The sequence below is a fragment of the Pinus tabuliformis genome, chromosome 1_1 (assembly GCF_031772625.1).
Source record: "Pinus tabuliformis cultivar Carrire ecotype Pingquan chromosome 1_1, CPIR1, whole genome shotgun sequence".
Classification (NCBI taxonomy): Eukaryota; Viridiplantae; Streptophyta; class Pinopsida; order Pinales; family Pinaceae; genus Pinus; species Pinus tabuliformis.
The window spans coordinates 873857546-873929634 of record NC_142297.1 but is presented as its reverse complement, the minus strand read 5'-3'; positions in this window follow the sequence as shown (position 1 = coordinate 873929634).

The following is a 72089-nucleotide window of genomic DNA, read 5'->3' as shown; positions in this document are numbered from 1 at the left end:
GGTCATAGTTATTGCATTTGAAACATTCAATGTTTGACCCATCTAGGACATATTCTCTTATGACAAAATCATTGTGGAACTTGTCTCGTGATCCTGCAAACTTTCTTCTAGGGTTTTTCAGATAATTATTATACCTATCAAAAACTTCACAATCCCTAGCCATATGTCCATAGTTAGTAGATAAAAAGAAATAACCATCAAATGAACATGCGTACTTGGATAATTTATTCGGAGGTGATGGTCCTTGATAATTGTACCTACCAAAAAATTTACAACCCTTGGCCATATGTTCAAAGTTAGCACATGAAAAAAAAACCATTAAATAAACAAACATACCTGGAAGATTCTTCATTCTTCTTGAAGGCAGTGCTGTAGTCTGTTTTCGTCCTTTATCCTTGATTATTATTTTTGCCAATTATTTATCGGTCCTGTCCATAACTTGTAAATGGTATTTTTCTTTGAGCTTGTTGATCTCATTAAATGCTGCATCAAGTTGTTCTTGCTTTTGAGCAAGATCTTCTTGAAACATTTTTTTTCAAGATCTCCCTTCTTTTTTCTGCCTCCTCAACTTGTAGCTTGAGAAGAGTGGTCTTCTCTACTTCCCTGTTGAGAGCCTGTATCTGTTCCTTCTTCTCCTCACTTTCAATTCCGAGCTTTCTTAGTTCAGCTGAAGAGGTTTCTAATTCATTTTTCTTTTGGTCAACTGTGGATAGGTATCTTTGATCAGATTCCTTCCTTTCAATTTCTGCTTCCTGCATCTGTTATTTTCACCTGCTAATCTCTGCAAATGATGTGTCGAGTTCTTGTTGCTTTTGTTGGACTTTTCTCTGAGGTCTTTGTGTCTCTGTATTTTTCACTTATTCCAATTGAGTTCTAAGACTACTAATCATCTTATTAGGCTCTTCATTTTCTTTGATGAGTTCATTTGTTGTCTTCAATTCTTCTTCCAAAAGTATTGTCTTTTCCTTTTGACTTTTGATTTCCTTTATCACCTTGATCACTTGATTTTGAAACTCTCATAATCATAAGGATCCGAATTTTCAACAACATCTTGACTTGATTTCTTTGTTGAATAGAGATTATGAAGCTTTTCCCAAAGAGATTTAGTTGTTGAACATTGACCAACTTTTGTTTTCACACAATTTGGTAAAACATTCAAAATTACATTTATGGCCTTTGAATTGTACCTTTTAGCTTCTTTGGTAGATGTGTCTCCAGAAATAATTGATTCCAATACTCCATGTGCCTGCAAATGTACTTCTATCTTGGATTCCCATATCCAGTAATTATCTGCATCAAAATAAGGGTTTGGTACACCATACTCACTTTCTTCAGATTTTGTTGTACGTGTACCTTCCTTTGAAATCCTTGCAATGTGCTTCTTTGAGTTTCTTATCTCTATGCTCTAAAAATTGCCTTCCAACGGTTAAGATGTTACTAAAGGAACCAAGCTATGATACCAATCGTTGGGAATCACGATTGCCATTAGACCCTTAACATTTTGATTTATAATTTTAAAATATGTTTGTAGGGTCCTCCAAGTAAATTCTTTCGCTAAAATTTAAGATTGCTTAGAAGATTTTTGACTAAGGAAATGGGAGTTCGATGTTTTGATGGAGTCTAATTCCTTTTGTAATTTCAAATAATGATTAAGGTGTATTCTAAGCACAACCTTGAAGAGAATCCATCTAGGCCAATGTAAAGGTGCCACATCATCAAATGTTCTAGGAGTTTCATTAATAGGACATCCAAATTATTCAACTAATAGTTTGATGCTATGTTACTATCCTTGTGGGGTTTGTACCTACAACCAATAAAATTATGCCAAGTCACCACCCCTTGGGGTTTTAGCCTAGAAACTGGGGCCACCAACTTCAATTGTGAATATCTCTCAAACAAGGAGGCCTCTCGAAGGGTACCACATATCAACAAAAACATTTTTTCGAGGAGAATCTAATGACTTAGATATTTGACCCAAACTCAATGATTTGACCTACCAAAAACCCTTGGAAAATTTAGAGTACTTCCTTAGTCCAAGGAACCCAAACCCTAGGACTTGGGTTTTTAACCATCCAACAATTTTGTTATCATATTGATGTAATCCGACAATTACTAAGAAGTGTTCATTCACTATTTGACATCAATGACTGGTGTTTTTCATCAAATTCAAACCTAGTCAACTCAGTGGGTTGACATCAATGACAACGCCATCCAACAAAAACACGACATCATTATAATGCATCTCATAAATCTATGAAGAAAAGTAAATATAAAGCAAGGCACTTGTATAGAGTACATCATAAAAAATTTAAAATTTTGATGAATGGATAAATACTTCGTTGAATATATTCATAATCAAATTTGAATTGATTAAGTTGAAATGCTTCAAACCCTTCTCTAGGAAATACTAAAGAATCATTGCTCACTTACTTCATACCTGTAATATCAAAATAAATAAAAAAGAAAAGCAGTATGAACTAACCTACTCCTTCTCTAATGTAATCTAATAGAGCATACTAAAACTAAGTGAAAACATACTTCCAATGGAGCCATTCCATTGGCTTAAGCCTCGCGCATATATGTATATAAAAAATTAGGAATAGAAACAAAATTATTATTAAACTACTAAAAGAAAACTTCAACCAATTATGTTCATGAATTTCTAATAAGTTAAGCGAAATAAATTTATCATCTACTGGAAACCTTGCTAGAAGTGAATTTTCCAACCACATTTCAATCCTGTCATGAAAACGTTTTTGCAATGAAAACATGATTGGGACAACACTTCCCTGAGCAATGTCACAAATTTCTCCATATAGAGACAGGTTAGTAGTATGTACAAATGGAAGAGTATCATAGATTAGATTGTCGAAAAAATTGAAATGCTACATTTTAAAATGTTGAATCTTGTGGCAGCTTTATTTTAGAAGATTGAATAAGCGCATATGTTATAAGCAATAATTGAAAATGAAAAACGTGAGGTTCTTGATGCTCATAATTTATGCCTTGAAGTCCATTTTCATGTTCTTGTGCTAATGCACTTGATGTGTATTCAACGTTTGACTGCTTAATATGCTAGCATAAGATATCCAAAAATTGAAAAATATGAAACAAACCATAATAAATGAAGAATAAACAATAAAGTTGCATTATCATTTACACTAGCATTACCAGTACTATTACAAGACATTTGGGATTTATTTGAATTTTTTTCCTTCTCACAGGTATCAGTTGAGAAAATGTAATTAGAATTAATAAAAGACATATATTTGTGGAAGTGAAATAGGTTCATGACTATGAGCAACAATGAGAACTTGAACAATATTAGAATCAAGAATTGGAATGGGTTTCTCTACTAAAAAAATGCAGTCACTATGACATTACATCTTGAATTCTTAAAATGTCATAGTCACTATGACTTGAAACATGGATTGAATTTGAGTATCAAGAACATGAGAATTTAATGATTGGTGAAATAATTCAACATTCTCGATTTCCAAGTCATCATAATAAGTGACTTCACAATTTTTACTAGCATTCTCTTATTTTCCATAAGACACATTAAAATAAGAAAAATAATTAAATGACTTTTCAACACTGCTGAAAAAAATGGTCATTAAATAACTCTTTATCCTAATCAAAACTAATTGGAAATTCATTATTTGATATATTCATGACAACTTCCGCATTTTCTAGAATAGCATTTGTGCAAAGAGGAATCGTTGAATGATTAGCAAATGAATTAAAATCAACAAAAATAGTAAGATAAGGAGAGATGGTTGTTTGAAGATATGAATCTGAAAATTTCTCAGCCTGTAGATTCTTCCTCATTTTCCTTAATGTAGATTTCAAATTCTTCATCATGTATTTGGCTAACCAGAGTTTGTCATTGAATATAATTTATAGCACGAGAAAACTCAGAGATATTTGTGGCAGATTGCACATTGTTGAAATTTCCAATTTGCATTGTTGCTTGTTGATTTCCTTATTTGTTATGAACAACAATTTTATTTTGATTTTGAGCAGTTGATTTAATAGAAACACTTTCAACAAAAAAAAAACAAAAATAACAACACTTTCAAGATCAACATTATTTTTATTGGACGTGTTTATGCTAACTTGAGATATCTGATTAGTAATTTCTGCATTTTCTTCTTGAATATGCTCAACCATGCTATCAATAACAAGTGACTCTTAAACAATGGAAAATGTGCTAGTAAAAATAATCTCTATAGGTTCATTGCTTATATTTGAAATACAAGGAAGGGAAAGTAGATGTTGAAACCATTCCACTAACTTGGTATTTGAAGGTCTATCTTTAAATTTAAATTTTAAACAAATTAACTTGAATCTAATTGTGAAATCTATTATAGACTCATTTTCAAACTTTCATAAATGTTCAAGTTCATGACATACCTGTTCATAGTCATACTCCTTGGATGTGTGAAGGAACTTTGTAATAAATTTATCCCAACTGTGAATAAAGGCACCTGGTAACGATTGACACCATCTCTTGGCTTTGCTTGTGAAAGTGAGAATAAAGATCATGAATAGAGTTCCTCCATCAATATCATAAAACGTAGAATTTGGAATTTTTTGAATAAATTGAAAAACATGATCATATGTAGAAGTTTTTCTCTTGCCATCAAACTTTACCTTCAACAAGTGTCTTACGATTTTCATTAGAGTGGTGGTAGATGCACATCCAAAGATAAAAATCCAAATTGGAAGTTTATAAGGAGCCATTGAAAATAAATAAAAATTTAAAATAAAAAACTCCATGTAGATAACTCATCATTGACCCTCCTTCTAGTCCCAAAATTGTTGATAAACAAAAATGACTAAAATCAATAATTGGGAGATCACCTAGTCAAGGCCCCAATTAAGCCCTTATACGTCTGGGATGGTGATTCTGATTGGTTCAAATGGGTCAAGTTAACCCTCACTCTCCTTGCTGACTTATGATGTATCTAATTACGATCCACATGAAGATACAATCATAATTACCCTCTTGCAGTGCACTTGAAAGAAATAATACCTTAAAGTTGACACAAGGGCTCAACGAAGCCACCAATGGGGTTGCTCCAGTATAAGGAGAATTCTAAAAATGAGAACTAAATCTAAATCTAAATGTATGCTTACCTACTAATGTGGGAAAACGAAGAAAACTATGTAACCCAGTACCTAGGAGATAGCTCCTAAATACCAAGTGAAAAGATTGAATATGATGGGGATTTAACATGATTTTTGTGATAAATATATAGCTATTGAAATAGTTCTAACATTTGATATCTTTAATACATTAGATGCTTTGTTTTAGAGATAAAATACGCTGAAAAATGTGTGACTAAAACATGGAAATAGTTCATACAATTTTAATGAAAAATAAATCGTTTTATTATGATAAATTTATGAGTAAATAACTACTCAGGAATTTGTTTAAATACAAGAGAAAATTGAGATTAAATAGAAAATCTATGTAACTATTAGATCATATAGTTAATCCAATGAACATAAATTCTCTTATTTAACAATAGTGTAAAACATAGAATCACTAACATAAATCTGCTCTAAAAGAATAAGATGTTCATTAATAATAAAACTTATTTTTTCCTCTCGAGATCTGGTCACACTCGTCTTGCACACATTGCTGATCCAGACAATACCTCCATATTCCGACAAGCCTGGAAATTTGCTGAACAATTGAATATCCCGCACATCTGGCATAATGAGTGGAAATCCTACATAAATGCTCTCTCTGAATCACATGTTAGGATTACTGAGGGTGAAGATGTACTTATTTGGGCACATTCTCAGCATGGACAATACTCTCCTAAGGATGGATATCCCCTTATATTTGCAGCACAAAAGCCTCATATCACAGATTGGTGGTGGACATCTCTTTGGAAGCTAGAGCCAAACTATTCATGTGGTATATTCTTCACAACATTGCTCCTACAAGGGATAATATTCAGAAGTGAACCTTTCATGGCCCCACCTGGTGTATCCTCTGCAAGTTAGCATCTGAATCTATAGGTCACCTCTTTTTGCAATGTCCATGCACCATTTCCATTTGGAATAATGTTCTTACATCCCTCCAACTCCCCCCACGCTGGCAAGGTAACAATCTCTTGGAAGCTTGGCAATTGTGGTGGTCTGCTGCACAACCCATCAATGCTAGGGATATCTTTCTGCTAATCTCTTAGTGAATTTGGTTACTAAGAAACATATATATTTTCTCCAATCATACCCCACATTGGCCTCATGTGACTGCACATATCTTTTCTATATACAACAGCATACCTGATGACGATTGCCCCCAAAATGCTCGTATCAATACCGCAAAAAACATTGACAAGAAAATCCCTTGGGCTTACTTTGATGGTTTAGCACAACAGAAAGGCTATGGGGGGTTGTCCTATTGCATTTATCAGACATTCACTATTACAAAATACAGATGGGTCTGGGAGAGGGTACAAATAACTTTGCAGAGCTCATCACACTCAGACACTTACTTTATTTTTCACTTGAGAAGGGTTGTACTTGCATCCAGATTTTTGGAGATTCTAAACTCATCATAAATTGGTTTAATCATCAAAATGCATCTCATGTGCACACACTCCAACATATATTGGATGAGATTTATCTTCTGAAATATCATTTTTACTATATCTCTTGTCATCACATATACAGGGAGTGCAACCAGATTTCTGACAGATTATCCAAGGAGGTCGCACTCCAACCACGGGGGCACTGGTTGATTCAGGAGCAGATTGACCAGGATTTCTACCAATATTTCCACCGACCATATGAGGACCAACCACTTGATGAGGCCAACAGGCCCTGATTTGATGATATTTTTTGATACATCTGTGTATATATTTATATTAGCTCTTTCATGTATATATTTTTCACAGAATTTTTATCAGCTTTGTTTAGATTCCCAATTTGGGAATTTTTTGATGAGTTACTAGATGAGAGTGGAACAACCACCTATACAACATATGCTCTTTAGCAGCTCTTTCATGTATATATTTTTGATATAATTTTTATTAGCTTTGTTTATATTCCCAATTTGGGAAATTTTTGATGAGTTACTAGATGAGAGTGGAACAACCACCTATACAACATATGCTCTTTAGCATCTAGAACATGTAATTTTCAACATCTTAATGAAAATTGCGATTTTTTCTTGGGGAAAAAAATCTATTTTCATCTCCCGATAGCTCATGATTCCTTAGACACATAAACAAAATAGGGTTGTGAAAAAGGAAAAATACCAAGAGGGAAAGGTTTTGCAATATCAGGTGCATACAATAGGCTTTATAAAATGACCCAATTGTTAGAAAATCAAAGATATTATATTAGGGTTTGATTCTCCTTTCTTGATAATTACTTGTGAGTGTGTTGACTTCTTTTAATTCTTTATTATCTTATCTTTCATCAAACAACTATACATACATCAAGATCACATAACAAGAGACACAAGATATAGGCACATGCAAGGGAAAAATCCCCCTCGAGGGGAAAACCCAGTCAAAGTAATTCTTCCCTTCAATAGTATTTTTTTAGACTCTTCACCCTAGACCAAGACCACACTTTCCCTCCACACCATGTTAGCCTCCAGAATCTTCGACCCCTTCCAGCAACTTCGACTAGGCAACAGTTTCCAGCAACATGTAGCTTCTGGCAGTGGCAAAACCCTAGAAGAATCTGATCTCCCAAACCAAACCATGAAATAGAGAGAGAGAGAGAGACCAAAAGCTTAATTTTCTTTTTCTCTAAAGACTCCCCCAAACTCACACTCCTTTTCTCCTTCCGACAATAGACTTCACACTTCCCAACTCTTTTAGAGATATCAAATTGCTTGAGAGAGTGAGTTCTCCAAATGACTTTGACCTTCTTCAATATATAGGCTTATTGTGGGTCGAATGCGGGTCCTTAGGCCGACATGATGTGGAAGACACATAATTAATATTTGAATTGATACAAAATCTTTTTACATGATCCGAAAGCCCAAGAAGGGTCTCTTCAAATGTACAATGACTCTATAAACTCAATATTAATCTTAAGCATCCACAATGGGGACTTTGACTAATATAATTATGACTCAAGCATGAAACCCATGCTTTAATAAGTCATTGTTACAATAATAAAAACTCTTTTCTTTATTCTTTTGACAAGTACATTACATAATGACTCAAGCACATTATTGAAGACCAAACATAATTACTTTTTCCAACACTCCCTCTTAACTAGGGAGGTATTCATAATGTACAAATACAATGGAAGGTTTCAAACTATATGAAAACATGAAGAACCTTTAGGCACCACCATGCCATGGAATAGATTCTTTACTAGGGCAATCTATCCAACCAATCATTCAACAATTTAGGCACCACAATGCCATGGACTAGATTCTTGACTAGTGAAATCTATCCAACCAGGCACTCAATAATTTAGGCACCACAATGCCATGGAATAGACTCATGACTAGGGAAATCTATCCAAGTGGGACTAAGGTGGAGTCAAGATTTTAGCCCCTCTAGGTACCATCGGGCTTACTTTCTAACCACCAACCCAAACATACAGGTGTGTATCCAAAACTGAGCTCAATAAACAACACCACCTTTTCAATTGCGGGATTCCTGACATCAACACGTAGTGTCGGCTTGATGTATCCCCAGGAAATGCTTCACTAGAAAAGTGTTACACAACATTTTGTCACAGTCCTCGTACTCCCCTTTCCACAATCCCGGAGGACCTCTACGATGACCCTCATGTATTTTCGTATCATGAAGAAACTCCCATTATGTCCCTCTTCATGAGCAGAACATTTCCCTTTTGCATCATTTCCCAAGAATCTTCCTTTTACCCCAGTTTATAAGACTGGCTCTAATGACCAGTTCATCCCCTGGGCCAATTTGTAGAGTTTAACACTGGGACTAGCGTCGATCAGCGCTACTGAGCCTTGTCTCAATGGCGTCGATTCTCTTTTGAAAAGTTTTTTAAATATGGAGTCGAAGCTTCCAGGTCTAGAAGCTTCATAACAGAAGTTCGGTAAATGGTTGGTTCATAATGAAGTTAGGGTTCCTTTCCCCTATTAGGATGGAACAAACCCAAGAGATAAGGCCTCTCCCATGATAAGAGGAACCATCTCCCCTCCATCAAAGCTATATAAGCCCCTCCTTTCCCAAGCTGAACTAGTTTTTTTGAATGTGGTTTCAGTCTTAGTATTTTTGGAGCTTGGATAATCATCAAGACATCTATAGCTTGTAACTCTCTAGTTTATGTTTGAGGGAGAATAGTGTGTCTTTTTTGGTTTGAGACTAAAGGGAAGAATCCTTAAAACTTCTATTGTTGGGGCTATCTATGAAATGCTAGCAGAAGTGTGGGAACTCGGATGCGTTGGAGGAGACAAAAAACGTCAAGGCATTGGTTGTAATCTCTTTTTTAACTTATATGAATACAACTATTGATGGATTTCCTACATTAAAGTGTTATCTTAAATTTGATGGCTTAATTTTCCTTGACCTGTTAAGTAGGCTGAATGAAATTTGTATGCTATCATGTTTCTTGTTGTTTTTTGTTTGCTTGTTTCAGGTATTTGAAGGAAGGAAACAAAAAGTAGCTGGAGTAAGGAAGCAGGATCATCACCAAGCAGAATAGCTTTCTAAGAGGTAGGCCCTCTTATTTTATTCTATCTGAAGGAATTTTTCCATAGATTGTTTGTTTGTGGCTAGACCCACTCTCTCGGGCTAGAGGAATTGTCTGTGTCCTCATCGAGAATTTACCTACACCACAAATTGGCGACTCCACTAGGGATCTAATCCTTCTGTTTGATCGATTGTCATTTCATGGTTTTGTGTGAACTTTTCTAGTATCACAATTTCCCTTTAGTTTTCTATGCTTTTCCTGGTTTACTGCTATGAGTCTAAAATTTATAGTGGCAGTTCTGTTTTTGGCCTTTGAATTTTTTTCTTTTTTTCCTGAATCCCTTGATTAGCGCTCTTTTTGGCCAAAGAGTCATGCCGATTAGGCCTATCAACGCTAGTTGTAGTCTGGCTAGTCATGTCAGTCATGTCGATCGATGCTTGTTTTAGTTAGGCAGTCGCGCTGATCCCTCTAGGTGAAGATCAAGGTTTCTCCTGGATCATAACCAGTGTGTCTTGCCCTCTTAGTTTCTGCCTCTTAGCTCGTTTTGTCTATGTTCTCCCTGACTGGAAAGCTTCATTGGCTTGGTTTGTGTGCTTATTTGGTTTGCCTTCTTTTACTTGATTTTTTGAGTCTTTGGATGGTTTGTGTCCCTAGGGCATCTAGGTCGTCATCCATTCAGTTGTTTGTGTGCTCAGCAAGTCAAGTTGTTGGTTAGCTGCTCCATGCATTTTCATTTTTTAGTCCTTTTATCGCTTTGATTTCAATTAAACAAGTTTGAAAAGTTTCGTTTGTTCTTCTCTTGATTAAGCGTCTCTTTTCGGGCATAGATTACATTGCTCGTCTTGTTCTTGATTGAATCATTGCATCATTGGTTTGGAAGGAATTATCTTTTCATGCTTTCCATTTGATTGATGTTGATTGTTTTGAAAAATTTTCATTGAAGTGTTTGTGAAAGATTCATGTTATCATTCCATTGAAAAATACATAATTCTAGTTTGTTGAATCAATATGTTACATTAGCTAGCATCATTGAAGACTAGAGTCGCATCATCATTTGTATTCAAATAGAAATGAATTCTCTTTACTGTTAAAAGGACTAGTTGAAGTCCATTCGATAGGAAGATTCAATGTATTTTGGAGATTTATTAGTGAAATATTTTATTCTTTGATTGTTGCATTGATTGTGTGTTCTCTATCTCTCAATTAGTGTTAACTTTCATTGAAGACAAAGATTTCCTTTCTCATATAGCTGCATGTAGGAGTTTTTTTAGTTGACAGCGGTAGGGCCTTGTAATTGAAACCTAATTCAAGATCAACCATTAAAATCTATTGAATTAACCTAAGGAAGCATTGAAACTTAATGCTTATATTTAGAGGTCTAGGCTAGAGACGTGTTTCGGCGTCTTTAAACCTAGCAGTTGTCATTCGCTTCGGCATTAGACATTGCTAGTATGGACTTGTGCTCTCCGTAACGTCCCATATATAAAGGGAGATCCCACTAGGTTTGAAATCATTTATATGTAGGAAGTTGAGTCTGCCGCCTTGTAAATGTGATACACTGAACACAACATTCGAGGAGATTGCCTGCTTGTACTTTTCAGTTCGCTGGGAGGTATTATGCAATTCACAGTTACCTAGTAATCCCTTTTTCCTAGATTATCCTAAGTAGTCATTTTGGTATTTTTGACTCTTTAAATTTAAAATATCACCGAGCGCTTGTCCTTTCGAGCTCATTTTAAATCTGAAAGCGACTAGAGTCACCTTTCGTCCTTTTCTCGACTCTTAAAATATGAAAAGGAAAAGTTTTGTTTCAGTGTCTTAAAATTAACTACCCACAAAATATTCTTGGTTAAAGTTATCTTCCTTAGTGATTCTTTAGGGTTGTTTCCAATGGCAACATTTCTAGAGTCTACCAGTCAAGGATTCCCCTCGGATGGGAATCCTGGTCCTTTTCCTTCTTTTGGAAATGTTGGTGCTCCTTATATGGCAACGTTATCCCTCCCTGGGTTAACCATTGGTTTACCTATCTGGTTATTTTCGACCTCGATGGTCTCGAGTGTCCCAACTCTTGTCCAGCCATCTCCTTCATCTGAACCAAATCACGTTGATTCTGATGTTGACCTCTCACATTCTTCCGCTGTTTCTTCATCTTCCACTTCTACTTCGCCTGGTGAAAGTTCAAAATCTAGTAACCAGGAGGCTAAGAAGAAGAAGAAGACGAAGAAGAAGAAATCAGATAAGCAAGAGGCCAATGGTGCAGCTGTTACTCCAAATGGACCTCCTGTAGAAAAACCTTTTGATCCTCCACAAAAGGTCATATTCCCTTGCAAGCTATGTAAGGGTGACCATCTCCTCTGAGAGGTATGGTCTCAAAATTTGGATCGACCATCCCCATCTACCTCTGGAGATCATGTCGATGCTACACCCTTGGCTAGCGATGGTAAGACGGAAGGGAAAATTAGATTCCCTTGTAGGTTATGTGAAGAAGAGCATCTTCTTCATCTTTGTCCTCTTATGGATAAAGCGTCCAAAGATTTGGAAAACCTTATAGCTCCTTAGGCCGAAATCCTTGTTGGTTATCGGAGGCTTTCTTTTGACCCTCTCTTGATTGGTAAAGAGATTGACTTGGATTCATCTCTTTCCCATCCCGGTCTTCCCGAGCAAGACTCTTTTCTGTCTGTTCCCGACCAACCATTGGTCGAAAAAAGTGTCGACTTGTCTCCACCTTCAGTTGATCACTCTGTTCCCGAAGAGAGTGGTGATCATATTGCTCATGTTCTTCTCGTCTCCTCAGATTCCCATGAATCAAAGAGTGACCCTCCCATCTCGGTTGTTCAGGAGAGTCTTTATTCTATTCCTGCAGATCATGGGGGAAATTATATGATACCCCCACCAAGTAGTTCTGTTGTCTCATTTGATTGGAGTCAATTGACTGCTTTCTTCCTCCCATCTTATGTGCCTTTTCATATCACAGTACAAGCCTATAATATGGTAGTACATGGCACTATATTAGATGAAGGTGCATCTGTTAGCATCATGTCTTCTACTACTTGGCAAGATTTTGGCTCCCCACAGCTTGTGTCTATCACTCAGAATTTGTTGGCTTTCAACAGAGGAACCAGTCAACCCTTGGGGGTCCTTCTAAAGTTCCCTATTACTTTGGGAGGAAAGATCGTCTATATAGACATGATGGTAGTCCAAGTTCCCTTAGATTTCAATCTTCTCCTTGGACGTGACTATGTTTATGTCACAAGAGCTCTTTTTTCTTCACTTTTCCGTGTGGTTTGTTTTCCGCACAAAGGGAGAATTGTGACCATTGATCAACTGTCGTTCATTGGTCACTAGGTGCCTCCTTTGCAACCATCGTCCCCTATCGGCTCTTGTTTGCAAGCAGTACCTTCCCCGCCATAGGTAAATTAGGTGGCTACCCATTCCGTCTTCGCATCTGCTGATGATCACACAGATGGTATTGTACATTATGTACTGGGGGCATTGGAACCCGATCTGTCTTTGGTACCAAATGACATGTATTCCTTGCAGAGTGTGGTTCTTCCATCTAATGAAGACCTCTTGGGAGCCATGTTCTCTTATGGGTCATGAACAAATGTCATGAGGATAGTTCCTGGTCTTGTGTCAACCATGTTAAAAAATGAAATAAGGAGTCATGAGGATGGTTCCTTGTCTTGTGAAAACCTCGTTAAAAAATGAATCAAGAAGTACGAACATAGTTGCTTGTCTTGTGTCAAGCTCGTTAAAAAATGAAACAAGGGTCTTGAGGATATTTCTTTTACTGTGTCAACCTCATTAAAAAATGAAGCACCTACCTTTTCCAAATCGAGTCTTTGATTAAGATCTCGTAAAATCCCAGTCAAGTCTTTCCTGGATCTTGAAATTGAACCTTCATTCCATTCACCTAGTTGAATGAAATGAAGCTTGGGGGGCATGTACCTCAAATTGAGTCATTATGCCGTGGGCATGCAAACTTATCTCAAGCATAGTTTTTTCGTTTCAAGCTTGTGTAAACATGAAACTAAATCCAAGTAGAGTTCTCCATGGTTCAAGCTTGTGTAAAAATGAACCCATGCCCAATTTACATCTCGTGATTGTCGTTTTAATCAGTTGATTTCTACTAGATGAGCCTTGATTGTTTTATTCCATCGCCACCATCTCTTTGGCTGATCATATGCTTTCACTTGCTTTTTTTTCCTTTCCCGAGGAACCGCAACAATGAGTGGTTTTATTAGCCAACCTCTTGACCGTTACATGTTTTGAGAAGTTCCTCCATTGTCGTAACCAGTTGCTACCCTTTATACCACTCGTTCCTCAAGGACGCGTCACCTTTAATCTCTTTTTTGAATCGTAAAAGATGAAAATATTTCCAAGTATTTTTTTACTTTTTTGACTCGTTAAAGAGAATAAAAATAGGGGGTCTGATTTCAACTCTTTTCTGACTCTTAAAACACGAAAAGATTGTCGAGCTCTTGTCATTTTTAAACTCGTTAAAGGTTACGAAACATCATTTACCTAGAATACGTTTACCCATTTTTAGGGTTGGGATAAACTATTTACAAAAAAGGTACTCCTTGACTGAAATGGTCAAGCGGTTCTCTCAAGTATTATTTTCTACCTTTTCGAGTTCGAGAGACACAAATGTACGAAAAGGGACCATGCGGAGTTTTCTTTTATGTGCCTTTTTCAAACTCTCTAAAAATGAAAAAGATATCGAGTTACACTTTTGTCGGACTCGTTAAAACATTAAACGACATCAGATTCATCACCATGACGAACATGAGCTTCTCCTTCTTAGGGCTTATTAATATTACTAGGTTGGATTCATCCGAAGGATGGACTTATATTACAAGCATATGCTATCCCCGTCAAGCTTGTGTAAAAATAACTGGGGTACTTGCCAGAAATGGTGAGGGAAAATTGGAAGTATTTCATCAGTTGTATTCACTTGAGGCAACCTGTCGCTCTTGAACATTGACACTCATCTGTTGTTTGTGTTGGGTTTTGGGACATCCTCACTCTGTCACTTTCCTCCTTGGGTTTTGGGTTATCCATTTTAAACCTCTGATATGATCTCTGTCACGTCACCATGACCTTTGATCCTATGATATCAAATGCTACCAAACTCCGGAGTCGTGTCATCCATATGTTCAAGAGAAGTCTTCCTACCTGTACATTGTCTGATCATCTTGGATTACTCTCATTCATTATGTTCCCATTTCGTGTCGATGATGAAGGATTCATTATGACCTTCCTTCGGTGGATCGCTTCCTGTCGACTTCAGCTCATTATCCAGGAAGTTGATCTAGAAACTCCTTTCTAGTACCTTAGAGCTTGCATGCCTCAATGGCAAGTTCTTCGCACTCGACGATAAGTTCTCATCATTGGCCTTCGATCGAATGATTTCACAGGTGTTCAACTTTAGTTCCTTATTCACACTCCGTGAATTATGTTGCTGGTACCTTGAGAGCCATTTTCATTATTGGTGGTTTCTCTCGCGCTTGTTAACGGTTCACATCATTGACCGGTAATCAAGCGACTTTCTAACATGTTCAACTTCAACACATTTATTCACATGTTAGAATTTGTACTTTGATCGAGTCGTGTTGGAGCACAAGACCTTGGGCTTAGATTACAAAAGTCCAGGTTGCAAGGAGTAATGAGTCATTCATGATTATATACATGATTCTTTAGATGGATGGTTGCGCCCATGCCATGGATCTATTTCATATGATCCCTCCAGTCAGATGGTTGCGTCCATGCTGAGGATCCATGCACATGATCTTTTTCTTGATGGATAGTTGCGCCTATACCATGGATTCATGTATTGTTATATGCCTCTCATGTTTATCAGGCATGACTATCAGATTTCATATATGTACATGTATGCTTGCTTACAGGTTTTCTGATGACAGACTCCGGTTCCCCGCATCTACTTGTAAAGCATTTCACCCCTCACTCTAGTTCGACCTTCACGCTTTAGGGGGCATCTGTTACACAACATTTTGTCACTATCCCTGTACTCCCCATTCCACGATCCCGTAGGACCTCTACAGTGACCCTTATGTGTTTTCCCATAATGAAGAAACTCCCATTATGTCCCTCTTTGTGAGTAGAACATTTCCCTTTTGCATCATTTCCCAAGAATCTTCCTTTTACCCCAGTTTACAAGATTGGTGCTAATGACTAGTTCATCCCCCACGTTGATTTGCAGAGTTTAACACTGGGACTAGCACCAATCAGTGCTACTGAACCTTGTCTCAGTCGTTCCGATCCTCTTTTGGCAAGTTTTTTAAATATGGAGTCGAAGCTTCCAGGTCTAGAAGCTTCGTAATGGAAGTTCGGTAAATGGTTGGGTTGGATGGAGCCGAGGAAGTCAATTTGGGTTCCTTTCCCCTATTAGGATGGAAAAAACCCAAGATATAACGCCTCTCCCATGATAAGAGGAACCATCTCCCCTCCATCAAAGCTATATAAGCCCCTCCTTTCCCAAGCTAAACTAGTTTTTTTGGATGTGGTTTCAGTCTTAGTATTTTTGGAGCTCGAATAATCAGCAAGACATCTATAGCTTGTAGCTCTCTAGTTTATGTTTGAGGGAGAATAATGTGTTTGGTTTGGTTTGAGACCAAAGGGAAGAAGCCTTAAAAATTCTATTGTTGGGGCTATCCATGAAATTCTAGTAGAAGTGTGGGAACCTAGATGCGTCGGAGGAGACTAGCAACGTCAAGGCATTTGTTGTAATCTATTTCTGAACTTATATGAATACAACTTTTGAATGGTTTCCTACATTAAAGTGTTATCTTACATTTGATGGCTTAATGTTCCTTGACCTGTTAAGTAGGCTAAATGAAATTTGTATGCTATCATGTTTGTTGTTGTTGTTTGTTTGCTTGTTTCACGTATTTGAAGGAAGGAAACGAAAAGTATCTGGAGTAAGGAAGCAGGATCATCACCAAGTGGAACATCGTTCTAAGAGGTAGGCGCTCTTATTTGATTCCAGCTTAAGGAATCTTTCCATATATTGTTTGTTTGTGGCTAGACCCGCTCTGTCGGGCTAGAGGAATTGTCTGTGTCTGCATCGAGAATTTACTTGCACCACACAAAGCCTAAAATAATCTCTTCCATTTCTTTATCATCAATACAATCACCAAAATCTATCAAACCCAATAAGTTCATTAGATATTCAAACTTCTTATTAGGAAGAGCCTTTTTAAGTATTTCTACTACTTGTTCATTTGTCGGAACATATTCTAACTTCATGATCCCATCAGACACCAAGTTCCTAATAAAGTGGAACTTATTATTGATATGTTTCATCCTCGAATGAAACACGATATCTCTGTTGATTTTGGGTAGCATCGGATGTTCTCTAGCTCTGAAATTGTGTGGAAGGGATACAATACATGAGATCTCCAGAACCCAAAAATCATGTGGAGAAATTCCACCTGGATGAGGAGTTATTAAAATAATTAATATTTTTAATGGGTTCCTAAGTCTAAACTTAGGAAAATAAAAATATTAATGGATATTAATAAGAATATGGGTGAGAAACTTCTAAGTGATGAGGATCAAGTCTATTTTAATCTTAGCTGTTGATTCATCAACAAGAAAAGTATAAGAGGAGGCTTGAGGGTTAGTTGGAGATACATCGGAGAGATCAGTCAACTCGATTTTTCTGGGGCGTGGTTTGATGAGAAAATCAAACAAGTGATCTGTTGCAATAGAGGGGTAGGGATAATTGAGGTTGGAGGATATTCTCCAGGACTTCGAATACACAACAAAGAGAGGCAGAGAGACACCAAAGGAGGTAGCACAGACCCAGGGAGACTGACGCTAGGCTAGGAAGGGCCCATGCATTTCCAACATTGGGGTAGAGAAACCCTCTAGCAGAAATCTGAATTTAGCTGGGGAGTAGCAAGATCAACTGAGAAGGCTGACGTCAAAGCTCTAGGAGGTAGAGGAGGCAGCGCAGTGCTGACGCAGTGTCCTGGGGTGCTCCGCATAGGCCCACACAGCTACTGCGAAGGGGCAACACAATTTTAGCTGGGAAAACCAGTCCAGTGGCTGGAAAGGAGAAATTTTGTCAAGTGAAGTGAAGTAATATCACTTAGGTTTCTGCCAATATATTTTTATCTTTGTAACTGGATTGCTGAGAGGGAATCCAGAGTTGAATTTAGAACTACTGCTTAATAATAGAAAACCCTCAGAGTTGTTGCACCAGTTTTCCCTCATTGGGTTTTTCCGGGGATGTTTGTCAAAAAATAACAGTGTCCCTTGTGTATTTGTCTTGTTCTATTTTCAGTTCATGATCTATATGAATGTGTTTTCTGCAATAGAGTTTTCATTTCTGTTTAAATAATTAAATAACTTGTTAAATGTAAAAACAAGTAGGAGATGATAAACCAGTGATTGCAGTAGGATTTCTGATGTGTAGATTCAGAAATTTTCACATGGTATCAGAGCATTGCAGATCATAGGAGACTGAAGACACCAACTGAGAGATCCAGAGAATTTGCTATAGAGAAGCAGCTGTCCTGAGTGACAACGTCATTTAAGAGGTAGAGGAGCAAGTTCAGAAAAGTGACTGAGAGGCTCACATAATGCTTGCGTCAACATTTTAAGCCTGCAAAGGGTGACACAGAACCTAAGTGGAGCTCACACATTGACCGCGTTAGCTCTCTTGGCTAGAGCAAATATTGAGAGGCTCGAATCAGTCAGTTTTTGGGGCTGGAGGAGTAGAGTAGATTCGATCAGTGGAGCTGGTGGGACACTATTGCTATTGGTGTAGAACAGTGCGCTTGGAGATAGAGACGAGGTAGAGGGGGTCATTGCCTTGACATATTTCTAGCCAAAGAAATCTAGATCCGGTCTGTAGCAACAAAGGAGGATTAGAGAGGAGTGATTCGAAATTTGGTCAAAGGGTTTTCGTGAAGGACATCAGAACTCAGAGGGAGTCTAGAGGACCTTGTTCCTTAGAGGGTTTCTTGTGCTAAAAAAATCCAGATCCAAGTCTTGATGGATTCGCAGTAGGAGAGGGATAAGAGAACCTATCCTATATTTGTTGAGCAAAGATGGCAGTTAATGGACTGAGGGATCAAGATAGATTGGATGGAGCTTCCAATTTTATCATCTGGAAGGCTAGGATCCTAGCAGTCCTGGACAAAAATCACATCAAGGACTATGCATTGAAAGTAGTTGTTGTTCTGGTCGATGCTGATTTGTTAAAGAAGTACGAGGAGGCCTAAGCGAAGGCCAATTGCATGATCCTAGACGGGGTCAAAGATCATGTAGTACCACACATTTCTGAGAAAGAAACAACAAGGGAGATGTGGGAAACATTGACCACCTTGTACCAGGGCACTTCTGTCCAATGGAAAATGCTATTAGAAAATCAACTGAGACAGTACCAAATGCATAAGGGAGAAGACATCAATCCCTTCCTCCTCAGGTTGCAAGGGATTCACGACCATTTGACTTTCGTGGGGTCTGCACCAGATCCTGAGTTCATGGTCAGGACTTCCCTGAATGTAGTCACCAAGGACTGGGAGACAATTATCCAAAGTATCTTGGGCATAGAAACTGTCCCCAATTGGTAGGAGATGTGGGCATCTCTTTGACAAGAAGAGATCAGGAGGTTGACAAAGGCAGGGAGTAGCGGAAAAGGAGCCCGGGTAAAGAAGGAGGAGGAGGAGGATGCATCTCTCGCATCGTCGGGAAAGCAAGGGCAATATAAGAGAAAGAAGAAGGATATTTCCAAGGTTAGATGCTTCAAGTGTGGGGAACTTGGACATTTCACCACTAAGTGACCCCAGAAGAAGGGAAAGGAGGAGGCTTCTAACTTGAAGGCTGCTCCAACGAAAGTTGACAGGGAAGGTGAGGATGAAAATTGTGCCATGAGTTCTCATGCACCTTTGGAGAAGAGGTGGGGCGACATGGAGTTGTAGTCGAGAGGACTACATGAATAGGGGCAGGATCCTTGAGGTGCCCAAACTTTTGGATCACTTACGACTATGGGAGCCCTTAAAAATTGTAGAAAAATGACAGGTGTCGGTTGGAGTGAAGTGTGATGTAGCAACAATGGAACTGCTAGAGTGCCATAGTCTGAGGCATCACAGTGGATGTTGTAGCAGTGCGAGAGGCACAAAGAAGTTTGCAGTGGCGCAGTAGCAGCAGAGGGTAAACACAGATTAGTAACAGAGGTAGCTTCAACATCACGAGGCATCCATACTGACCAGTACATCAATTTTTGGGTGAAGGTTCAATTACTTACTTCTCAATAACTGAGTTGCAGTGCAATAGTTAATAGTGGCAATGTTATGGGCAACATGGTATAACATTTTGAGAGGGAGTTGTAGTACAGATGTAGCAGTGGTAGTGGCAGAGTCATCGACAATAGTACAGGAATAAATAGTGCAGTGGATGAAAGGCATCAAGCCAAGCATCAACAACATAGAGGACCAATGCAGTGGATCAGTGTAGTACTTTTGTTGAGAAGTGTTACTAGAGAACATTCCTCGCTAAGAGGGAGTGTTGATTTTGGGTAGCATCGGATGTGCTCTAGCTCCAAAATTTTGTGGAGGGACTAGAATACATGAGATCTCCAAAACCCATAAATCGTTTCGAGAAATTCCACCCGGATGAGGAGTTATTAAAATAATTAATATTTTTAATGGGTTCCTAAGTCTAAACTTAGGAAAATAAAAATATTAATGGGTATTAATAAGAATATGGGTGAGAAAAAGGATCAAGTCTGTTTTAATATTAGTTGTTGATTAGGGACCTAATCTCTGTTGTTGATTCATAAACAGGGAAAGTATAAGAGGAGGCTTGAGGGTCAGTTGGAGATACCCCAGAGAGATCAGTCAATTCGATTTTTCTGGGGCGTGGTTTGCTGAGAAAGTAGAACAAGTGATCTGTTGCAGCATAGGGGCAGGGATAGTTGAGGTTGGAAGATCTTATCCAGGACCTCAAATACATAACAGAGAGAGGCAGAGAGACACCAAAGGAGGCAACACAGACCCAGGAAGACTAACATTGGGTGAAGAAGGGCCCACACATTTCTAGCGCTTGGGTAGAGCCACCCTCTATCAGAAATCTAAATTCAGCTAGGGAGCAGTAGGATCAGCCGATAAGGTTGACGCTAGAGCTCCTGGAGGCATAGGAGGAAGTGCAGCGCTGACGCAGTGTCCCAGTGTGCTCCACGTAGGCCCACACAGCTACTGCGAATTGGAAGCACAGTTGTAGCCGGGGACAACCAATCTAGTTCCCAGAACGGAGAGATTTTGCCGGGTGAAGTGAGGTAGTCTCACTTATGTTTCTACCAGTATATTTTTATCTATGTAACTGGATTACTGAGAGGACATCTAGAGTTGTATTAAGAACTACTTCTTAATAATAGAAAACCCTTAGAGTAGCTGCACCGATTTTCCCGCATTGGGTTTTTTCGGGGATGTTTGTCCAAAAATAACAACATCCCTTGTGTATTTGTCTTATTCTATTTTCACTTCATGATCTGTATGAATGTGTAGTCTGTAATAGTGTTTTCATCACTGTTTAAACAATTAAATAACTTGTTAAATGTAAAAACAAGTAGGAGATGATAAACCAATGATTGCAGTAGGATTTCTAATGTGTAGATTCAAAAATTTTCACAATCTCCAGACATCTTGATACAACTTTGATTATCACTGTTAATCACGTAGGATCCAGAGAATTTTCAAACAAGTTTGTCAAAAGCTTCCTTAACCAAACAACCTCTTTTCCTACTTCACATGCAACCACATATTCTGCCTCGACACTACTCAATGCAACATGATCTTGCTTCCTACTCACCCATGAGATCATAACAACTACTAGACTAAAGCATCCTCTGGTAGTGCTCCTTCCATTGGTCTCACTGCTACCCCAATCAGAGTCTATGAAGACAATTAGGTTGAATTCCTTACTATCATACTTTAGGTAGTGATGTATAATGCCATGAAGATACCTTAATATAAGTTTGGCAGCTATCCATTGATCATGACGAGGCTCCAACTGAAACCAATTAAGAATGTTCATTGCAAAACATATATCTAGCGTAGTATTTACCAGATATATCAAGGAACCCACCAACTAACGATATGAGGTAGGATCCACGAGACTTGAGTTGGAACTCCTCAACTTCTTGAGGTTGGTGATCATAGGAGTAACCATCGGCTTGGAGTTCATCATCCCAAATTTTTGCAATAACTTGATGATGTACTTTCCTTGCCCCAAATATATCTCCCCAGGTCTCTGCCATACTTCTAGACCTAGGTAGTAATGCATCAGTCCTAGATCCTTCATCTCAAATTCAGCTGCCAACATCTTCTTGCATTCTTGAATTCTTCGTTTTACACTGATGATGAATAGATCATCCACATATAGTAGAATAATGACTGGCTCATTATTCACAACCTTAATATATAGATTCAGATCAACAATACTCTTCACGAACCTAATTCTGAGAAGATATGCATCCATTCTTGCATACCATGCCCTTGGTGCTTACTTCAAGCCATATAGAGCCTTCTTGAGTCCGCAAACATGAGAGTCCCTACTATTTTCAGGTTGTTTGATGTACACTTCCTCATCAATGGTCCCATTCAGAAATGCGGTCTTAACATCCAGTTGATGGTTATTCCACCCCATCGTAGCAACAAGTGAAACCAACGATCTAATGGTAGTGTACCTTGTAGTAGGTGCAAATGTTTCTTCATAGTCAATGCCTTCCTTTTGAGAGAAGCCCCTTGCAACAAACCTTGCTTTTTACTTGTCTATACTTCCATCATCAATATGTTTGATCTTATAGATCTGCTTTGATGTGACAACCGATTTGTCACTAGGTCTTGGAACGATTTCCCAAACCCCATTCTACATGATGGATTTATATTTTTCTTGCATAGCTTTCTTTGAAACCTCTACATCTTTCTGGAATATAGATGGCTAAGTTTTAATCAATTTTGTCATATATACAGCATAACCAGAATACCGTTTCCATTTCTTATTTTCCCTGGAGGACCCTTTCGCAGCTTCATGTCCTTTAGCATCTTCTAATGTAGCTTTCAACCAATTTGGCCTCTTCCTTGTGGTTGGTATAACCACCGATTGAATAGACTTACTTGGTCCTTCTTCTTCATCATTTGTAGTAGAGTTCTCGTGAACTTCATCTTCTTCAAATACGGAAAATTATTTGTCATTAGAATCAATAGGGATATACTTTGATTTCTTGTAAGCTTGATTCTCATCAAATATGACATCCCTTCTTACTTTAATGTATCTTCCATCCTTTATGTAGATTCTATATGCATTTGAGGAAAGACTATAACCAATGAATATTCCCTTGATGCTTGTCAATTCCAACTTATTTCCCTTGTCTTTTGGAACATGGACATATGTTGGACTTCCAAATATGCGGAAATTATCCACACTCGACTTCTTTCCTGTGAATACTTCTTCGGGTGTAGTATTATCAAGACTCTTATGAGGACTTCTATTTTGAACGTACATGACAATCATTACTTCTTCACCCCATAAGAACTTCCGTAGATCTTGATCAAGGAGCATAGTTTGAATGCCTTCTTCGATTGACCTCTTCTTCCTTTTGGCCAATCCGTTTTGTTTGGGATAGTAGGGAACAATGAGCTCCCTCTTAATACCTGCATCCCTAAAATATGAAATTATCTCTTTAGAGGTGTATTCCCCAACATTGTCAGACCTTAGAGTCTTTATCTTCTTTTTAGTTAGGGTTTCTACCTTAGCCTTAAACTCCTTGAACTTATCAAATACTTCATCTTTAGTTTTGAGCAAGTAGAGCCATGTCTTCCCTGAATGGTCATCAATGAATGTTACATAGTAGATATGACCTCCAAGTGTCTTGTCAGACACGGGCCCTTATACATCGGAATGGATGAGATCTAATATTTCTTTAGATCTTGATTCACTACGATGAAATGGCTTTCTAGTATGCTTCCCCAAGGAACACCCCTTGAACACACCTTCATAGTCTAACTTCATATTAGGAATACCATGAACCAATTAACTAAGTGTAGGGATGAGCCCATAATGAAGATGGCCATACCTTCAATGTCATAGCTCAATGGGACTTATTTCCATATGAACCAAAGCTTGAGGAGATGGAGTGATAACTCGGTAAAGACTTCCTTCACGAACTCCAGTAAACCTAGCTTTGTCGATACTAGAGTTCTTTCCCCAAACCAATACTTTACCATCAACAAAAGAAATTCTTTCCCCTTTATCTTCTAAACAAGAAATAGAAAGTAAATTATTTTTCAAACCAGGAACATAGAGATTTTTTTTGAGATGCAACTTTGACCCATTGTACAACTTTAATGATGTAGATCCCAAGCCTCTAACAACATAGATTTTGCTGTCACCCAATTCCACTGCATGAGAGGATGACTCTTTTGATAGTGTGTTTATTTGTCTACTTCCACATGTCATGTGTCTCGATGCTCCACTATTAATGATCCATGCATTATCATCAGTAAGAGATCCTGTAAGGGCAGCCAAGAATCCATGACTCTTGACTTCTCTTGACCTTAGCTCTGAAACCATGTTGGAAAATAAAATATATTATATTAGGGTTTGATTTTCCTTTATTTATAATTACTTGTGAGTGTGTTGGCTTCTTTTACTTCTTTATTATCGTATCTTTCATCAAGATACTATACATACATGAAGATCACAAAACAAGAGACACAAGATATAGGCACATGCCATGGAAAAACCCCCCTCGAGGGGAAAACCCAGTCAAAGTAATTCTTCCTTTCAATAGTATTCTTTGAGGCTCTTCACCCTAGACGAAGACCAAACTTTCCCTCCACACCATGTCAGCCTTTAAGATCTTCAACCCCTTCCAGCAACATGCATCTTCTGACAGTAGCAAAACCCTAAGAGACTTCGATCTCCCAGAACATACCACGAAATAGAGAGAGAGACACCAAAAGCTCAATTTTCTTCTTCTCTAAAGACTCCCCCAAACTCACACTCCTTTTCTCCTTCCGACAATAGACTTCGCACTTCCCAACTCTTCTAGAGATATCAAATTGCTTGAGAGAGTGAGTGATCCAAATGACTTTGACCTCCTTCAATATATAGGCTTCTTGTGGGTCGAATGGGGATCCTTAGGCTAACTTGATCTTCCTTAGGCCGACATGATGTGGAGGACATATAATTCATATTTGACTTGATACAAAATATTTTTACATGATCCGAAAGCCCAAGAAGGGTCTCTTCAAATGTACAATGACTCTATAAACTCAATATTAATCCTAGGAGTCCACGATGGGGACTTTGAATAATATAATGATGACCCAAGCATGAAACCCATGCTTTAATAAGTCATTGTTACAATGATAGAAATTCTTTTCTCTATTCTTTTGACAAGTACATTACATAATGACTCAAGTACATTATTGAAGACCGAACATAGTTTCTTTTTCCAACACCAATAAACTCAAGCTACCCCCTTGACCTATGCCTTTTAGTACTTTTATTGGATAGAACCCAACTTGTCTGTGCCTTCGCAGGGAGGGAATGTTGAAGTAACTGAAAAATATGGACCAACTCTACAACCTTTTGGTCGTCGACCTTTATCTCCTTCATCATCTTATTAACCTGCTATATCAAACATTGGATCTAAGGCTTTATTGACAAATAAAAGTATTTGAAATACAATCTTAAACCTGGATCTCGTGCTCTGTATTTACAAAGAGATTCTCCAACAATCCTCCTAAGGATTTCAACTCTACCAATAGAGAATAGAGCCAAAATAGTGCAAGATATCCCTCTATAACAAAATAAATATTAAAAGGAAAATCCCAAGAACTCAGATCCGAATATTCCTACTAATCCTACAAAAAAAATCCTCCTCACAGAAGTGAAAAGAGTCTCCCTGGTCTAGATTTATGAAGGATTGAAATGAAGTATAGATGTAAATGGAAACTTAGAGCTACAATCGAAACAAAACTTCAATTCATTAATAACAAAGTACTAAAAAGTGTTTACATGCAGAATGGAAATAAACTAGCTCGAGTGATGGTAGCCTATCTTTGAGAAGAGATGTGGTAGCTACATGCCTTTTGAACTATGTTGCAATGAGGCTCAAAGGCCTTTTTATTATTAATAGACAAGAGAAAACCACAAACATCGAAAAACCTAATGTTAGGAGATGAAGTGAAAAAATTGTGTGGGCCCCGTTGGAGTTAGTTGGTACATCAACTTCTCGAGGTCGTAACTTTGACATACGATCTCTGTTTGATGCGTATGATACCTTGTTAGATATTCATAATAAAAATTTCAACTAAAAACCCCAACCAAAGGCTCCCGTGGAAGGCATTCAATTGTAGGGAGTGGGCCCACCTCTCCACTCACCATATGAACAAGAAACTTTTTATTAAATACTCTCCCACTTAGTATGGTTAATGTAATATGGAAGCCTCCCTTTTTCATGCCCTTCAAAGCCTCCCACTTAATGCATGTGCCATGTCAGCTCGAGAGTTCACCCCATGTGTTTCCATTGGTGATCCAAATGAGGTATGTGTTAGCGCTTGAAATTTCACCTCAGGTTGAGAAAGGTAAACCTCAAGGCTACATCAAACCATTCAGCCTCGTAGCTAGCCCTACGGGGCAGGAGAAGGCTCTCTCCGGTCAATCTTGGTAGATTTTCAATGGGATGAGATGACCAACAAGGTAACACTGATATTAGGCTAGTAAACTGATTAAAAAGGTTGATTTGGGATTTTTTGGGTTTTTGGCGGCAAATTGAGGGAATGGCAATTTTGGTTGCGGGGATTGGACACAGTTTCTGCAGGGGGGTCTTTGGGGCGAGGTAGGAGCCTGTATTGATGCCTTTAGTTGAAGTGGATGATTAGGAAAGAAAGAGGAGGAGCTAAAGAGAGCAAACAATGACTTTGAATTCTCTTTAGACAGCAGAAAACATCGAAATTAAACAAATTTAAAAGCAGAGCATGGTAGGCATGAATTCATACTTTAACACTTCATTTGTTTAATATGCAGAAGTAAAGAAAGGAGATGAAGCACATAAACACACTTACAAGTACATTAAGATACACATCATCAACACATGAGTCCACAAGAATCCCAAAGATGACTGCATAACCCTGGTCTTCCTTAGCCAAAAATTACAGAGATACAAGTGAATAATACAATGATAGCTTCTCCCTCAAGAGTCCAACCATGAAAATGAGCAAGAAAGTACATAATATAGATGATCTAACCTCTTTCCCTACCTCCATGGGTCGAGCTCACTATCCTAGGAGCTGTTTGAACCACTTCTAAACTAAGCACTACAAAATAGGCAGTCAAAACAACTTGCCTCTATAAACTTGGAAACCAGTTCATACATTCAATTTTTACCCTTTACATGCATAAATCTTCTAGAAATGTTAAACAAGAGTAAAAGTATCCAAAAAGTGTCACAATTACATCCATGAAGATCATCATTAACCTCAGAAAGTCGAAAAGGGTCAAATCTGCAATTTTTGGGCTGAACTGGTCAAATCTGGCAAAATTTCCTCAACGGGTCGCGCCCCTTTTCTCAACGGGTCGCGCACTTTGGAGCTCTGTTTGGGGCACTTCCCGGTGTCAGAATTGGGTGCAGGATAGCTCGTTGGAAAGGTCTGCGAGTCTACTTTCCAACCCAACTAGAATTTTTGAATTTGGAGTTCATTTGCCTAGTCAAAACTCAATTCTCCCAAGACTGCTTCTGCAACTCAAAAAAGGGGCAGAAAGTCAAATTTTGCATGTATTTTGACCTTCTGGAGGCCCAAAACCCCATAAAAACTCAAGTCCATCCATAGGCATATGTAATTTTGCATGAAAAATCTAGAAATGCTGAGTTTTTGCAAAAAGGAGTTGCCATGACAAAGGGTCTCACCGGGGGTGAGACCCGTTGAGGAGCCAAAACCTGTAAATTTCCAAAAAAATGCCAAAATTACCCAAAATTCTCAAAAAAATTTGGGATTTGTGCTGTAGCTGATGCTAGTGAGTGCCATGATCTTTGAGGGATGCCTCAGCCAAGATACAGAGTGGATTGGTCTTCTTCCTCCGCTTAAGAGCCTCGGACAACCTCCTTTGGAACATTTTCATTTTGGCCTTGCATACATGCATCCATGCCCAATAATGATTCTTCATGTTTCTCAGCAGCTTTTTCTCTTGGTTGGCCTTAGCCAACAGCCTCTCCAAGTAAGCATTCTCCTGAATGAGCATTGACTCTCGGTCAGCAGGCAATGGATCACCGGGTCTTCTACGGTTTAGGACTCGGTCGCTACGAATCCTCCATAGCTCATCAAGCGCTTTCTCATCCTCCAATTGTTTGTTCCGTTGCTCCAGGTAAGTAATAGTCCATTGAGCACCCTCAAGTCTCCTCTGTAAAACATCATTTTCAGCCCTGAGATGCTGAATGATCTCCTTCGCCTCTTGGCTAGGAGAACTGACCTCAAGATCAATCACCGGATCCTCATGAATCATGGGCTCTTTGCCCCTCTGTAGTACCTGTGCTGGTGAAGAAAGCGAGGCCCCTTCCACCTGATGTGGAGATAACACTCGCTGAGCTGAAGATGAAGGCGAGACCCCTTCCACCTGCTGTGGAGATAGTACTCGCCTAGCTGCTGCAAATAAGGCCCTTGGGCCTTTCTGATAAGTGACCAAAGGAGTGGAGCTGACATGTTGGGTGACGGGAGCATCAGGTTGCTGAGATGGTCCTCCCTCCTCATGAATGACCTCCTGATGTGGCTGAGGTGGCACTGTGAAAAACTCACGGGAGATGAACTCCTCCCATGAGATGCCCTGCTGAGTCAACTGATGTGAGACTATGAGCTAAATCAAACCATAATGACATAAGCTCCTGTACTGCTGGGCCAGGGTCTTCTTCTGCAACATGGGCACCATCCTCTGAATGTTATGAATCAAGAAGACCGGGATGTTCATCATCCTCACTCGGGTGAAATGCATCAAAAGGCGAATGTGATATGAGTACACCTGTGAAAATCTGCCCTCACAGGTAAAATAATGCATAATAAGCCTCATGATGGGAGCATACTCGCTCCGGAGAAATATGAATGGAAAAACACCTGTCAAAAGTCTCACGAATGGTGGCCCGACATAGGGCTCAAAGTGAACAAAATCTAGCAATCTGCGCTTAGGCCACACCTTACCCACATTTGGTATCCCTGTAGCCTGTGAGATCACCTCAGGAGTCAATGTGAAGTTCACCCCTGCCAGAGTGACATGTCCATCACGGAGGTGCAAGACAAACAAGCGGGCCAACTCTCTATGATGCTGAATCTGAGAAATTCTCTCACAGAAATCATAACAAGACATATACTGAAAGCAACTCACTGCCATGGGGCAAGCCTGTAATTCTGCCAGAGAGGTGGGCTCCTCTCGCTTATGATGTCCACCCTTACCACCCTTACGAGGCCTCCTCTGTTCCTCAACCTCTGTAGATGATGAATGGTCATCACTTTGCTCATAAGTTTCGGTTTCTGACATGGTTTAGGAGCAAAGTGGACAAATAAAACTGTTGTCTCTGCCTACAAAAAGTGCTGAAATCTATGCTGTTTCAAGGGGAACAAAACATGAGGGAAATGTTAGGGGAGGGATATTTTAACAAGGAATGGGAATATATAAATATTACAGGGAATTTCAAGGGAAATTTTGCAAATCATATGCATATAGGAACACATATTTGTAATAGGGAAATCATTTGCAAAGATTATTGCATATGGGAAAAACATGCATGAAAGTAAACATGGGAATATATGTATTCATGTTCAATAAGGGAAAAAGGGAAACCATGCACAAAACATGCTGACATTTTACCAACAGTTTTTGTTATTTTGCACATGCATATGGTAGAGGGGAATCAGGGTTTTCATTTTTTGTTTTTGATGCTTTGGGAAAGGGGTAGGGTTTTCATTCTTAATGGCTAGGTATGGGGAAAAATTTGCATTTAATTTATAAAATAATATGGGAAGAGAGATGAACATATGAGTGTAAGTGATAGGGAAAGGAAGGGAAGCCAACCAAAGGGAAAAGTAATCTTGAAACAACACAAACCCTAGCACAATTTGGTCATGAACATAGCAGCCATATAAAGAGTTCCACTTGCAAAACTTTGATCATAAAAGCATGCCCATGACATCCACCATTCATAACAACAATGAATCCATGTTTAGAGCACCTACCTCGAGCAAATTTGGTGATTTGGAAGAAGATTAGGGAAATTTTTTGAAGTTTGCAGCAGACCGGCTCAACGGGTCGCGCAGGCCTCCCAACGGGTAGCGCCCCTCCCAACGGGTTGCGCACGTTGATTTTCAGAACTGCAGAGAGGCTCTGGATGGGTCGCGCACCTCTCTCGACGGGTCGCGCCCCTCTCAACTGCCCGAAATCGCTGCAATTTCGCTCCGTTCTCTCAATCACTCTCTCTTTCTCTCTTGCAAGCTCTAAAATGCACAATGAGAGTGAAAGGAGGGAATTTGGGCTTTTATAAGTCTCATTTGAAAAAATTTCATTTACAAACCCACTTTCTAATGTTTTTTCTTTTGACACTTTATAACACTGATTTTTGGTTTCCTTTATCCTGATTTTGACTCATTGAGTGCTTTGACTTGATTCTTTTTGCAGGTAGATCATCTGAGGGACTTTGGCACGGGGACCAGGGTTACTGCTGTCCCTTTGAAGACTTTTTGGAATTTCATTATTTTTTACACAAATTTAACATGACCTTGGCTTTAAAAATAGAGTTTTTAAATCCAAGGTTAAAAATGAACTGTACATGATGAAAATATCAAAGAAACATGTTTACAATCCTCCCTCTGGCTTGCTGGGCACTCAAGGACTTTCAAAGACATGACCTTGCAAGGATAAATGACCAAAACCCTAGACCTAGGACCTTTGACCTTAAGACAAAACAAGACAAGCTTGAAAAACTTAATGACTGATATGACCTGATCCAGCAAAGCCAAGAGGGGTATAAATAGACCAGCTCCTCCATCAGGGTTATGGCATGCCTAACGGGATGCAAAATTTGACACTAATGAGACACCTACTAATGCAAATGCAAAGAGCTTTGATCACTGATGGAGGGCTTTCAAGACCGACACTAACAGTATGAAGGGGTGATGTTATATATATATATATATATATATATATATATATATATATATATATATATATATATATATATATATATATATATATATATATATATATATATATATATATTATATATTCAATATATTTTTATATTATAGTTATAATATATGTACACAAAGTGCTCAAATTTGGTGGTTTTGTAAAAAATATTAAATTAATAATAATTAATTAATTAAAAGTAGTACTTACAAATTAAATAAATTTAAAATTAGTTTTAATTAGCTAAATTAAATAAACTACTTAACTTTTATTAACTTAATTAAATTAAGATAACTTAATTAACTAGATAAATTATATTTACATATTCTAAACTAATTAAATATATATAAATTATAGAGTAAAAGTAAAATACATATTTACATTTTTTAATGCCCAAGACATGAAATTTGAACAAACTTTGATCAATGATATTTTCTCTAAAACTTAAGTCAAAATGAAGCGAAATTTGAATCGTTGGAAAGCTAACATCAAAATGAAAGCAAGGAAATCATCAAAACGAAAACCCAAGCAAAGTAAAAATCTAGCAAAATAAGGAAAACAATGCAATTCAAGAAGCGACATTAACAAAATGTAAATGGAGGGCCCCATAATTTTTGTTAAAAATTAAGGGGAATGTTGTGGCCACAACAGATGGGAGGGTGAAGTTTTTACTAGCTCTAAAAGTGGGCTTTACAAGTTAAGACCCTTTGTAGATAGTTGGTAAAGGCTCGAAGATCGTATTTTTGTATAAGTGAGCTTATCAAGACTTAAGGTTGTTTCTTTTATGCTTTGTTTACATCTCCTCCATTGTAAACATTATTTAGTTATTATAATTAGTTTATTGACTATGTTATTGTTGGCTGATATTCATTAATGCTACCGTTAGGGAAGAGGGGATAGGTGGAAGATGGAACATGTTTTTTATAGAAGCCATATACCACCAAAGTGGAAGAAACTAGATCCAATATTAATGGCAAAGTGAATTACCAAGAAATGCACTCTCGTAGGGGTAGAATGATCAAATGAATAATGGAGAAACATATATCTTGTACTATGGATGAGATATCGAGTAAGTGGATAATACCACAAACATTTGTTTGTCCCACTAGCATATGTCTCTTTCATGTTCTCTCGGTCTATATGTTTATAAGCCCTTATTTTGTCATCCTTCTATACAGGGCTTCCCCTTCCTCATTTTTGTTCATATTGGATCTTTCTTGATGTGCAACGATGTTAATTTTTATGTCAAGCTTTAAAAGAGGTTGTAATTTTAATCATAAGGAAATAAATGAATTGACTACTTATAATACCATATTTCAATTCAAATATTTATTTTGGGGTTTGGGTTTATGATGATGTTATTTGTTAAGATCACAATTTTAAACAATTGTAATGCTAACCTCGAAAAGATGGGGATGCTAATTGTTGCACCACATTTAGCTTCAGATTTAAAGGTTTTTGTTTGGAATACTATTGGTTGTCAAGACCATGATTTAAACCAAGTTGTAATTTTAATCCCACAAAAAACAGGGGTGATGTTGTGAGCACTGCTTTTGTTTGCAACATTATAGATGAGAATTGAAAAATAGTATACTTTGAAAAATAAAAAAAAGAATGCTACTAGTGGCAACCATTTTTGAAATGGGGGTAAAAATAGCCACTAAAGGTTACCTCTTAAAAACACAAGAACTCTAGAGATTTTTGATTAATTTAGTAACCTTGTTATCACTTCAATGTTGCATACAATATTTGACAATTACCATCTTCTTTAGATCGATTCTTCATCCATTGAAGGAAATCCCTACAATTGAATACCTATTTCCACTGCATTAGTTCTAGGAAGCCATAATAGCATGCCAACCAACTTATTAATTTTCTCCTATATTGCACATGATGATCAAGTTAAATTATTGCAGATATGACACCCATTTTAAACATCAATGCAAATGAAAATTTCAATAAAGGGATATATAAAATTAGTATTTTTATCTGGACAAATATTGTTTTGCTGACAGAACGTATCTCCCCAGGCTTGGAAACCAAGCCTAGTAATAATCAAACAAATAAATGAAAAATTCCCTAATTTCTATCGAATCATAGATATGAAGAGGATGCAAAGCTCATAACTTTTTATGAAATGCTCATTGATGACCCTTGCTGCCGTCCTTTGTAGGTTTCAACCTTTTTCCTTGATGCTCCAAGAGAAAACCTACAAATATAGAACCAAATAAAAGATCAAAGCATAAAGTAGATCAAATATTCAATTATAAACCATGTAAGAGATCAAGGAACCTTACAATAAAAATTAAAACATATGCATATGGGAAGAAACAAGTATTTGTATTAATAATAAAGAGCAGGAGATTTACAACCATGTGCCTTGATGTTGGGGTCTCCACTCAACAATCTGCAATCCTCATTTACACAACAAGACTTCAATATCAATCTCCAAATGGGCAACACAAAGGCATGTTTTAAGTGCTAAAAAAGTCAACCCCTTCTCCATTGAGTAACACTATATTTATAGGAGAGAAGAGGGAGGTTGGAGATCCATATCTCATGGGATGAGATCCACGTAAGGAGGAGTAGGTTCCATGATAGGTGGGATTAGTTCCATGAATCTTGGGTTGAGGTCAACATAGGTAGGAACTCCAGTCTAGGTGGCTGAGGATAAGATTCCTCAAAAAGAGTTATAGACTTTACTTTTTATTTTCACCTAGTTAGAAAGGTTGTCACACTTTTTGGTGTTGAATAGTGCAACACCCTACGCAGGTGACAATGATTGAACATGCGATTGCGTAGTTTTCCCCTAGGAAAAGTGTGACACTGCTTGAATTTAGGGTTTTAAAGCAGTGTAATCCAAGATTGTTGTACCTCTCAAAATGGTTTTTGCTCCATCTTTTTAGGGGATTACTAATAAAGGTTTGTTGGATAGCGAGAGATTTGTTTTTAGGGTCTTTTTCCTTAGTGTGACAAAATGACGTGTAACAGATCCCCCCCAAAGCACAAAGTATGAGACTATGTATGAGGACTAAAGTGATTTATTATGCGAAGTTCAGATTAGAGATCGATGGTTGGAGACCTGATAATGAACAATCAAGGGTTACGATACATAAAATCATGAAATCATCTTGGAGGTAGGCATTCCCATACTCAATATAACATATCAACTCTATACCTACGTATGGAAATGTACAAAGTCCCATCTAAAAAAATCAAATTCATGGCCATCACAAATACATCATGGATCCATGCTTGAATAACCTCAATATGAACATTGCCTTGTCGTACAGTGTGAATCTGTACATTAGTCATGAAAACTCCATGAAGCCTGGATGGATGAAACTAGATCTAGGGTCTTCATCACTGCCGCTTGATAGTATGAGTCTAACCATTTTAATGAATGTGTTGAAGTTGAACATGGAAGACACCATCTGATTACCAACTAATGATGAGAAACGTTAATAGATGAGAGAGAAACCACCAATAATGTTAATGGATCTCAAGGTACACAAGTACAATTGATGAAGTGTGAATGAACGACCTATAATTGAACAATCATAGAATCTTTCGATCGAAGGCCAATGATGTGAACCTCTCGTCTAAAGTGAGGAAACATGCCATTGAGGCATGTGAGTTACAAGGCACTGAGGGAAGTTTCTACGTCGACTTCCTAGATAATGTGTTGAATTCGATAGGAAGTGACCCATTGTAGGAGGGCTTTGATGTACCCCCCATCAACAACATAAAACAAATATCAATATTTTGAGTAGGAAAACAAAGTAATTTAGGATTGAATCAGAGATGGATGGCACGAAACATGGATATTGTAAATGTAAAGTATTTTCATTAAGGTTTAACTTCTCTTGAACATATTGGTGACACTATACAAATTTGGCAACACAAACTCAATATGGGATAAAAACTAGTATGAAGAATTTCAATGAGGTATGATCAATAGATAGGCAAGTGGATTTCCCAACCCAATTAGACATGAAAGTGAAGGAGTGTCATGTTCAAGAGTGACTCTTTGCCAAACACAAACTGCGTTTCCCAATTTTCCCCACCATTTATGGAAAGTACCTCTTCATTTTTACGCAAGCTTGAGGAGGATAAACTATAAGCTTATCCTTTGGATAATTCCTTCGAAGTATTTTTAACGAACCCTGGGAAGGAGTGGTTCATCTCATCATGATTGACGAGTCCTACACTATTTATGTTTTATGAGTCTAGTGAAGGGGTAACTCAACTTCTTTTTCACGTTTAGGGATTCTAAAAAGAAATGAAAAGGGAACTCCACAATGTTCTTTTTTGTAAGTTTAGTCCCCCGAGTTCGAAAAGTATAAAATAATACAAAGGAGAACACTTTTGACCATTATTGATCAAAGTTACCTTTTTCGTAAATAGTCTATGTAGTCCATAAAAGGGGTAAAACTTAAACTAGGTAGAAATTTTCATATACTTTCAATGACTTTGAAAAAAAACAAGTTTACTCAACAATCTTTTCATATTTTGAGAGTCAGAAAATAGCTTAAAGGTAACTCTAGGGTGTCACTTTTTCGTAATAGTTTAAAGAGTCTAAAAAATTGATAAAAGTACACTCATCGCCAAAATTATCGGTTTAAAAAATTAACCTGTAATCTGCACATTTAGATTCAAAATCATCATATCCACTCAAAAATAGTGAAAAAATGACTAAATATTTGAAATTTTGATAAAATAGGTAAAAAAATTAATTAATGGACCTAATTTTATTACAAAAGACAAAAAAGTAAATCATGTTTTACCATTGTGTTTCTAACCATTTGAGAGCTCTAAATAATGCATTTTCACCCATATCTTCAGGAGTAGATTGCAACTGCTCTTATGGACTATTTCGAGTGTCGTTTCTTCCAGGTAAGAGATCTTTCCTTGTTCTACGCATTCATGGTTTCATTTTTGCATTTTTCAAGATTTTAAAAGGATGAAAATGCACCCTCAAGCGACCACACTTTTCCTATATTGGGAGGTGCAAAAGTTTGTTTACCCAAAATGGGGAAGAGTGACATGTCACTCTTTTCCTTGAGATAAAGTGCACAAATGTGCTCTATCTCTCAAAGCAGAGTGTGACATGCAGCAAGGGCATAAAAAACTAAGAATTTAGCTCAAATATTCTTGCATTTTCCTTATGCTTGTTATCTAACATCTTTTCCTCATTCACTGTTGATTTTATAACCCGACAAAATGGAGTGGAGAGAGAGGGAACATGAAGAACAATATGTTATTACAACTAATGATCCAGACACAATGTAAGCACTCAAGAATTGTGGCCTTGCAAAATTATTTTTGATTCTGAGCATGAGGGCTCAATTAGATCTGTTGAACTAGTTGGTGAGATCCTAGAATGTCTAGGAACAACATTTTCATATTGGTGTTTACACACTTACCATTGATGTTGAGGACATCTATTTCTTAACAGAGCTTTCGTGCAGAGGATCCAATGCTATCTGGCCCTAGGGCTAGAGGTGAATTAACATATTACTATATAAATGAACATTGTATTCAAGGATCCAAAAATATTAGTGGAAGGATTGAAATCAAAGATATCAAATACCACCCGTTGAAGACCATTTTGTATACTATTACTCATTTAGCTAGAAGACCAACTCCTCATTTAGCTACAAAAGCGCATATGCAATATGAAATAGAATGTAAAGAGCCAACAATATTCAATTGGTGCGAAGGGCTCTTAGCTAATCTGAAAGGGAAACTAACTAGAGCAAAGATGGGGCGGTTGAAGCACTTCAGTTATGGTTCAATTATAGTGTCTTTTTCTTTAGATAGGATTCCTTTACTATGCTCATAGAGGATTTCCATGCAATTATGGGTCCTAGAGATCCCCGTATGATATGATGGGTTACATTGATGGCTCGCCATGGAGGTGGCATGATGTTGAAGTGTACACCAACCTTGTTAAGATGGTTGGGCCAGTAGCTTCTCATGGTTGAGGATTACCCATACACAAGTGTAGATTTTAGAGGCAATCCTGAGATTCCTCTTCTTGAAAGAATGTAATGTGGTGATCTAGGTAAAATTCTCATTTTGGTTGTTTTGTCTTTTTCAATATTTTGCAAGTTTTTTTTTGTGTTTTTAACTTTGTGTCAAGACTTAACTATCAAAATACCATGCAAATTTTGAACTAGTCAGACCAAGATGAATGTCATGAATACAAAGGCGTGGTCAATAACCAACAAACATTTTCAAGTAACATCATACTACAGTAGAAGCCTTGGCTAAGGTTGAGGAAAATTTTGATAGGTTGACTTTGGATATTATAGACATCATGATTGATGATAATCCTCCTCATTATCATAGGCATACAACAGGGGTACCTGGAAGGATTGGTTGTCTATTACGATGAGTGGCTGACACCACCATCTATTATCATGAGCATCATTGTTAACTTCTGGGCTTTTTGAGCTAGATTTTGTCTTTTTGGTTTGATCAACATGCATGTAGATAATAAAGGCTATGGGCCTCAAATGTCTTGTGCATTATTTTTGTAAAAACCAAAACTTTTTACAAACATTTAATCTATGGAAACTACTTTTATTTACTTTGCCTATTTTGTACAGTGTGTGAATGACTATTGTCTCTTTTTATAAATGGTGTAAATTTCGATTTAGTACATATTTTTCCAATGCATCAGTCAATGTATTTAAATGTATTTTAATATGTTGATATTCGATGTAATCAAATTCCCTTTCCAAGAGATGAACTCGTAAAAACATCCTTAACATTGACATAATTCTAGCTGAATAAATGTTACTCAGATTGTAATACCACGGGTTGAAAATCCAATCTAACAACCAAATAATAAATACCAAGTGAAATGGCATCAAACAAGAGCTTAATAACCACATTGTACTCTACAAGTTGTTAGTTGTTCGACCAAGGAAAATACCATGCAGACTCACTACTCATCTCTAGCTACGGAAATTTCCCATGCAACAGAAGAAATATTTCGGGTACTATGACTAGCGCCATCAGCATATCCAATGTAAGGTTGAGGGAATGTCGACATCTGCAAACCAAGTGTAAAACAAGATAAGTAGGGGAAAGAAAAGGAGTTTGTAAGAAAAAAAATAAAATCACAACACATTAAAAATATGGTACAAAAATGTAAAAAATATCTATGCAGAAAATATAAGCATAGTACTTTTTGTGATACAACCCATTCCAGTGTCAAGACAAAGTATTTTGTCATAATCCACTAGTTCATAGCCCCCCTTTACAAGTAAATGTTTGACTATGTAAGGGCCAAGCCACATGGGCTTGAGCTTGCCAACTCCTAGCTTATCGTGTTCTTGGTCATATAGCAGGACCAAGTCACCTTTAGAAAAGACACGAGGGTTAACGATTTTATCAAATTGCACTTCAACTTGTTTCTTTTGGGTCTCCTTAGCTAATGTGGAATCGTAATGAGTTTCATCTAAACGAGTTAAGTGCAACAAACATTCTTCCTTGGTAGTAGTAGGGAGAAGTTCGACGACTAGTTTCAAAGCCGAGATTTCACATTCAAACAACAACAACAAAATTTAGACCGTAAACTTACTGGAAGGGTGTAAATCTAGATGTCATTTTGACTGAATTACGTTATTCCCATAATGCTGAAAAGAGTATGATGTGCCAATTCGATCGATGAATTCCTATGATCCGTTGAAGCATCATTTTGAAAAATGTGTTCATGGATTCAACCTAGCCATTGGCCTGCAGATAATAAGGAGTCGAGTTATTGTGATGTAGCCCCAACTTAGCAGTTAACTTGGAAATCATATGATTTATAAAATGTGTGCCATGGTTCATGATGATGGATTGTGGTACACAAATCATGCAATAATATGAGTGAATACGAATAATGCAACATATTTATTGCTATTTTCAAATGTGGGCATCACCTCGGCCCATTTTGTGAAATAATCAATTGCAACTATAATATAACCATGCCCCTGGCCAAGTGAGGGTTACATATCATAAAATCTATGCCCAATTTGGAAAAAGGACCAAAAACAACTACTCGATGTAAATGAGTAGGTGGATCATGCATTTTTCGACTATATATATGGCAGGCATGGCATTTATAGGCTGCTAAAATGAAATATTTAAATAAGGTGGGGCAGAAATAACCAATGCGTAAGATACTTTGGGTTGTAGCATAACTAGACATATGGCTTCCACATGCTCCATAATGACAATAATTCAAGTATTTTTCAGCTTTTTGATGAGTTAAACATCGTCAAAAAATAAGAATGATACCACGACGATAAAGAGTATCATCGATGATAACATAATATTTTGTTTGGTATCGTGTTTGATGATGTTATGAACAAGATATTTCAAGTCGAAAATTTTGGGTTTGAAAATAAATGATGATACCTCCATACTAGGGGTCAACTGAACTGATCAGAAACAATGTCTCATTAAGAATGGAATCTTCACTTACTATCTCTGTCTCAGTATAGGGAAGGTCATAGATTAATTTGGCAAAGACTGAGGATTCCTCGGACTTAGATTTGATGAATTTTAAATCAAAATCTTGTAGAATAACAATCCACTTGGAGTATTCCCCCCCCAACAATTGACGAGTAAGGATACAAATCATAGGGTTGCAATTAGAAACCACTATAGTTTTGTGAAGTAATATATAGTGAAAAAATTGTTGGACGACTTGCGTAGCCTCGAAATCCAATTTCTTCACATGTGAGTATTTTATCTATGTGTTGGTAATATTTCTACTCAGGTAGTAAATCACATGTTCATCGTTTGCATCGTCTTCCTGGACAAGCATCATAACAATAGTATTACCTGAAGAAGCTAAGTATAAAAAATAATCCCAGTGATAAACAAGGGGGTGTAACAAAGGTGTATGAGTCAACATGTCCTTCAAAATGTTGAAATATTTTAGGGCTATTTCATCCCAAAGAAAGGGAACCCCTTAGTAAGCTCAGCTTAATTGGGTACAAAGCAACATAAAAATTTTGCCTTCCCATGCAAACTTTGGAGTTGAAGAAGCTTAGAAGGAGTAGGTAGATTAAGTATAGCCTTAACCTTCAACAAACCAATGCATATCCCTTCTTTGGATACAATGAAACCTAGGAGTCGACCAGATTCCACACAAAAAACACATTTGTGTAGGTTCAAGTGGATATTGTAATGCCTGCATCGTAAAAATATGGCTCGTAGATGCATAAGATGATCTTGACATTTCTTAGAGTGAGTAGGTAAGTCATCAAGATAAGGCTGAAAAATATGTTTGATGTCATGAAAGGCATAGGAAATGGCTCTTTGGAAAGTTGTGGCAACATTTTTAAGACCAAAAGGAATATTTCGATAGGCAAAAGTTCCCTAAGGGAAATAAAAGCAATCTTATGTTGGTTAGAAGGGAGTGTATTTATTTTATTATATTTGAAAAATCCATCCATAAATGAAAATATTTCATTTTCGGCGCAATCATCGACAATCTGGTTAATGAAAGGAGTTGGATAATTGTCTTTTGGACAAGCTCTATTGATATCTCTATAATCAACATACACTCTAATGGTACCTTTCTTCTTCATAACCAGGATGATATTCGACACCCAGTCAGTTAAAGGAACATGACATATGAAAATAACTTTTATAAGTTTTTCATCTTTATCCTTGATAACAACAACTTTTTGTGGATGTACCAGACGTAATATTTATCAAATAGGCTTGGAGATTGTATAAGTTTTGATTTCACGGACAATAATACTTGGGTTGATTATGGGAACTTCCTTGTATTTCCAAGCGTAAATGTCTCAGAATTCTTGGAATAGGGCCATGTAAGTTTGAATTTCTTCCATAGAATAAGAGGCTTCTATGTGAAAATTTTCAATAATTCCTAGTTTTATCGAGATGTCAATTGGGATGGTACCAGACATGCTCCCTAAATTCCTTTCAAAAGTTTCTTCATAAATGGAAACAAGATTTTGGGGTTTTGCAACTATCTCAGGTAAAAAGAACAAATCAAAATTATTCTCAATAACTTCTAATTTCGATAGAAAAGACGAACAATGATGATTATCGTCCCATGGTTTTTCATCTAAAGACATTACTTCCATGATGATTTCATCCATAGGGAAAAAACCATTAAAAGGATCAAGATTTGATATAGAAATTAACTATGAAGATTGAGAATACTCATTGACTATCGAGTTCACTCGGTTGTTTGATGCAAAAACTACCGCAAAGGCCAAATGGATTGCTTGATAAGTTGACTCAATTGGACTAAGTGACATTCGATAGTCGTAGATCTAATAATCAGACTCAGTAGGTACTATCCATGGATCACAAGAATCAGTACTAGATAATATCGTGTTCAATTGCGCGATCATGGTAGAAACATTAGGTGGGGGGAGTGCAAAATTTCCCATTAATGATGAGTATTTAAATAAACCCACACCAACATTTTCATAAGGGATCAATGTTTTACCTATAAAATGAATATTCCCTGAAGTTGAAGAATCAAAATCGTAAAAGGATAATTGGTCTATAGTAATGATTTTCCCTTGATGAGGAAATCAAATCATGCGGAAAAGAAATGAGACAATGGTAGGAATAACAAAAGTCCAACTATGACCTAGTAAGAGGTTATAATCTAGTTGAGCATCAACTACTTCAACCTCTAATGATACCATTTTACCTTCCAATTCTATAGGCAAAGCATTTATAATCCCATAAGGTTTAAATCCTCTCCCATTAAAAGCTCTCAAGGTCGTTGGTGATTGATTGATTACCGAAGAGCCCAAGGATTTCCAGAAATAAATAGACATTATACACCTCAAGGCTCCTTCATCTACTATTGTACGAGGAGCTTTTTTTTCTTTCACAACAAATTTGATTTGAAACACAAGTTGATGTGAGAGCCTAGGTACGTGATTTTCTAAGTTAAAGACTATAAGATTAGGAATTTGATGGGTCAATTCCTCTGATTGCTGATAACAATGCTTTCCTCTGAGCTAGACAACTCTGAAGGATTTAGAGAGTTGACATGGAAGAAGGTTCTTGTGCCAGGTCTTCCATAATGCTATAGTTTTGTGTAGCTCTAGCATCTAGATTAAAATAATATTTACGAATGACTCCTTTGGGTGGAGATTTAATCATTATTTCAACGACTAGTTTCTCAATCTATAGAGGACTAGAAGGAGGAGAAACTTTCATGGAAGGTTGATATGTAGCACTTCCATATGAAGGATTTGAAGGAGAATAATCTTCAGTTCGAGTAGCCACCTTGACTTCTCCTTGACACATCAATATGTCAGAAATTTTTTGGGAAGAGGATGTTTGATATTTTGCAACCATATTAGTTTCTTGGGCAAGAAAAATATTTGTCAAAATAATAGATGCATTAGGTGTACCTTTTAGGAAACAATTTACTTATGTATTGTGCAGACATTCCTTGGTATAATGTTCCTCATCATAGATAAGACAAGGATATCGTGGTTTATGCTTTTCCTCAGGAGGTTGAGTTTTTTGTTTATCCTGTTGTTGGGCATCTTGTTTTCCTTTACCTTTACCCTTATTCTTACTTCCAGGTCATTGAGACTTACCAATATTTTTGGATTGGACTTTGTTAATCTCGAAAGTAACAAGAGAAGTAGTAGGAGAAGGTGAATCTTGAGTAGCAGTAGTAGGAGAAGAATTCATATTAGAGTGACCGAAGGGTTTTCTCTTGGCCTACTGACTAACAGAACCAACCATACCATCAACGAAATTAGATCCTATAGAGGCTGATATAAATGTGTTCAATAGGCGAGGAGCATTCATGATTTTTTGGTACAACATGCCAAATTATGAATAAACCAGATCTAAGTAATGGGAACGGGCAATAACTTCTTCTTCAGTAACAACTCATCCTTTAGAAACATCTTTTATTATATCAAGAAGTAAGGATTTGACAAACCACTCAGCTAATAGTTGATCTGGAATGTAATCTTTTACTAATCGATGATGACATATCCACTCATGTTTATGATCAAATACGTGATTACAATATGAATTATTTAAAGAGGTTAAAGGCCTAGTACCAGTCTCATATCGAATTGGTAATTGAAAGTGTGTTAAAATTCTGTTTCTAAGGCATTGAAGTTATGAAAAGACACACATTATAACTCAACATACCATTTGGCTGCATGACCTACTAGAGTCCTTTGGAAAAGATGTAACCAAACAGAATTATCATTCAAGGAGTTTGAGGAACACCACAAATGATAAGTCATGATGTGATTCGTTGGGTCTCCACCATGCTTTCCATTGAACTTTGGGATATCGCTTGGTAGCTTAAAAGGAATCACTGAACAAAAAGGATAATGATAATTTGGGTCATTAGTGAGCTAAGATGAATCTGGTAAATCAAGGGTTGCAATAAAAGGTAACTATCGGTTAAAATCCTGTTGAGAATATTGATAACCTTGAGGATAAGATCCAGTTTGTATTGCACCAGAGTAGCTAGGGTAAACCATACCAGGTTGACTGTAAATGAAAATCCTTGAAAGCATTGTGCTTGGAAAGGTTGACCTTGGAAAGGTTGGTCTTGGAAAGGATGGCCTTGGAAAGGTTGACCCTAAAAAGGTATTTGAGATTGACCTAGAATAGGTTGATCTTATACAGGTTGACCCAGATAAGGTTAACCTTGATATGGAATTTGGGGTACACCTGAGATAATTTGAACTACAGGGCAGCCTGGAGAATTTGAACTACAGGGATCTGAGGTATAGTTTGACCAGGTTGATAAATAGTTGCTCGCGGTATGGTCTACATGGGTTGTTGAACTGATATATGAGGTTGAATAGTTTCTTTTTGTAGAGTTTGAATAGGTGTTTGAGTTTTAGTTGGAACGAGATGTTGAACAAGTGCTTGTGGTGTACTTGGTTGTTGAATAGGGGTCTGAGGTGTAGTCTAGCCAATGATTTGGATAGGTTGATAAGAAGATACTTGAGGAGTAGCCTGAACATTTTGACTAGAAGGTAACTGGGGTACAACACCAAAAGTAGGGTTCCAAATAGTACCTCCCATTCCTGGGAACGAAGCACCAATCAAGGGTTGAGTTACAACATGTTGACTCGGGCCTACCTGAGGTATTTGACCAGGGGTTGGATAAGTTCCACCAATAGATGATCCTATATATGAAGGATAAGGTCCTCCAAGAGGTTTCCCTCATGGAGGAAAATATGGTCCATAGGACAATTTCCCCCCAGCCGGAGAGTAAGATCCAGCTGGGGTTTGTTGAGGGATACATGCACTACCATATAACATATTCACTTGCTGGTCAAGTGCCAATGACATTTCAGGCATGGAATATTGTGGAAATTCCATGGTTTGGGCAAACGATTCTACATTAACTGATGATAAACCAGATGGGATTCTAGAAGACCATGTGGAAATCTGAGAAGAAAGAATATCAGGTGCAAATCCTAAAAGGGTTCCGCTTAGTGATTGATACCCAACAGGTACAAAGGGTCCACCATATATAAATGATTCTAGAGGTCCTGTAAACATGGAAGTCATATTTACTTGACTAGGTCCACTTTCATGAGTGGATGAAGGTTTACTTACAATTGAGGATTTCGTCATGGTTCACCTTAATGAGAAAGGTAAACAAGTGTGTAAACCTAGAGTTCCCCTAGGTAAATAAGATAGAGGAGTTGTATACCAAGGATCTAGTCAAAACAGAGATGGGATTCAAAATACTACAAGGTCTTTTGAAAGAAGAGTATGATCAACTGTATCGGGTGCTTGAGTAATTTCTTCAATGCTTAAAAGACCAGGTGGTAAATTTATTGTTTCAACAACTAAAGTTACAAATTCTTGCAAACGTAACTAGTGGAGGAATATAAATTGTACCAGGTGAGGATGAAACTTGAGTTTGTGGAGTTATTTTTTCAATGAACCACTCTTTGTTATGAAACTAGCTCACAAAAAGATAGAAAAGATAGATAAACGCCTTAGAAATAAGCCTCTTCAAGGGGGAAACCTCCTTTACATTACACAAATGAACAATTCTTAGATGATACAAATGACAAGACCTCCTTTCTATATATAGGAGTCTAAGGGGTCATAATATAATCAGATTCGCCATAACAATAATAATGTAAGAGCACAATAATAACAATAGAGGGCTTCTATGGGGCACAATAATAACAATATGGGGACTACATGGGCACAACAATATAATAAAGGGGTTGTACTAATAACAGTAAGGGGTTACACTAGTAGTATAGAGACCTAACATGCCCCTCTCCTTCAAAAAGTGTTGTCCTCAACGCTTGAGTAGTTCTTGATGCCTCTGTATAAAATTATTGACCTCCCATGTGGAATCTTCAGTGGGTAAGTTCTTCCACTTGATGAGATACTCTGAAATTGATCGATTTCATAGCTTTCGAATTCTTGTTTCTGTTACTACTCCAGGCTCCAATATGATTTTTCCTTTCTCGTCAAGTTCTGGCAATATTGTTTGAACTGGGGTCTTCTGCAACTTTTGAATGAGTGGCCACACTTCTTCGTCCTTCTTCCATTCATCCCTTGCTTCATTTATCCAATCTGGTTGGATAATAGAAATAACACAAAACAATGCTTCCACATCCTCATCCTTTCTTGAAAGTGCATCTACAACAACATTTTTCTTCCCCTTTTTGTAGATGATTTCAAAGTCATAACCCAACATATTTGTGACCCATTTTCTCTATTCTTCTAAAGATAATCTTTGTTCTAAAAAGTATTTAAGACTATCATGATCCATTTTTACCTTGAAGTGTCTTCCCATTAGGTAAGGTCGCCATTTCTTAAGTGCATGTAGTATTGCGAACCTTTCATTCTCATAAATAGCTTGCTTGAGATGTAGTTGTAAAAATAACCAATCACCTACATCAAAACTTCTTTCACTGCAATGTTGATTTTCCCATTGTTTCATTCTATTATGCAACAAAGTGGAATTATCCTTTAAAAGTTGGAGAATTTGTTGTTGATGCTCGATGTGATCTTTCACTGCTTGAATCTTTTTCTTCTTGATATGTCCTTCTATCTTGAGAGTTTGAGGAGTCGTAATTTCTTCCAATGCATTATAAGATATGGTTGGATTCATTTCTTGATGCTCGATGTGATCTTTCACTTCTTGAACATTTTTCTTCTTGATATGTCCTTCTATCTTGGTAGTTTGAGGAGTGGTAATTTTGGCCAATGCATTACAAGATATGGTTGGATTCATTTCTTCTTTCTCGATGTGATCTTTCACTTCTTGAACCTTTTTCTTCTTGATATGTCCTTCTATCTTGCGAGTTTGAGGAGTGGTAATTCTTGCCAATGCTTTACAAGATATGGTCAGATTCATTTCTTCTTTCTCTGGGGTTGGTTCCTGGTGTATATCCTCTTCTTTTGATATTTCTTGATCCTTTTCTTCCTCCTCTTCATAATCTATGTAAAATAATTTCTTCTCAACACACTTATGACCTTTAGTGTATTTGCTATCATAATTGTAACAAAGCCCTTTTTCTCTTTTTTCTTCCAATTGTTGTCGTGTAAACCTTGTAGGTTGTGGAAGGCTAGGAGAAAAAAAATTCCATAATTATAGTCGTATGTGGTGGGGTTCCTTGTTTCCATAATTTCGCTTTCAATTTTTCTTGCCAACCTGAATGCCTTCTCCAATGAACCAGGTTCCCAAAGATAAACTTCATGTTGAATGTTATATTTTAAAGACCTTATGAAGACATCAATCCTTTGCTTATTTTGAATATCATTTACCCTTATATTCAATTCTTGAAAGTCCTCAATGTGCTCTGCCATTGAACCCTTTTGTTCGAGATTTATCAATTGGCTAAAGAAGGTGTTACTTTTTGTATCCTCATAATTTGTTGTCATTTCTTCCATGAAAATTGACCTAGTGACAAGTGCTTTACGAGAAAAAATCCCTTTATACCATAAAAGTTTATTTGGTTCTAAATATAAAGATGCAATATGTACCTTTTGTAACAGTTGAACCTTATGTAGATCAAAATATTGCTCAATCTGTAGTATCCATTTTACCAGATCCTTGCCATCAAACTTCCTCATATCACCTTTTCTTGATTTTAGGAGCTTGATCTTGAAATGACTGTAACTCAGTAATTTTAGATCTCCAAGTTCTGAAATTGTGTCTTGCAGTAGTCCTCTGAGTCCTCTTTCTAATCCCACAAGTCTGATTAGAATTGGATTCTCCAAGAAAGAGTTATGCCAAATCTCCTAAGATGGCCTGATTATATAATGTTTCAGTAGAGCGAACTTGTACGACATGCCATGTGTCACTGTTTTGACCTTCAGATCTGAAAAATATACACAGAAAACTACAGTCTGTCCTCTTTCTATAACTTCTTATGAAATTTCAATTTGTTGCTCAGAGAGAAAGTTATGACGATTTTCCCAAGGTCACCTGTTTATAATGTAATTCGGGAGTCTGCAAAAACCCTAACTTCCTCAAATTATATATCCGAAAATATAGCGAGAAAAGATCTGAGATTTAGACCCGAGCTTCACCAAGTTTTCGGCTCAAATGGGTTTTAATTTAAGAGTCTAAACCTTTGTAGACAAAATATTATAGTGAACATTCCATGATGACCTATTTGAGATGAAATTCTGGAGCTTGCAAAAACCCTAACTTCCACAGATCATATCTCTGAAAATATAGCGCGACAAGATCTGAAATTCGGACTCGAGGTTCAGAATGATCTCTTATCAAATGAGTGTTCTTTTTGGCTTCTGAAACTTCGTAGAGAAAAAGTTATAGCGAAAATTCCACGATGGTCTATTTGGAGTAGCGAAGCCCTAGAATCCAAAGCTCTGATACCAAATGTTATGAAACCATCTCACAAAAAGATAGAAAAGATAGATAAACACCTTAGAAATAAGCCTCTTCAAGGGGGAAACCTCCTTTACAAAACACAAATGAACAATTCTTAGATGATACAAATGACAAGACCCCCTTTCTATATATAGGAGTCTAAGGGGGTCATAATATAATCAGAGCCGACATAACAATAATAATGTAAGGGCATAATAGTAACAATAGTGGGCTTCTATGGGGCACAATAATAACAATATGGGGACTACATGGGCACAACAATATAATAAATTGGTTGTACTAATAACAATAAGGGGTTACACTAGTAGTATAGGTACCTAACACTCTTCAGGTACAAACTCATGTTCAGACTCAGTTACTTCAATTTTAGGTTCAATTATTTTTTATTCTAAAGTATTAGGTACTTTAGGTTCACCTTGAATTACTTATGGTTATATAACTTATGTTATTTCAAGTTTAGATCGAACTATTTCTAGTTCTATCGTTTATGTCTGAATTATCTTAGATTCCATCACTTCAGGTTCTATAACTGTCGGTATCGTAATACTTGATGATTCAGGTGTAATCTCAGGGGGTAAACCTTGCATCCTACGAGAGTGTCGAGGTTTATCCACCACAATGAAGTTTTAATGAAGAAATGTTACCGGTGTATGATGACCAATTTTACAATTTTACTAATCAAAGTAAATAATAGCAATAAAAAGGGATACTCGGTATAAAAGGTTACCTAGCTATTGTGAACTGAAATATATCATTAAGTATGTGCATGCAATCTCTCAGAATGTTGTGTTTGGTGTATCAAAAACAACAAGGCAACTAACTTAGTTACCTATGGAAGGTTTGCAACCTATAAGGGGTCTTCTGATATACCCAAGGGTACTTGGAAGCTCAGTCTGTAATAGTGTTGTCTAATGGATAACTATATAATTGGAAGCATTCCTATATACTTGTCATACATGGAGTTCCTTTCGTAGAAGAAAGACCCTATATACTCCGATGTACATGGAATACTAACCATATGCAGAATGCAACGTAGACAATTAACGACAACTCTATATTTATAGATGTTGGAACACGTCTTCTAACCTAGAGCCACATTAAATGTGGATTTGATTAATCATGGTATTTAAATGTTTTGATTGATTTGATTGATTCACTTTTCATTAAAGGTAATAAATGTGTATGATAACCAAGCAATCCAATAACTCAAATCCAGTTAATGCAACTAATATGAATTATAACCTTTTCACTTCGATGAAATCTTATCTATGAAAGAAATAAGGCTTCATTCACTTCTCAACAAATGCAAAGATCCTATCCTCTACAAATCTCTTTTCATTCAAACCAAAGCGATTCCAAAAGAACTCTTTTAAAATCAACAACAAAATCACTAAAATGCAAGAACTAATTAAAAAGAGAAGATATAACAAATTCTCTAATGCACTAATTTTCAAAATGAAAATACTAATGCAAATCAATCCAAGCCACTTTTTTTCATTTTATGTTTAATAGACAAAATAATCACTACTTATCATAGTATAATAAAGATAAGAAAACTCAAATCGAGGATATCTTTTAATGAGAAACCCTAACTTTTCGATTAACAAAATAATTCTTTACAATAGGTATAAATGAATGTTTGATCAGTTCCACTAAAAGAAAAAAGATTGTCACAACCAATTCTAGAAGCAAAAGACTCTTTTTTGATAGATCAACAAACTAATCAGACATGAAAACCCTAATATGTAAATATAATTTTTTTTCTAAAAAGATAAAATCAAACACATTGATTTATATCCAATTTTTACTTTTATTTGATGAGCACAAACTAAAAAAACCACAACAAGCAAAAAATTTCAGACCTAAAGGATAACACCCTAATTATTTGAATTTTTCTAAGGTTGTTGCAGTTATACAGTTGACACAAATATGGTGTCGGTCTTTCTGTAAAGGTGTTGACGGTGCTGGACCCACCAACATGTCAAGGGATCTCCCTGGTAAGAAGTCCCAACTAGACCTCAGACCGTTTGGTGTAGGAGTCCCAGCAGTGGGTTATAAGGTATCGCCTTGACCACAGTTGTGTGCAGAGGAAAGTAATATGTCCTTGTTGGTAGCAATGGTGTGACATGTGCAGAAAGCCAAGGAAGGTGCATGAATGGTTATAACACACGAAAAGTGGGATGAGTGCGCCCCTTGGAAACTTGTGAAAGCACACGGATAAGAAGGGAACACATGAGCAAAGATGCATCACAAACTGGAAAGCAAGTAAGCCAACAATCCAAAGTGATGGTTAAACCAACAACACATCTCAGTAAGATTTATACATACTTATACAGAAAGAGTCCATACATGCATGCGTAAGCAAACAGATACATATATCATTAGAGTAACTAGGATAGCTGAAATACAATAACAACATATGCATGAAACGTTTTGGCTTTGTTATATCAAGAAGTGAAAGTTCCACGCGAATGGAGTTGAGAAGAATGGTCGTCGCTGCAGCAAACCCTACCTCGTTGACGAAAACCCCTGAAAACGCACAGGCGCGACCGCCATTGTCAAACGCCGATTCTGTACAGGTTAAGGCTGTAGAGGCCGCAATATGGAAGCAGGTATTGAATAAAACTGAGGAAGCAGGAGCGAAATCTGGCGCCGACTCAGAAGCCGGAACAGGGGAATCACCTCGGAAAATATATGTGAACCAGGATCTGACGCGTCTCCCTGCATGCCTGCAACAGGAGAAGATCCTCGCAGCGGCTGAAGAGATAAACTCGGATCTGTCTTTTTATTGTGAAAAGAAAACTAATATAAATGCGGATTTTGGGTTGCATTTGAGACCTATTCCGGAGGGAGCCTCGGTCTGCGTCCGGGGTTCTATTGTCAGGCTTTCTGGCAATTTCGCCATCAATGACTGCAGCATTGACATTTACCCTCGGAGTTTTGTGGACAACAGAAAGGAGTCCGCAGGAGAACCAGAACCTAAATCGCTGGTGAATAACCCTCCCTATCCTCGCCATGGGTCTAAGATTTCCTGGACCCGTTGGAGCCGAGTAGCAGAGGCTAGATCTGAACCAGATCTGCATGAAGAGTTACATGTTTTCCAGATCCAGGTCAACCTCTCGGGCAATACAACAATGCAATGGGCACGCGCAACAGATCTTGTGCAGGATCTCTTGCAAAATCTTGAAGGCCGGCTAGGGATCCCCTCATCTTGCCTCAGACTAATATACAAGGGTAAGCAACTTCTGAATACCCTTCCTCTCTCTTATTACAACATTAAGAGGGATGCCTCCATTGTAGCTACTTTTCGTTTGAGAGGAGGTTCCTTCAGGCAGACCTCCTCAGCCCCTTCTTTTTCTTATAAAGAGGCTGTCCGCAACGATGCTACACATACACAACCCTCTTCAACAGCAGGCCATCTATTTGAGGCTCCAAAGCCTTTTCTGGTAGACAAATCAGAGGACATTCCTTCCATCAATCTCTCCCATCCTGGAATTGATAATCAATATCAACTCTTTGCAGAATCCGCACTGGTATGTAGATTTAATGGGCTATGGCCTCGCACATCAAATATATACCAATGGATTCATACCAACTGGACTAAAAAAAGCCAGATATACTTATGTTCAAAAGGATTCTTCATTGTGGTTTTTGACCTAAATGAAGATTACCAGAAGGCCTTAACGGGAGGCTCTTGGTTCTGGGGCTCGACTGGGCTTTTTCTTACTCCTTCGTTTCCAGACTTCGACCCTTCTACAGCTGTTATCACCAAGATCCCCATTTGGGTCAGGCTACCGAACCTTCCAGCGCATCTATTGCACGTCTCCGTCTTCATTGCCATTGTAGAAACTTTAGGACGCTACCTGGCTGTAGATTCTTCTCGGAAGGAAAATGGGCTCTACACCTATGGTAGAATCTGTGCAGAAATAGATATTAGCAGAGGATTGCCGGATCAGATTAATCTCAAGTATGGAGATTTCCATTGGACTCAAACCTTGGATTACGAGAATACAGCCTTCCGTTGCCGCCATTGTCATCAGACAGGACACCTCCAAAGTTCCTATCCCCAGTATCTCGACAAAAAGAAGAATCTGAAGCGCAAGCCCAAGTCTAAAAGTTGGAACCACTGTGCGCCTCCTCCCCCTGTGGACGATTCAGAGTCCTCAAGTTCGGATGAGGAGGAAATTGCTGCAGACAAGCAGAACGTTGAGATTCCGCTGGAAGCTCCCTTGGACGATCAGGTGAACCCTTCCGTTTCTCAGATATCCCAGAAACGTTCTCATCTCACTTCGTCCTCAAACTCTGAGAAGGATATTCCGCCGCCTGGGCAGAATAGTCTCCAACTTGTTTCAGCTCAGCCAAACTCCTCTGAATGGGTTAAAGTCAGCAAGAAAAAAGGGAAAAAAAGTCGGGTAATAGTAACAGCCCCCTCAGGGTAGTTCTCTCTGCTCAGTTCCAGTTCTTTGTTATTCCATGTTCTCTTTAGCCCTCTCCTGGTTCTTCACCTTGGAGCAAGGTGGAGCTTATCTTCTTGGGATCCCTTGTTTTTTTGCTCCGCTTGCATGCAAGCCTGATTGTACGATACTCCTCTTACTTTAATAGAATTAGTCTTTACTCAGAAAAAAAGAAGAAGTGAAAGTTCCAATCATACAGTACAACCATGACCAACCACTAGTCCTGGTAGCGGAACATTATAGTCACTGCCGCCTGCTCCTCTAAATAGATGTAATAGCTCTACACTGTGGAGAAGCCAAGGCTTATTACAATACACTCCAAGCTTTCTCTAAGATACTCCTATCAGAAGCTTGGCTGACCAAAAGCCCATACAATGAGTTATGAGGAACTATATATAGAAAAGGGTGGGGTGACCCTTGACAATCCCCTTTGTGAATGGTAATCTACCCTCATGACTCTTCAACTACTCTATGATTGTTACATTTAGCTATCGACACTTGAAATTCCACTTGACAAAACATTACATACAATTTGCACATGTACCCATGTCAGACAAAATAGGCTTGAGAAAGCCATGCAACACATCACTATGAATTAGACAATTGTGGGAAGACCAACTCTTCGACATCCCCATGATGATCAACGGTGATGAACTGATGCCAAGCTCGGTAGTCCGCGATGGTGTCCATGTACTCTGTGGTGACATCTTTCTGGAAACAAAATCTTACCTCTGTTACATCTCGGTACACTGCTTTAGCTCCTCTTTCCAACTCATCTGATAGGATGCACATCATTGTCTTGAGTGCAGCTAGACCAGCGACATATTGATGCATAGTTTCTGCGCTGGTGGCTATGCGCATCAACTCGTCAAAGTACGAGTCTAGATCTAGTCAGCCTTGTGCCTTTGTCTTTGCCTCAATGAGTGTCTGAATAGATGGCATCACATGTGCACACACAACAACATCCATGCTTCTGAATACTCGTGCATGGGAAGCTTGCAAACTAGTGATGAGTTGCGAGAGTTCTTCATAGTTTCGGATCTGACTCTGGATGCGTGCCTTTAGCTCGACCACTTTGGGCTTCATCATCTTGGGAAATTGTAACAGGGTTCCCTTGTATCTCATTATCCATGTTTTCATGTGGTAGACAATAGTATGTAAGTTTGAAAACATACGTGTTATCCCAGCACATCGCCACTGCCAAATATTGAGATGGACAACTACCTTATGCACGGTATAAAATCTAGAATACAAGTCCTGCATGACGTCTCAAGGGATGATACTTCATCTAGTATCACCTTCTTCAACTCTGCTCGGGCGGATGCTATAACCAGTTCTCCTCCCTGTTTGGTTGTCTGTAACTCCTTAACCATTCGCTCGTTCTCTGCTATCAAGAAGAAAACACTCAAGCTAGTGGCTTTGGAATATGCTCTAGTAGCATCGGCCAATGCTGTTGGATGCTTGTGCATGTCAAATACAATCACTCGTTCCTCAAACTGCACAGGAGATGTGTTGTCATCCAAAGTAGACACTCTGTGCGATTGCACAACTCTATGCTGTGACTCATCGAATGATATGTTGTGCATCTCTTCTTCCGGATTGTCTCCAAGGATCTCAGTGTCTCCTTGGTCACTTGGGACTTGCTCTGCTTCCAGATCTGGTGAAGTTGGTGGATTGACCTCTTGGTGATAAGGCATGAGGTCGATGTCTTGCTCTAACTTTGTCTCCTCCATCTCTGTATCCATCTACTCAAGTGCTCTTTCAATCTCTTGAGCGAAGTCTTGCTCCTACGATTGCTCACCCTATTTGCATTGTGCCAGCTGATTGAATGAGTCTACTACCTATGCGAGCACAATTTCATTTGTCTATACATGTTATGCCACTTGTTGTAGTTGTCCTTGTTGGGCTTCCTTCTCTTGTCTGCGTAGCTCCTGTTCCTTCTGGAGTTTCTCCTTCAACTCATGCAACTCCTTCACTATTTCTTCCATCCTCTGTTTTTCTCTCTGCCTTTGCGCAGTCCTCTTATCGCATTGTTGCCTCTTCGCCTCTATTTCTAAAGATGTTTTCTGCACAAGTGGGTCTGCTTTGAACTTGCAGCTTTGTTCTGCCTCTACGTTGTCGATAATATTTCTCTTTCCTTTGTCGCGCACCGATATGTTTACCTCTGCTGCTGGTGCTCGCTTGGATGCTGCTTCGCTAACCATTCCACAACAATACCGACTGGTATATTGGGCTTGGAGAAGCTATGACAGTATCTCCATGGGTCTTCCTCAACCCAATGACATGCCCTGTAGATCCATTGAAATTGTACTCTCGCATAGTGATCCCTCACAAAATAATGTGGTTCATATAGATTAAAGCATCTGGTTCTGAAAGGATATTTCTTGAACTCTTCTGTTTCGACATCTACATGCTTGAGATTCCGTATCTCGTACAACCCAATCCGCAATAGAAGAGTGGGCCAAGGTGCCTTCTTCTTCTGGTGCAGCCTAGCTGACAGTCCTGCTGAGATGTGGTATGATACTTCTTGCATGACGAGCTTGTCCATGGAAAACTTCGGCAAAACATGCAGAGGCTTCTCCGCGTTGTACATCCATATGAAGGTGCCAAGAGGTGAGGCATACCAATCTGCTATGTCGATCAGTGCCTCCATTGCTGCCTTCGACATGCAAGGTGGATCCTGCTCAAATATCATCTTGTACATCGGGGTGAAAAAATTATCTATTATGAAACCGGCTCAAGAAAAGATAGAAAAGATAGATCAACACCTTAGAATTCAGCCTCTTCGAGGGGGAAACCTTCTTTACATTACATAAATGAACAATTCTTGGATGATTCAAATGACAAAACCTCCTTTTTGTATATAGGAGTCTAAGGAGTCACAATATAACCCAGCCGACCTAACAATAATAATATAAAGCCACAAAAATAACAATAGAGGGATTCTATGGGGCACAGTAATAAAAATATGGGGACAATAGGGGCACAACAATATTAATAAGGGATACAACTACAATAGTAATGGGGTAATCACTAGTATTATAGGGACCTAACATGCCCCTCTCCTTCAAAAAGGTGTTGTCCTCAACGCTTGAGTAGTTCTGGATGCTTCTGTATAAAATTCTCATCCTCCCATGTGGAATATTCAGTGGATTAGTTCTTCCACTTGATGAGATACTCCGAAATTGATCGATTTCGTAGCTGTCGAGTTCTTGTTTCTGTGACTGCTTCCGGTTCCAATATAATTTTTCCTTCCTCGTCAAGTTCTGGCAATATTGTTTGAACTGGGAGCTTGTCACATATAGCCTTCTTTAAACATGAAACATGGAAAACTGGGTGCACTCGAGATGTTGCAGGAAGCTCCAATTTGTATGCCATAGTACCAATCTTTTGCAACACCTTGTACGGACCATAATACTTTGGTGGTAATTTATTATCCTTCTTAGCTTGCTTGAGGGACATTTGTTTATATAGTTGTAGCCGTAGGAATACCCAATCACCTACATCAAAACTTCTTTCACTGCGATGTTGATCTGCCTGTTGTTTCATTCTATTCTGTGCCAACACGAGTTTATCCTTTAAGAGTTGGAGGACTTGTTGTTGACGTTCAATGTGATGTTCCACTGCTTGAACCTTATAATTTTCTCTTAAATATGATGTGATGGATGGTGGCTGATATCCATAAAGTGCCATAAAAGGGGTCTTTTTTGTTGCTGTATGGAAGGAAGTGTTATACCACCATTCAGCCAGAGGCAACCATTTGACCCATTGTGTCTGTTTATTAGATACAAAGCAACAAAGATATCCCTCCAAACATTTGTTTACTATCTCAGTTTGCCCATCAGATTGAGGATGATAAGATGAGCTATGAGCTAACTGAGTACCAAGACAAGAAAATAATTCTGTCCAAAAATTTCCAGTGAAAATGGAATCTCTGTCACTTACAATAATCTTTGGGTTTCCATGTAGCTTTTGAATTGTTTCCATAAATGCAGTAGAAGTTGTACTAGCTTTAAATGCATGTGATAATGCACAAAAGTGTGCATACTTGGTAAGTCTATCAACTACCACCATGATGACACTCTTTCCCTCAGACTTGGGTAAACCTGTGATAAAATCCATTGAAACCTCCTCCCAACATTGGCTTGGAATGGATAAAGGTTGTAATAAACCCGGGGTCTTAATTGTTTCAACTTTATTTTGTTGGCAAACCAAACATTCCGCCACAAACTTTTGAATATCTGATTTAAGGCCATCCCAAAAAATTCCTTCTTAGCTCTGTGGTAAGTTTTTAAAAATCCTGAGTGCCCTCCTAAGGGAGAAGTGTGCAATTCCATAAGAATATTTTGTTTGAGTTGTGAATTCTTACAGAGGTATAAGCGATCTTTGTACCATAATGAATCATTTTGCCAACTAAATGTATCAGATGTACTAAAACCCTGTTGTAACTTTCGAATAAGTGCCCACACTTCTTCATCATTCTTCCATTCCTCCCTTGCTTCGTTTATCCAATCTGGTTGGATAATAGAAATGGCGCACAACAATGCTTTCACATCCTCATCCTTTCTTGAGAGTGCATCTGCCACCACATTTTGCTTCCCTTTTTTGTAGATTATTTCAAAGTCATAACCCAACATCTTTGTGACCCACTTTTGTTGCTCTTCAAAGGATAATCTTTGTTCTAAAAAGTATTTAAGGCTATCATGATCCGTTTTTACCTTTAAGTGTCTTCCCATTAGGTAGGGTCACCATTTCTTAAGTGCATGTAGTATTTCCAACATTTCCTTCTCATAAATAGCTTTGTGTAAAAACTTTCCCTTGATTGGACGACTTTCAAAAGCAATGGGTGTTTCATCTTGCATTAAAACAGCACCAATTGCATTTCCTGAAGCATCACATTCCACAATAAAGGTTTTTGTAAAGTCTGGTGTAGCTAAGACCGGTGCTTGGCACATTGCCTCTTTAAGATGTTCGAAGGCCTTTGTTGCTTCTAGAGTCCATGAAAATGCATCTTTCTTCAATAATGTTGTTAGAGGTGCTGCTATTCTCCCATAATTCTGAACAAACTCGCGATAATACCCTGTCAACCTGAGAAATCCTCGCAGATGCTTTATGGATGTGGGGATTTTCCATTCCTTAATGGCTTTAATTTTTCTAGGGTCTACCTTAACTCCTTCATGAGATACAATATGACCCAGATATTCCACCTCTTGTACTCCAAAGAAACATTTGGATCTTTTTGCATATAATTGTTTCTCCTTCAATAGTTGTAGCACCCTGTCAACATGTTCAACATGATCATTCCAAGACTTGTTGTAGATTAGTATATCATCAAAAGATACTAACACAAATTTTCTAAGGAAGGGTTTGAAAATGGAATTCATCAAACCTTGAAATGTAGCAGGTGCATTGGTAAGGCCAAAAGGCATGACCAAAAATTCATAATGACCCTCATGAGTTCTAAATGTTGTTTTTGAAATGTCTTCAGTGTTCATTCTGATTTGATGATATCCTGAACGAATATCCAACTTGGTGAAGTAAATTGATCCATGCAATTCATCTAGTAATTCATCAATGATAGGAATGGGAAACTTATCTTTAATAGTGAGCTTGTTGAGCTCCCTATAATCCGGACACATGCGCCGTGATCCATCCTTCTTGTGCACCAATACTACTGGAGCAGAGAAAGAACTTTGACTAGGTTGAATTATACCAGCCTCTAGCATTTCTACAACCATACGTTCAATTTCACTCTTTTGGGCATAGGGATATCTGTACGGCCTGATGTTTGGAGGAACACTTCCTGGAATCAGATGAATAGCATGATCATGATCACAAATAGGTGGGAGAACTTTGGGAGTCTCAAATACCTTGGAATGATTGTCCAGGACTATTTGGAGATCTAGAGAAATAGATGATTCCGATGTGGAAACATCTAGCAAACATAATTGTGCAATTACACCTCTTTGTTCCTTTTTTAGAAGCTTTGTCATACCGTTAGAGCTGATTATCTTTCCTAGTTTCCCTGCAATACCCCTTAATTCAACTTCCTTTCCTTCCACAGAAAATTTCATGTAAAGTTCTTGAAAAATAAAAGTTATAGTACCCAAGGATTGTATCCATTGGACTCCTAGTACAACATCAGCACCTCCCATTGGAATGGAAAGCATTGGGCTAGTCAATACATATTCTCCCATGGATAGCTTGATATTATGGCACTTTCCAGAGAAATTTATCGTTCCTCCATTTGCAATCATCACTTGACACCCTGGTTCTAGATATAGGAAGCAATTCAATTCTTTTGCTACCTTACAATGAATAAAATTGTGGGTGCTTCCTGAATCAATCAACACTATTACCTTTTTCTTCTTGATTTGTCCTTCTATCTTGATGGTTTGAGGAGTGGTAATTCCAACCAATGCATTAAAAGATATGGTTAGATTCATTTCTTCTTTATCTAGGCTTTGTTCCTAGAGTATATCCTCTTCTTTTAACCTTTCTTGCTCCTTTTCTTCTTCCTCTTGATCACAATCTATGTAGAATAATTTATTTTCAGCACACTTATGACCTTTAGTGTATTTGCTATCACAACTGTAACAAAGCCCTTTTGCTCTTTTTTCTTCTAATTGTTGTGGTGTCAACCTTATAGGTTGTGGAAGGCTAGGGGTAACAACACTTCCATCTTTATAGTTGTGACTGGTATGCTTCCTGGTTGCCATAATTTTGCTTTCCATTTTTCTTGATAACCTGAATGCCTTCTCTAATGAATTAGGTTCCCAAAGGCGAACATCATGTTGGATATTATCCTTTAAAGTCCCTATGAACACATCAATCCTATGCTCCTCTGGAATATTTTTTACACTTATGTTCAGTTTTTGGAACTCCTCAATGTGCTCCATTATTGAACCCTTTTGTTTGAGACTTATCAATTATCTAAAAAAAGTGTTGCTTTTTGTATCCTCATAATGCGCTATCAATTCTTTCGTAAAAATTGCCCAAGTGATAATTTGTTTACGAGAGAAAATCCATTGATACCATACAAACTGATTTGGTTCCAAATATAAAGTTTCAATACGTACCTTTTGTGTGTTTTGCACATTATTGAGATCGAAAAATTGCTCCATTTGTAATATCCATGTTGCAGGATCCTTGCCATCAAACTTCCTCATATCGATTTTTGGAATATGGTGGGTCTTCGATCCAACATTAGAGTCTATGGAATCATGATTAACATTTCTTTTGTTCTCATCATGAGTTTCCTTTAGTACCCTTTCACCATTAGTGACCATTTCTTGTAGCAACTTATTCATATTTATCTTCAATTCTTCCATCTTATCATCCATGCCATCAATTTTAGCATCCATGCCATTCATCTTAGCTTCCATGCCATCCATCTTAGCTTCTACACCTTTCTTTAAACAATCCATCTTAGCTTCTACACCTTTCTTTAAACCATCCATCTTAGCTTCTACATCTTTCCTTAAACCATCCATCTTAGATTCTGTTGCTTTTTGTGCAAGTGACACTTGTTGCACTTGTTCTTGTAATTTTGATATATCATGTAGCATTTCTTCCTCTTCTTCATGAGTCATGCTAGAGCTTTCAGGTTGCTTACTAGGTGTTTGCATTTTCTTTCCTCAGGGCATCAGTTACTGATAATAATGCTCTACTAGCCCTTTGAATTCCTTCAAAATAAATTTTCAAACCAATCTTAAGCAAAAATTTAAAAGAATCTACACACCTTTTTTCACTTTGTAGGAGCTCGATATTGCCTCTGATATATCTTTGTACTCTCAGATCATCCCGTTCTACAATTGCGACTTGCAGTAGCCCTCTGTATTCTCTTTCCAATGCCACTAGTCTGATCCAAATTGGATTCTCAAAGGAAGAGTTATGTGAAATCTCCCACAGTGACCTGATTATAGACTAGTTCAGTAGAGCGAACTTGTATGATGTGCCACGAGTCACTGTTTTGACCTTTGGCTCTGAAAAATATATACAAGAAACTACAGTCTGTCCTTTTTTGTACCTTCTTATGAAATTTCAATCTGATGCTCAGAGAGAAAGTTATGACGATTTTCCCTAGGTCACCTATTTGGAATGTAATTTAGGAGTCTACAAAAAGACCAACTTCCTCAGATCATATCTCCGCAAATATAGCACGAAAAGCTCTGAAATTCAGACCTGAGATTCAGCATGATTTCTTCTCAAATGTTTTTTTTTTTAGCTTCTGAAATGTCATAGAAAAAAAAAGTTATAGCGAAAATTCCATGATGACCTATTTGGACCAGCGAAACCCTAGAATCCAAAGCTCTGATACCAAATGTTATGAAACCATCTCAAGAAAAGATAGAAAATATAGATCAACACCTTATAATTCAACCTCTTCGAGGGGGCAACCTCCTTTACATTACATAAATGAAAAATTCTTGGATGATTCAAATGAAAAAACCTCCTTCCTATATATAGGAGTCTAAGGAGTCACAATATAACCCAGCCGACCTAACAATAATAATATTAAGCCACAAAAATAACAATAGAGGGATTCTATGGGGCACAATAATAAAAATATGGGGACAATAGGGGCACAACAATATTAATAAGGGATACAACTGCAATAGTAATGGGTAATCACTAGTATTGTAGGGACCTAACATGATCTAACAATTGTGTGATGACTCCTCGAAAGATGCATTCGAAAAATAGTTTACAATAAGTATTGACAGAGGTTTCCGCTGGTGTCCATGCCCACTTCAAGCCTGAGAACCCCTGACGGGCACAGATTGCATCTAAGATGTAAGCAAACATGTGCCTTTGGGCAGCTGCTGGGCTCCTCTTACCTGTTCCTTCAGCTTGTGAGCCAACATGTCGGACCAGTGGCATGCTTTTCCTTCATTGGCTAGTTGGTCCAATGCAATCACCCAACTTTGTGGCAAGGTCTCCGTGCTCTCTTGGCCTTATAAGCATATGCAAAGATGACCAGTACTAATATGCATTCCGCAGTATCTTCAACTTGTAAATCTGGTTGGGTGTCATCCTGAATTTGGCTGGCTCCTTCACCCAGTTCTTCAAGATATCCCTAGAGTTGACATTGCTACTGGGTATGCTGAAGGGTGTCTCCATGGTGATCACTAGCTTCAGCAAGTGGTACATCTATTGATAATCCTGTGCCCTGAAGGTAGCAATCTTTGTCCCGCTGACATCGCTCAATGTCATCATCTCGGGGTCAGTGTGCGAGATGATCCAATGTATCATGTCCGCACATGGGAACGTGGGATACCTGCATGCAATCCGGTACAAGTCGAACTTGTGAATGTTCACATAGACTTGGAGGTCTTCAAGATATTCCCCAAATGTGCCTGAGAATGCATCATTGACCTCTTTCCATTTCAACTTGATGTCTTTGTCTATGATCATCTTGGTGTCTTCATAAATCAGAAAAATCGTAGACACTCGCTCAACTGCTGCTCCAGTTGCGCTTCCGTCGGTGTCCTTTGACCCTGCTCTCTTGGAGGCCATTGATCCTGAACTGCTGAGAGATGGATGAACACCTACTATATCTGGAGACATGGCGACATGCATGGCAAGAAATCTGTCAATTAAAACCAAAGCAAACTTGAGGGATGACATGCAACATACCCGGGGAACTGATGGCAAGGATTGTGCAATTTTAACTGGGAGGCTGGGATACTGACTATCGGAACTGCACAGAAGGCAGTTCGTACTGTCAGGAAGCTGGTTGAATACTAGAATTGCACAATGCGTAATCCAGACTACCCTGTTTGGTGCTGATATTGCACAATGCACAATTTCCGTTAGCAAGTGATGTAGGCCCGGGACCACTTTACGCAATTTTCTGGGCCAACAGACACTGCCTCGTAGAATTGCACAAGGCATGACTGGAGGACATTGTCTGGACATATTTCTGCATTTTCTAGGAGGAAGGCAAAGCCTTCCCTCTCATAATTTTGTAATGTTGTCCAGGCAAGGCAGAGTCTGGGCCAAGGTTGCCTAGACCCGCCGATGGGAAACTGAAAGAAAATGAAGATGTGAATGCATGGTGATACTGAGTATAAGCAGGAGTGAATGATCATGCATGAAAACAATCAATGCAAGATTCAGAAAATGGAACAGCATGGATGTGTGTGAAATGAGTCACCGAATTGGCGACCCTTCATGAAAAACAGTGTCATGCATGCGACAACAGTGAGATGCAAACAAAAACTGAAACGGTGCTTGTATAGGCTAACATGCATGCAAATGATAGCAAGCGTTCACAGAAATCAAGTAGACAACACTCACACAAGCCAAAACACAAAAAGCAATAGAAATGCTACAAATGACAAGTACAACGGACTTACCTGGAAATAGCTGAGCTAGATGTGCCAAAGACTCCTAGATGTGTTGTGGGATGTTAGAGCTCCAAGATCGATGTGGAGAATGACCTCTAAAGCACTGAATACATAAGTTTGAGGCTCATGATGTGCATACCACAAATCTATGAAAAAGCGACACTGGGAGGAAAGTTTCTAAAATAATCTTTTCATGTAACCTCCAGTTTCTAAATCAGATCCCTAAAATATAGGGATTCTTTTTGCATGTTTCTTTTTTTTTAATTTTGGGAAAAAGTAGCCAGTGCATTCAAGTCAATTTTTCTGGGTTCGAGGTGGAATCGGTCAACCTGAAGGCACATGCAACAACCTGCTTGACTGAGAGGGATTTTTGCGCAATTTCTGTGAGGAAGTTAGGTTGGTTGTCCGGAGGGATTGCAAAATTTCTAGGATGAGCAACTGACTGCTGCCCATAATTGCACAATTTCTAGGCTGAGCTGCACTACTGGTCCATATTGCACAATTTTCTCGAGGAAGGTTATTTGACAAGATTGCGCAATTTCTGAGCCCAACAGGCTACCAGTCAAATTTGCGCAATTTCTGGAGGGGAGATTGGTTCCCCTCCAGAATTGGGCAATTTTCTAAGGGAGCTGCTCAACCAGCAATTGGCCCAAGCCCCGGAGTAGCAGCATGTGAGGGGAGTGAAGCAAGCTATCATGCACAGGCTGACAAGTTGTTGAAAAGCCAATGAAGCTTATGTACTTGATAGTGCAAGACATGCTACTAGGACGGTTGGTAGGGAGGATCCAAAACGAAGCTAAGGAAAATTTTTGGAGGGTGGTTGTATCCGCTACAACAAAAGGTAAACTGCACAAGCTGCTTTTCCATTGAAGGAAAAGTGCGACACACATATATGCAACAAAAAAAAAACTACTTCGAAGGTCTCAACAACTAGACTTTAAGAATCAGTACAAAACCATAAATATACTGGAAGGCCACAGTAGGAAAAGGAAGCCACTGAAGAACTTAATAAATCCCCAGTGGAGTCACCAAATTTTTATCTAGACAAATATCATTTTGCTAACATTACATATCTCCTAGGCTTGGAAAGCAAGCCTAGTAACAAGCAAACAAATAAATGAAAAATATCCCTAATTTATAATTGAATCACAGATATGAAGAGGATGCAAAGCTCATACCTTTTTACGAAATTCTCATTCATGACCCTTTTTGCTATCCTTTGTAGCTTTCAACCTTTTCCCCTTGATTCTCTAAGAGAAAACCTACAAAGACTAAACCAAACAAGAGATCAAAGCATAATGTATATCAAAGATTCAATTATAAACCATGTAACAGATCAAGGGGCCTTACAATAAACATTAAAACATATGCATATGGGAAGAAATAAGTATTTGTATTAATGATAAAGAGTAGGATATTTACAACCATGTGCCTTGATCTTGGGGTCTCCACTCAACAATATTCAATCTTCCTTTACACAACAAGCCTTCAATCTCAATCTCCAAATGGGTAGCACAAGGTCATGAGTTAAGTGCTAAAAAATTCAACCCATTCTCCATTGAGTAGCACTATATTTATAGGAGAGAAGAGGGAGGTTGGATATCCATATCTTATGGGATGAGATCCACATAAGGAAGAGTAGGTTCCATGATAGGTGGGATTAGTTCCATGAATCCTAGGATGAGGTCCAAATAGGTAGGAGCTCAAGTTTAGGTGGTTGAGGATAAGATTCCTCAACAAGAGTTCTAGAATTTACTTTTACTTCCAACTAGTTAGAAAGGTTGTCACACTTTTTAGTGGAGAATAGTGCGACACCCTATGCAGGTGACAATCACCGAGCCTACGATTGTGTAGTTTTGCCTGAGGAAAAGTGTGACACTGCTTGAATTTAGGGTTATAAAGCAATGTAAACCAATATTCTTGTACTTCTAAAAATGTTTTTTGCTCCATATTTTTATAGGATTGTTGAGATAGGTTTTTCGGATAGCGAGATATCTGCTTTTAGGGTCTTTTTCCTTAGTGTGACAAAATGACATGTAACACTATGCATGACAATGTTATTACCAAGAGTTGGTGTTTCCAATGGTAAACTTCATGATGTAAAACATACAAGTCCTTGCAATAAGTCTAACAATGTAGTGACTACTCTAAAAACATAATAAATAAGTATGCAATGTTCTTGCATTGTTGCATTAAAACTACTACAAATTCATAGGCATATTCATATACTACAACCTCAAATTCTTTGTTCATGTCGGCTATATTTATCATAGGTCTTGAGAAAATATTTTTCTTCAATGTATTGAATGAGATCTCTTGTGCCTCCATTCATTATAAATTTAATCCTCTCATGGTTAAGGAATTTAAATGTGTTAGAATATATTAGAAGTGTTTAATTAATTTTATGATATATTGATAAACTCCCCACAAAAAGTTCACTTTTGTTAACTGGATGTGATTCTTTCTTACAATCTCTAACACTTGCTCCAAGAAAGAGATTGTAAGAAAGAATCACATCTAATTGCCCTTTTAAGGTAGGTAAGCTCATTTCACACTAGGGGTTGAGAAAACCATGGGTTATTATATGATGAAGGAGGCTCATAGAACTTGTAGGAACTAGGGTGATGGCCATGATGATGGGGTTGAGCTCATGTATTGGATTTTTCCCACATGCTAAATGTGTTTGTCCTGACCATATTTTTCATTTTGTGGTACATTTTCCTATTGAATGTGGCCAATTATGCTTTTATCTTTCTTTTTAGCTGCATCAACCTTTGGGGCATCATTCCAGGCCTACCCCAAGGTGTGGGCAAGGGGAAGGGGAAAACTATCCCTATGTGGACCTAGTGGAGGAAGGTGGACCCAAGTGGGAGAAATGATGAATGGGGTAATAATGAGTGGAAAGGGGGTAATATATGTAGATAAGGGAGCGGGACCATACAACCAAAATCAGTGTTTACCATGAAATACCATCCCTAAATCCAAATGGTCAGTAAAAGAGATCCCACTGGACTAGAATACAAAGGTTAATATCCAAAAAGGGCCTATGGGACAAGAGCACCGACCTAGCCCATTATTTTTGGTGAATACACCCATTAATCCATGCCCATAAGTGTTCATGATAATAAAACTATAATACTAAATTACCAAATGACAAGGCATACCTTTAGGCTCGGGAGGCCCACCTTCAAACATATGATCATGGTAGATGGGCAAGGGACCACATGGTTGGCTCAAGGGGCAGAGAAATGGCACAACGAGCTAGTTGGTGGCTGCAAGGGGCTGTTGGCTACTAGTTGAGGACCATCTTGGAGAAAAACATTCTCCTAGGGATATCACCCACAAAATGGTGGGTAATAAGACCCACACACATCAGAATGAATGAGGTCTAATATTTCTTTAGACCTTGTTTCACTATATGTAAATGGTTTTCTTGTATGTTGACACAAAGAACATCCCTTGCAAAATCCTTCATGATCTTCTTTGATTTTAGGGATGCCATGAACCTTTTGATTTAGAGTGGGAATGACCTTGTAGTGTAGATTCCCATATCTTCTATGCCATAGCTCAATGGGATTGATTTCCATATGAACTAGAACTTGAGGAGATGGTGATATGCCTCTATATAAGCTTCCTTCACGAACTCCAATAACCCTAGCTTTATCAACACTTGAATCCTTTCCCCAAACCAAAACCTTTCCATCAACAAAAGCAACTCTATCCCCTTTATCTTCTAAGCAATAAAGTGAAAGAAAAAATTTTCAAATTGTTGAGATGTAGCTTAGCTCCATTCTCCGACTTCAAATATGTTGATCCCAGGCCTCTAACAACATATCTTTTTTTGTCTCCCAATTCCACTACATGAGAAGATGGTTCCTTTGATAGGGTGTGAAGTTGTTTACTCTCCCTTGTCATATGCCTTTATGCTCCATTGCCAATAATCTATGCATTATCATCATTAAGTGAACTTGTAAGTGTGGCCAAGAACCCTTGACTTTTGACCTTGTTGAATAAGTAGTAGAAGAACTTATTGATTTAGCTTCCCACAGTATTGAATTCCATTCTCATATAACTTATCATAGAGGGAGTAACCATTTTCTTCTAGCCAATATAGTGATCTTCAATCTTCCTTGACCTTAGCTATGATACCATTTTGAGAAATCAATGCTAGTAGAGTTAGGATTAGATTTCTCTTTCTTGATAATTACTTGTGAATCATGTTGGCTTCTTTTACTTCTTTGTTATATTATCTTTCATCATGCAATTACCAAATTATGTGTATGAATATCACAAAAACACAAGACACAAGATGTAGGCACTCTTCCAGGGAAAAATCCCTATCTAGGGGAAAACCAAATCAAAATATCTTCCTTCAATAGTTTTCTTAAGATAACCAAGACTCTTCAACCTAGACACATACCTCCTCCAACCACCAAGTCAACCTCTCCTTCTGACAAATTTGACCTAGATCTTTGACCTTGAAGTAGCAACAATTCGACCCAACAAATCTAGAATTTCGACCTTCCAACAACAAAATCTTCAACCCAACACTTTTAGAATTTTGACCCTTCTAGATGTAAGACTTTGATCCAATAACTAGCCCAATAAATTTGCATAAGAGAGAAAGAGATAGCCCAAAACCTTCGACCTTGATCCTTCCAACACTTATTCTTCTTCTCTTCTTGGGATTTTTCACTTTTTCTGGCTCCTTCTCTTAGATATCGAACTTGTGAGAGAGGTGCTCCAAATGAATTCGAAATGCTTGTATATATACACTTTAGGTGAGGTTGAATTGACCCGTTTGAGGCCGACTTGGTGTGGAGGTGTCAAATACCTAATTTGACTCAATAATAATCATTTTTACGTGATTCAAAAGCCCAAGAAGGGTCTCATAAAATGTACAATGACTCTAATGACTCACTATAAATCCTAGGAGTCCATAATGGGGACTTTGACTAATAAAATATGACCCAAGCATGAAACCCATGCTTTAATACGTCATTCTAATAATAATAAGAATAAAATATTTTTCGTTCTTTTGACAAGTACATTACATAATGTATCAAATACATTTATGAAGACTGAACCTAGTTACATGCTTCAACACGTTCCTGTAAAGTTTATTTTGGTTGTATATTTTTATTTTGAGGCCCATTTTTTGCCTCAAAATTTCTCTAATCATGAATTTGGAGTTTTTATTTTCCTTGAGGGTTTCTCTAATTAAAAATAAAAATATTATGTCTATATAAGAAATATTAATATGCCCACCATGGGTATACCAAGTGGTCTAAGTGGAGTTTGGTCAATATTAGATCATAGGGTCAATTCCCATGGGACCTTATAACTTTCCTCACTGCTAGGATGTTGGGTTCCTAGAGTATCTTTACTCCCATCTATTAGCTAAATGATAGGTGGCAAGATGACCTGACTGGATTATTTGATGACAAGTCCAACCAGCGTTGTAGTGTGGTCCATAATAGGGCGTTGACCCTAGTTGTGAGGAGGGGTGGAGGCATTTCCCACCATGTAACCTCCAAACCTGGAATCGTGGGAGGGCAGTGGTAGACACACTCCCCTAGACGTGTGATGACGATTGCCAGTTTCTTGCTGGGGAAGTTAGGTCGATATAGTCGATGCTTCCGCCATGTTGGTTTTATCAGTGGTTAGATTGGTATTTCCAATGCCACCGTATATAGCAGCAGAGGATGGATAGGGTGGGAACGGAAGTAGGTCAGGTGGGATAGGAGGATATAGATCAGGTGGAGACTCTTGATGGGAAGTAATGTCATTGTCTGAATTATCAAATTTTACTACTATAACTCTCTCTATTTTGTTATGCCTTCGAACTCCTTGTATCTTTTCACTCTAACTTCAGGACGAAGTTTTCTAAAGGAGGGGTGTATGTAATGCCCCACTTAATCTTATCATGCAAATTTTATTAATGTTTACATTACCTAGAAATATTGACGTATAATTATTCAGAAATATTGGTAAATACCTTCATTTTGGAAACTATAAATTGTATTTACTGATATAAAATTTATTATTGCTATTATTCAATTCCCAACTTGTCTTCTCAAATTTAATCTTGGATAGGATATGGTCTCCTTCCATTATTCCAATTTAAATATTCTTATCACATTCCCAAAATGTACCCTCACATTTACTTGGGAGAAGACATGGTCCTCTCCAACTAATTACCAATTTATATATTCATCTCTCATCCCCAAAATGTACTCTCACATTTACTTGGGAGAAGACATGGTCCTCTCCAACTAATTACCAATTTATATATTCATCTCTCATCCCCAAAATGTACTCTCACATTTACTTGGGAGAAGACATGGTCCTCTCCAAATAATTACCAAGTTATACATTCATTTCTCATCCCCAAAATGTACTCTCACATTTACTTGGGAGAAGACATGGTCCTCTCCAACTAATTACCAATTTATATATTCATCTCTCATCCCCAAAATGTACTCTATTCTTATCACATTCCCAAATTTCCTCTCATGTTTACTTGGGAGAAGAGAAGTCAACTATAAGGATGAGGGAGAAGTTATGACATTAATGAGAGGTGGTTGAGAAGGAGAGGGGGGGGGGGGCATAAAAGGGGAAGGAGGAAGAGAGGAAGGGGGATGCTGGGTCTTGGAGAGATAGGAAAGGAGTATTGTTTATCTTGGTCTTGGATAGACACACTACATCTGGTTGGACTTGGGCTCAGAGGGCTAGGGAACCTGTGGAGGTTTCCTGGGCTAGGAATTACTTCCTAGTTGGGTGAGAGGTAAATCCAGTCAATAGTCAAGAGGAGCGTTCCAGCAGGAGCAGCAACTCAAGGGCATCTCCATCGGGCCATCGGTACAGGTATTCCTCTATGCATAGATTACTCATGTAAGTAATTGAAATGAAATGTTCACTAATTAAATTGTAGGAAATAGATTCTAAATGGTAAATTATCATCGTTTAAATGTCTTGTAAGAAAATAAATTATTGCCTCTTATTGCATTTAATTTTAGAGAATATAGATCTGGTAGAAGACCCTAGGATGGGATCTTACAATGATGTGGCATCATTTATTCCATCATCTGAGCCCGTATAGATGGTCCACATACATCTTTGACTTACTTGGAGACCCATGAGGTTATTGGTGTGCCCCCACACCCATTGGGAGCACCACAAGTTTATTGTTTGGAGAACAAGGGGCCACCCCCTTGTCCATCACTTTTGAGGGTCCTACTCATCATTATGGAACTTATGGACCTCATAAGGCTTCTTTGAGGGCCCTATGACATGCATAGATTATTATTTGACCTCATGAGAGCTAATTTGGTTGGCTTGTCACCAAAAGTTAGTTAATTTTCACATTATTTTATTTTACGGGGTAATGTAGGCCCAATTAGGTAATTCAAACTCCTAATGAGTGTATAAATAGGAGTTAGATGAATTCACTTTGTATCATCACTTGAATTGGATCATTCTCTCTCTTGAGAACTTCACATTTTTCCTTGGAGGATATTTTTGGATCATGGATGAATTTTTATGTGTGGATTAGGCCTTTTTATCTTGGAGGTTCTTATATTGCAAATGTGTTGATGGTTGGATGTATTCTCTTACATGTAAGTACAATTTTGATGCTATTTTCTTTTACTTTGATGCATACATTGATCATGAGATTTTCACTATTTTTGGGCTAGTTGTTGCATGCATTTATGCCATCAATGTGGAATTGTGTCTCTATATAGCTTATCTCTATGTGTTACACAGTAATTTGTCACCATCCCTGTTACTCCTCTTGTCATACCTTGGAGGACTCTTCCCGGGAGTTATAAGAAGTGACAAAGTCTAAAAACACTTGCATTATGTTCCCCTGAGTATGTACTTCATGTTCCCTGAAGACACCTTCTATAGATTATCCCTGAAAAGTGCTCTTTTTCCATTGGTGCAGGTCCACAGTATCTTACCAGCGCCAATCATGGAGATCCTCAAAAGAGGGCGCGACCATTGGCGCTCTGTCTTAGAGCAGCAGTCGCGCCAACCAAGTTTGGTCATGCTTTTTGCCTTAACGCACGTCCGACTGTTGTTTCCTTCATTACATGGAGCTTTTTGAGGATAAAAAATCACTCTTATGTCGAGTTCTATCCTATCTCCATCTTTAATGGCTTTTGGGGATAATGTTAATCCACAATAGGTGTCCCGGTTCATCGTATCCTCCTCCCTTCTTCATCTATATAAGCTTGTCTTTATACATTTGACAAGCTAGTGGTTAGTCATGGAGTGCTAGATGTTGAGTTCTTGAGTTCTTGGAGGGATGCTAGTGAATGCTAGAGAGGTTATGCTGTCGGAGAGGAGATGCATTGCAAGACACATATAGTTACTCGCCCAGCCAGGAGAGGTTCAACGTCAGAACCATGGTTGTAACTTTTCCTATTTATTATTAATTGATGAGCGACTGCTATTATAGTTCCAATCTCATTGTCTATTATGGTGATGTGTTGATTTATTTCCTTTCTGACTGAAATATAGTTGTGCCTTGGTAGATTTTATGTTGGTATCTGTCTCTCCCTTTGCATGTGCAGGTGTTCGTTTATGATCTGCTGGAGCGAGGGAGCGGGAATATCAACTCTGCTTCAATCATAGCGTTGGATTCCAGGTTGGTCTTCTTAATTCACCTTTGATGCATAACTAGGAACTTGCGTAGCAGCGTGGTTTGATTGTGGCTAGTTCTGTTTTAGGCTAGTGGGATCGCCTCTGTCCGCAGAGGGGATTTACCTACCCAACAATTTGGCGACTCCACTGGGGAGAAGCTATTTGGAATTTGTCTTGCATGTTAATTTTCTTCTGCTTGCTTGAGTGAATGAGCTTCCTGAGTCAGTTTTGAGTTTATTCTTTACTGTTTGACCCATCTGAGCACTGTCAATCCGACCTGAGGTCGTATCATTTATTTTTCTAGCCGGCAAGCTTAATTGGCGCGGTTATTACTCTGACAGTCGCGCCAGTTGGCGCATGTTGCTCAAAAGCAACTCGCGCCAATCCTGTGGTAGCGCAAGTTGCAGGCTGACAGTCGCGCCAGCCCTATAAATTTTGCCTGTGTGTGGGTGGAAAGCTTTTTCAGTCTCTTTTTATATCTCTTACAGCCTCTGGAAGTGTGTTGAACCTCTGCTTGACTGGTCTTAGCCTTTATCCTTCAGTTGTTTTCTTATTTCTATTGATTTTCGTCTCAGCCCTAGGACATCTAGTGACTTTGCATGTCTAGCCTTCTGTGGGAAGTTTTGACCTCTTGATTATCCAGTCAACTTGTTGGTTGTGTTCTGCACCTATCCAGTGATTTGTTAAAGCTTGATCTTCTATACTCTGAGTGGTTCACTTCTAACCTCTTTGGATTTCACTCGACTTCATTCGAACTTAGATTACATGGTTCAGTGAAAGTCTTTGTGTTTTTCCTTGCTTGCATAGTTCATTTTGGTGTTTCAAAATTGGTTCTATTTCATTGAGTGAACTTGGATTGTGCATATCTCTTAAAATTTGTTT